We start from the raw sequence: 57,064 nt of genomic DNA on the forward strand, positions 1-57,064 counted from the left end.
ACTCTTCCACATATTAATGAATAAGCTGGCACATGCATGCGGTGGGATGGTCCTCAACAAAGAGAGAAACCAACTACTAACACATGGAGCGAGTGTGGAGAAATCTACAGGACCACACGCCGAGTAGAAAAGTCCAAGTCCCATGAGTTATACATGGTGCATTACACTTATATTACATTCTTGGAATGACGAAGAAGCGGTGAGCAGTTTGGTAGCGGCCAGGAAATGGATGAGAGAGGATAGGCTTGAAGGGGGAAATGTGGGGAGGCTGTGAAAGACCAGCATGAGAGATCTTTGTGGTGAAAATGTTTTATGTCTACCTTGATTCCTGTCACCAGCTTGGTTATGACTTTGCTTTATGGTTTTGCTGGTGGAGAAAGTAGGAATGTGCTACACAAATGGAGTCTCACTACATCACTTCTTCCAGCTGCATGTGAACCAACAACGACCTCAGAGCAACGGTTTCATTTTGAAAACAGAAACACTATCTCCAGCTGAGTTTCATACAGAAAGGAAAATGGAGTGAAGTATGTACAATTTGGGGGAAAATTAGAGTAACCATTGGTGGATTCTAAATAGCTTCTTGACGCAACATGTCTTTTTCTGTCTACACTCCCTAGAACACGTGGTCCTAATCACAACCTGGTGCCCAGAAACACCCAGAACCTTATGTAATGTTATTAGTATGAAACAGAAACTGCCTTGCCGGGCAATTTAATTTATGAATGTAAATGAAAGTCACTTACGTACAACTCGAAGAAATTCATCTGCGGTTCTGTGAAATAGTCTTGGGAAAGGAGATGATAATTATCCTTGATACTACAGCCAAAACATAACTGGAGTCTGCTTGCATGATTTGAACAGTTTCCTCCAGCAGAGGTTCTGTCCAGCATCCTTTTTTCGGACATCCTTCAAGGATGGTACCCGGTTCTCACACCAGTTTCTAGAGCACAGAGGAGTTTGGGAGTGCCTGGAGGAGGGGTCACATGCTGTCCCCTGTCTCCTACAATGCCTATGTCAGGCCACTCTCTTCTCTTTCAGGCCACTCTCTTCTCTTTTTGGTACCAGGAATTGAACACAGTGCTCTGCCTCTGTTATCCTCTTCATTCCAAGCCGGGCAGCTCCTTTTCTAGTTTGCCTATTTTTGTGTGTCTCTGTGTTTCCTATGCTTTTTTTTTTTTCATTCTAGGGTTTTTGTTTTGTTTTGTTTTGTTTTGTTTTGTTTTTTGCGGTTTGTTGTTTTGTTTGTTTTATATTGCCTGTTACTTTTCTAAAGGGAAAGAAAGCATGGAGTTGGGTGTGTGGGGAGGTGGAAGAATCTGGAAGGAGTTGGGGCAGGGGAAACCATGATCGGAATAGAGTGTATGAGAAAATTATTTTTCAATAAAAAATAAAGAATTAATTCAAGAAAAGATTCTATTGTTTCATGGAGTTGGAGGCGTACCAGCTACTCTGGGTCGCGTTCTCCGAGGCTCAGCCATGGTTACAACTGGGGAGAGCATCTCTGTGTTCTCTGTTTGGGGAAAGGGGTTGAGATGGGGGAGGGCTCTGTCAGGGCCCAGCTGCAGGAGTGACTTTGTCACTTTCTCCTGCCCCAGCCCCAGGCAGCAGAGCATCCCTGCCCTGTTGTCCTGGTGAGGACAGAGCTCTTTCCCACTAGAGGACCTCTGAAGAAATCACACCAGTCCAGGGCAGAAAAGTCAACTGGGGCAGAAGGAGTCTGCAAGAAGAGATGATTCCTTTGATTTTCATGTCAAAGTCTCTCCCCCTCCCCCCCCCCCCGCCCTCCCCTCCCTTCCACTCTAAGACCAGGCTGAGCAAGCTCCTCCCTCCCCTCCCCCTCCCCTCCCCCTCCCCTCTCTTCCCCTCTCTTCCCCTCTCTTCCCCTCTCTTCCCCTCCCCTCCCCTCCCCTCCCCTCCCCTCCCCTCCCTCTCTCTTATAATGCTTGAGGCCTTTAAGGTATGGTAGTTCAATGCAGTAAAATGATTGATCAATTGATAAGGAAAGCACCTGCAGAATTCACATTAATATGGGTTTGCTGCATGTGCAAACGCGCAGAGCTGGTTTCTAAAGTTGGTGCAAAGACATTTGGGCGGGAGTGTCAGCACTGGGCTCAATGAATAAGTGACCGATGACGAGTGTTGACTTATTAAAAAGAGGGAAGGATGAGATTTTTAGGGCGGTGGGGATAGAGTATCGGAACGCACAGGCTCCGTATCAGAAGAGGGTGGGGCTAGGTAGAGGAGGAAAGGTATGCGGGTTAGTGTGTGCCACTTTGACACACGCAAAAACCACCTGGGGCCGGGCGGTGGTGGCGCACGCCTTTAATCCCAGCACTCGGGAGGCAGAGGCAGGCGGATATCTGTGAGTTCGAGGCCAGCCTGGTCTCCAAAGCGAGTTCCAGGAAAGGTGCAAAGCTACACAGAGAAACCCTGTCTCGAAAAACCAAAAACAAAACAAAACAAAAAAAAAAACCAACCACCTGGGAAGCGGGAACCTCAGCCATTTTCTTGTTTAGTTAGTGATGGGAGTGGGCTCAGCCCGCTGTGGCCTCTGCCACCCATGGCAGCTGTCCCTGGGTTACAGAAGAAAGCAAGCTACGCAGGCCCTAGGCAGCAGGGTTCCTCCTGGCTCCTTCTTGCTCGAGTTCCTGCCCTGATTTCCCTCAACTGTGGACAGTGACAGGGGCAGGGACACCAAAGAACCCCTGTCCTCGGCTGTTGTTTTTGACCCTGGCGTTCGTCTCAACAGCAGAAGGGAAAGCAGGACCCAAGGGGGTCAGCTGACAGTGGGAAGGGCAGTGGGGGAAGGAATGAGGGAGAACAAGGGCTAAAGGGCACATGTGCGTGAAGATGCCATGACAAACCTGTTCATTTTTACGCTGACTTAGAAGTAATAAAGTAATTCCTTTTGGAGGGATGGAGTTGGAGACAGAGTTTCTCTGTATATCCTTAGCTGTCCCAGGACTCACTCTGTAGACCAGGATGGCCTTGAACTCAGAGGTCCACCTGCCTCTGCCTCCCAAGTGCTGGGATTAAAGGCGTGCGCCGCCGCCGCCGCCGCCGCCGCCGCCGCCGCCGCCGCCGCCGCCGCCGCCGCCGCCGCCGCCGCCGCCGCCGCCGCCGCCACCAGCAGCAGCAGCAGCAATAAAATGAGCCCGGTGGACGGAGTGATTTCTCACCCACTGCAGTAGTGCACCTAATTCCTTTTCTTCCAAAGAAGTCTCAAACAGGATGCTACAAATGCAAGCCTGCTTTGCTGGCGTGCTTACTTTTTGATCTAGAAGGGTCTCCTCAAGGCCTTGCAAGTCCCCTCAGCACTAATAAAGACCTCCCCGGCATGACAGATCCCCTTCATGACTTGGGTAGTGGTCAACCGTTTCAGGAGAAGGCATCAGGGTGAAGAAGACAGAACACCTGTGCCCTCACCTCATGGTTGCCACCAGGAAGGAAGAGGAGTTTGGGGGGCAGGGTCTAGAGGCTTTGGAGATGGAATCACACCTTCTTATGTACTCTTGGGTACATAAGGTCCCTTGACCTTATCCAGGCATAAGCTGAGCGTCCATAGCTGACAATATTTTTTTTTGGGGGGGGGTGGGGGTTTGAGACAGGGTTTCTCTGTGTAGCTTTGCGCCTTTCCTGGATCTCACTTTGTAGACCAGGTTGGCCTCGAACTCACAGAGATCCGCCTGGCTCTGCCTCCCGAGTGCTGGGATTAAAGGCGTGCACCACCACCGCCCGGCAGCTGACAATATTCTTGACAGCACGTTGGAGTTACTACCTGAGTCTTGGATCTGGAATACTGCTAGGCTCCAGTGTCCGTCCACAGCACTCCCCTGGGAGCTTTGGAATTTCCTCGATGTTGGGCACAGGGCTGTGGTAGGATGGGGGAGGGCCATAGTAGGGAATGGACCCAAACCATTAATAACCCCTTTCTGGCTAAACACGCTACTGTTAAGAGTAAATTGACTATAATTTCCAGAGGGCTTTTGGCTATCAGTACTACAATTAGGAAACAGAAAACCCAGGCAACAGAAACATACTAAAACCACAGGCTAAACCACCACCCTGTTATAATAATTCATTCCCCCCCCGCTACCAACCCCCAAAGATCAGTATCCAGCCAGAACAGATTCCTGTATGCTACGACTGCAGGCAGTCCGCATTCTCCAAAGGCCCAGGAAGAAAATAACCTCCTGACCTCTCTCTTCAACAAGTCACCTCTCATGTCTCCCTAGGACTCTTCACCAGAAGAGAAACTCTGAATACAGGACAAATTCGGCTTTGTCTTGTTTATATATGGCCCATGAGGAAAGGACTTTTTTTTTTTTAATGAAAATAAAGAATAGGCGAGTAGAAACCACACCTAAAAGATATACAGCACTGTACCTTGTAGAAAAAGCTTGCCAATTAACTATTTACCTGGCTGCTAGTCCTTAGAACAGTGGTTCTCAGTCTTCCTAATGCTGCAACCCTTTAATCCTCATGTTTCAGTGACACCCCCAACCATAAAATTATTTCATTGCTATTTCATAACTATAATTTTGCTGCTGTTATGAATAGTAATATAAATATCTGATACGTAGGATATTTGGTATATATGACAGCCAAGGGGTCGTGACCCACAGGTTGAGAGCCACTGTCTTAGAGCTCTAGGTAGACAACCAACATTTGAGGTCATTACTGATATCTTGGGCTCCAAGGAAAAAGTCTGCATCCCTGCCCAATCTCTGTCAAATCTAAGGTCCAGTCTGAGGGAGGCATATCAGTGTTTGTAGGATGACTTCAACTCAAGCATGGACCTTCCAGATGATTCCCTTGGGACAGCATATGTTATACATTGAGCGTCCCTTGCTCTCCTGCTCCAAGGATGATGACAGAGAAAAGAAGAATGGAGTTTGGCCAAAGCTTTTCTGTCTTACACTGCTGTGGCGGTTTGAATGAAAATGGCCCACAAAGGACCACAGGGAGAGGCACTATTAGGAGGTGTGGCCTTGTTGGGTAGGTGTGGCCTTGTTGGAGTGGGTGTGGTCTTGTTGGAGGAAGAGTGTTACTGGGGGTTGGCTTTGAACAATTCAGAAGCTCAAGCCAGGCCCAGTATCACCCTCTCTTCCTGCTGCCTGCAGACCTAGATGTAGCACTCTCAGCAACCTCTCCAGCACCATGCCTGCCTGCATGCCACCATGCTTCCCACCAAGATGACAATGGACTAAACCTCTGAACTGTAAGCCAGCCCCAATTAAATGCTTTCCTTTATAAGAGTTGCTGTGGTCATGGTGTCTCTTCCCAGCAACAGAAACCCTAACTAAGACGACTGCAATAAGGGCAGGAAATATGAAAGCCAAGAATCCCACTTCTCTCTTGGGACCTTGGTAGCCACAGGCTTCATTGGTTGTTTCTGTCCATCAGTCACATCCTGGTGTCCCATAAAGGCCATTAAAGACATACGAATTTTCTTCTACTTTTTATGCGTACTTGTCTGTGGTCCTAGTACAAGCAAAGGAAGTCCTTGGGAGGGTTGACCCTGTCTATTCCCACTTTAAAAACAGAGTGGCTCCACCATGAAGCCCAGTTATTTATATCTCCAGATTCCTCTCAATTCTGTGCAACTGACTTGTTCAGGGATTGGAGGCGACAAAAGCAAACAAGCATGTCTCCTTCCTAATGGTCCCTGAGAGGTGAGGGAATGTTACCATCGCCTTCATCTCTTTCCCTACAGACCAGTGGTTCTCAACATGTGGGTCACGATCCCTTTGGGGGGTGGTCGCATATCAGATATCCCACATATCAGATTATTTATATTACAATTCACAACAGTAGTAAAATTACAGTTCTGAAGTTGCAATAAAATGATTTCCTGGTTGAGGGTCACCATAACGTGAGGGACTGTATTGAAGGGTCGCAGCATTAGGAAGGTTGGGAACCTCTGCTCTAGACTGTGTTCTCTGCAGCTGGAACAGTAATAATGACTTCACAAAGTCCAGGAACATTCGACAGTACTGTTGACCCCATGATTCATGGTCCCTCTTATAGGACTTTGTATTAGAAGTTGTTGAAAAAAAAAATGACCATGTTGGCTAATCTAAAATACTAAAGCCACCACTCTGGCTCCTAGTTCCCTTATTCTCAGTCAGTTATCTGAGTTCACTTCAGCAGGGCTGTGACCAGGTAAGGGAGGCTTGGGAGGTCAATCGCTGCGATTAGAACTCAGAGCTGAGTGAGGTGGCACACACCTTTAATCACAGCGCTTGGGAGGCCAAGGCAGGCAGATCTCTAAATTCCAGACCAGCCTGGTTTACACAGTAAGTTCCAGGACACCCAGGACCACATAGAGGAACTGTCTAAAAATAAAACAGAAAACTATAGGACTCAGACTCTGACTTGCAAGGTCTTTTGGATCCACCATCCACCGACGTACTCTCAGAGCACGTGTGTACAGAGCACAACACACACTGAGGAGTGCTGGAAAAACCGTGGTGTCCTGCTTTGCATAAAGCAGCTGGACAGCCAATGTCCAGCTGAATGGTTCAGCGTTGGGCACTTGCAATCCTGGGGACATTGTTTCTTTTACTTCCTGTTTCTACCCCAGTCATCTTAGAGATAAGATGACAGATTCACGTTAATAATTATAAAACTCTACTGAATTTCATATTAGTAAAAAGCAATGTTGCTTTGCCTTCCAATTTCTGTGATGGCAACTGTGGGCAGAGTTTAAATTGCGTCGGTTTCACACCACTGTGACAAATGTCTGAGAGAGCAACCGGAAAAGCAGGAGAGACTTCTTTGGGTTCATGGTCAGTCTACCATCCTGGTCCTCCAGTGAATCAGAACACCATAGTGGGAAAAGGTGTGGGGGTCCCAAGTAGCTCACTTCAGGGCAGCCAGGAAAGAGGGGGAGAGACAGGAACACCTTCCTCCATAATGATATACCTCCTCCGATCAAGCTTCACCTTTTAAACTTCCTACCACCTCCCAAAATAGCACGGCCTGTTTCGGACCGGTCTGGAAGACATTTCACATTCAAGCCGTGGCATCTATAGAAAGGATAGCTGGAACTTATGGCTGCCTCTGCACACTAGAGGCACCATTTTTGTCCACCCTACCGTCCCACGGCTGGGCTGCTGTGGGCTTTCCCATGGAGGGAAATTCTTTTGAACTTCCTGAAAAATCTCTTTTAGGGTGCATGTCTGCTGTCCGATGGGAGAGGGGAGGCCCCGCCAGCAGATGGCTTCTTTCCCTGGATCCTGAGTCTGTGTGGTCAAGCAGTTCAAAGTTGTGACAGCCACAGGTAGTTTACCCATGATTGTCCGAATCCACCCATATGTCCACTCTACCCTGCGAGGGCTGTGAGAGGGAAGGAAGAACCTTGGGAGATTAAGCTGGGTCTCGGACAGCAGCCACCCTGCTCTCCTCCCTGGCTCTCGACCATGGGTGGTGTGGGCTAGCTTCTGCTTTCCTGCTAGACAGGCTGACGCAATGGGGCCCATCCCCTCCTGCTTTCCCCCATCCGCTGAATACAACCTATATCTTAAAAAACAAAACAAAAAACTAACAAGACCTATACAGAAAACAAAACAAACCCCCCCCCCCCCACACACACCAACTTTAAACTATGGCTCTCCTTCCTCAGACGCTAAAAATGGAAGCATAGTTTCATATTTTTTTTCCCGGTTATTTATTACATTGTTGCTTTTGAGACAGATACAAACCAACCATCCTGTTCCACCACACACACAAAAACATCCATTCTTGTGATTTTTTAAAGTGCATTTCCCCTCTACCATTGTGTACAAAAATATTTCTTAAAAACATGCAGACGGTTTTGGACAAGGCACTTTGAGGCGTAAAATGATGACAAGTCGTCAGTTGAATATTCACATTAAAGCAAAAGTGTGACATCATCACACGTACAGTCTAGCAGTCCTCATGCCCCAGGGGTCTCTGGGAACTAGCAGCAAAGCCGTGGAAACACTCACAGCTTTGTGGGCTGAGCTGGGGGTCCCTGACAGTCTTCAGCAGGTGAAACTATTACTCCTCTACTTCCCATCCCCCACTTCAGGAACGCTGCCACATCGTCTCTGGAAGATCCCGTTAGAGGTGATATCCCATGATTTTCGGAACACCTTATCTCGTTTCTGTGGTCATGCCAGGAGATACAGGTAAGCGAAGACCTTTCCAGAACAATGAGCCACCCAGCTTACATCTCAGGGATGAAACAACTCCAACCATGGGCTCAAGTTGCTTCAGTTTCTGGAGAACTACAGACTTCCATGATTTCTTACTAGCTTTCCTATAATGAATTCTTACACTCAAATGCTTCTTGCAAGAAACATGGAAAACTTGTTTAGCATATAACCTTTTATAGCCCAGCTTATTTATCGTAGCCATTTTGCAAAGGCACCCCAGGGAATATGGGGAAATAAATACGAAACAAAAACGGAGTTGCTTTCTCTTCCTGGATTATAGTGTCGGGAATGGACACTGGGATTAGGGTCCATTCATCACCGTAACCAAGAGTTGCGTGAAGGCAGATGTCCAGGTCAAGCTTGCAGTGGGATCTTCAAGCAAGAGGCCTGTCACCCTCTGAGATGTGTAGGTTTGTCTGTAATCGTGAACTATGAACAAAGCATAGAGTCTCTCAATGTAGCTCCTGAGGCTATCATCTCAGAGTCATGGGACAGTCTGGGTCAAAAGGAGGACTGTGTTGGAGGCAGGGGGAAAAAAGATTCTTCAGAGTCTCAGTGAGGGAAGTCAGGCACACAGGCTGCTTCAGTGGGAAGGGTCTTGGCAAGCAGGTGAAGACATGTCCTCTGGGCTGAGCAGTGGGGTGCACATCCCAGGTGTGCTGGCTGGGGACTTTCAACCAGTGCCCCTAGCAAGAAAGCTGGGGCAAATCCGGGTAAAAGGGGCAGGGAGGGGGGTTATGTCTGCTTCAGGAGGGGTACATAATGTGGAACTGCCATATTTCATATTTTGACACGGAATGTCTGAAGACCATCATTCCACACCACTGAGCAGACTTCATTCCACAGTTACTGGGGGCCCTTTTCTTCAGTCTCCCCCTCTGTAAGTAACAGTGCATCTGGCTGCCTTACCACATCGGAGAAAGAAGAATACGTCTTAGCATGAGATAAACCCTATGACCCATAAGAGATCAGTTTTGCTTGTGTCCAATTTAAATCTAGCAGCTCCAATCACCATAACTGGAGCATTTAAAGTACGTCCATCTAGCAGATACATGGTATGCTTAGATAACACACAACCCCCCCCCCCCTGCTCAATTTCAGCCTGACTTACGAACGTGATTTGCCCAGATATCAGCACACTACCCCAGAGCGCTGCCCATCTGGGAGGGCCGCAAAACACAAAGCACAGATTACAGACTAGTACCGGTTTCAGGGATAAGAAAATCAGGCAAAACAGGACTTAAAAAGTCAAAACACTTTAAACTTCAAAAGTGAAAAAAAAAAAAGAAAAAGAAAAAAGAAACCACACGTGCTAGGATCAAAAACATTTGATACCTGCCTGCTGCTAACATATGAAGCCAGAGGACACAGGGGCCTTGTCCAGCACCCCACCCTTGCCCCACCCCAAATCCTATGAAGCTCTACACCTCTTTCCCTCATCCCTCAGGGAAACCTCGCTTCAGTAAGAAAATTAAACAGACATTTTTACCAATCTTCCAAAACAAAAAAAAAACAACGCCCCCAGAGTTCTACAAATATGCATGCAAAAATAGTTTTCAAACTGCCCTACAATTTTAATTTGCCCAAGAGAAAAATCACAGGTTCTGGGGGACCATCCAACAGTAACAGTTCCAGGAGTCTCAAAATACCACTTGATAATGCGCTGCAGTCCAATATGGTTGAGAAAAAAATTCATCTCTGAAACCCCAGAGTTGACAAACATTTGAAATAACATAGGAAAACTAGATGAAGTTTTTTTTTCCCCTCCCTGTTACAATACACACCATAAATAAAAGCTCCCAACCAACGTCCTCGGATGCTTATGAAGCATCCCAAATATGACTGCATACCGCAGACAAATCTAACCATTTTCTGGAGGCTTCCAGCGTGTGCCGGACACGCCATTTGAACGTCTCATATGCGGCGCTGACGTGATAGGTCCAGAAGAAGAGAGCTACGATTCTCCCATAACTAAAGCAGCTCACACGCCAGCCAGGCAAGTGGAGATAGATCTAGTCCTTGAGACTTCTGGTCATTCAGAGTGAAACCAAGTGCTTAGAAAGCACCCCCAAAACGCAAAAGCTAAAACTTGTGGCTATCCCACCATGTCACCAGGCTGTACCCCATGTCGCCACATGGAGACCAATGACTTTCCAGTAACTGGTGTGTCGCTCTCTGTTGGAATATAAAGAAGAGGTCAGGAAGAGGGGAGAGGAAATGCCTATCCCAGCCACGAACTACTACTTGTTTGCCTTTGATTATCTGGTCCGGATCACTGGCTGGACTGTGCAGGAGAAGAAGGGAAATGCAGAGCATGAGCTTTCACAGAAAGGGGCTGCCTCCACCGCTCTTTGGAAGCTACAGGGTATCAGGCCAGTGTGTCATGGAGCTGAGATAGAGGTGACTCCGAGGACGTGTGGAATGAAGGCAACCCATGGGAAAGCGTGGGTGGGGTGGGACCCCGAGGTCAATGGTAAGGCTGGAGACTGGTGGCTTCTGGGTGACTGACTTTCCACATGCAAGGGTGGAGGAGAAGCCAGCTTCCTCCATTCTTGCCAGCTTGGCTCCTCTCCAGACCACCCTGGCACCATCCTGTGCATTCTTTTGTGGCCAGCCCGGATGCCACAGAGGACCAGCAGTTATCCTCCGAGCAAGAAACCAGCTGTGATGGAAACACGTTGGACTTGCTGGGTTACCAAAAAAGGCGAACAGGATCCCATCTTTTCAAAAAACCATGCCTAATGGCAGTTCAGCTTCACTCTTGTCTTGCACTCTCTACTGCATCTGGATCAGTCAGGCTGTCAATTTCAGTCACTAGTAGTAGGGACCCAGCTTTTCATATCCCAGGTAACTTGGCCACTCTGGGAACAGGCCGTAGGAACACCGGGGGCTTCCAAACTGGTCAAAGGATATTCCCAAGTCCGGTCCATTGTACGGCTCAATCATTCCCTGAGTGGACTGGAGTTCAGCCCGGATGATCCTGTAATTTTTGCCTTTGTTGCTGTCCCAGTATGTCTGGCCGCTACACTCGTAGCACACGGCAAACTCTATTCTTTCGTAAGACTGAATTTTCTCAGGTAAGCTGATGTCAAAGGAGAACGTGTCCCTGTCTGAACCGGCATAAGTGTCCTTCACATACCGACAAGGGAAGTCTGTGAAGCTTTTCCAGGTGTCAAACGTCATTCTGATCTTCACGACCTTCTCGAATGCCAGGTTCTGGACCTTCACGGTGCCGGCGATGGCTTTGTCCTTCAGCACACAGTTTTCGAGGCAGACCTGGTTGGTCTGAAGTCGGTTTCTGAAGTCTAAGTAATCTGCCGAAGGCTGCGGAAAATCCAAAACAAAGCTCTCGCTCTCTGCTGTCGTCAGGCTCACGATGTTGTCTAGGAGCTCGGTGATGTTAAACGGGATATCTAGTGGGTCATCGAATTCCGAGAACACTTTGACCATTGTCAGGGCCAGCCCCTGATTGTCGGCGAAGGACACCCGCTTCTTCACCTTCTTCTCCTGCACCGTGGGGGCCACCATTCCGCTGGCTTCATCCCTGCTGCCCAGCTGAATACAAGGTCTCAGCGGCTTGCTCAGCTTTGGGGAGATCTTGAAGGTGAAGCGCTCCCGGCGCAGAGAAGGGGCCATGCTGCTGTAGCTGTACTGGATGTCCACAGCCATCACGGGGCTAGACGAGCAGGCTGGAGGTCTGGCCAAAGGGAGATGAGAGAGAAAACAGCAAAGAGGTCAGAGAGACGTTTAAACCCTCGTCCTGGCCGAGACTGACAAACAATGTTGTCTTTCATCTGGATTCACACTCCCATGTGGTCTCACAGGACACAGGTTTCAGGGCAGATTGGGGTGGGGTTTGGGGGGGCAGGCGGATGGAAAGAGAAGCTACGATTAAAACCAACAAAGAAAAGAGAGTGGAACTCAATAGTTTCAAGGCTAACTATTCATGGTTTTTTCTCTGCCAGGATGTCTTGGGTCCTCCTGTATGCTAATACACCACAGAGAGGAATGAGAAGGGCATTAAGAATTGTGGTTTCCTATTGTTTGCAGAATTACTCATTTATTTGACTGAAAGAACTCCCCCCCTTTTTTGTGGAGTATATACGCCACAGATAGCTGATCTTACAATTGTATTTGGTAAACACCCACACCATCATTTGACAAATAAAACTTGTTTCTATTTTAAGGCTGATGAACGGACTCAGTGAGTAACGGTGTTGCCACCAAGCCTCACGACTTCACTTCAATCCCTGCGACCCTCACAGGAGAGAGGGAAGCAGTTTCCACCCTTGTCCTTTGACCTTTACACGTGCACCAGGCACACATGGACCCACACTCAATAAATAGATGCAATAAAAATTGTATGTACTCATTGTGGAACGGCTGACACACTTAACGTGCATTTCTTTGCATACTTGGGAAGTGAGGATATTTAAAATCTACTCTAAGCAATTTCCAAATGTACACTGTTCTTAACCATTGCAGCCACCATTCTATTTCATAGTCAATGTCTTACCTCTTTAAATTCTACCTAAGCATGTGCATTTGTCTTTCTGTGATGGGCTTATTTCACTCAGCGCAGTGCCCTCTAGGCTCATCTCCATGTTTCCACAATGACACCATCTCATACTTGTCTCTATGAACAGCACTCCGCTGTGCATACATCCCACATGTTCTTTGTCCATTCATCCACCGAGAGACGCTCAGCTAGATTTCCTATCTTGGCTATGAGTGGTGAATATGGGACTATGGACGTCACCTCAATGTACTGGTTTCCTATCCTTTCAGTATGCACCCTGAAGCAGGATCACTGGATCACATAGTCATTTTATTTTTGATATTTTTTGAGAAAACACCACAGCATTTTCTGCAGTAGCTGCATTAATTTGTATTTCTACTACTTACATCTTTTTGAAAGATAACCATTTTAACAATATTAAGTGTGAGCTATTCATGTCTTTAATAATAAATACTGACATGATCTAATAAAGAAGCATCATATTTAGAGCACAAACATTGACTGGGTATTTACCATGCATCAGGCATTATGCTATTATACACTGGCGCTCAGCGATGAGAATGGACACAGACTTATTTTCACTGAACTTACTTATGGAAGTTCTATGTTCCAGTATACCTTTCTTTAGAAAAAGGACGAGCAGCTTATTTCTTTATACTTTGATATACTAGTAGATATTTGCTTTGTATATAGGTGATAAGAGTTGTCATAAGAATTAGAAGCAGCTGTGTGGTGGTGGTGGAGCATGCCTCTAAGTTCCAGGGCATGGGAGGCAGAAGCAGGTGGATCTCTGAGTTCAAGGGCAACCTGGTCTGCAGAGTTTTAGGATAGCCAGGGATACACAGAGAAATTCAGTCTCACAAAAAAAAAAAAAAAAAAAAAAAAAAAAGAATAAAGAACAAATGTAATAACATTAAATATTAGCTTAAAACCATGAAAGAAATGTAAAAGAGGCTCAGAAACGTGCAAGCTATCCAGCCTTAAAAGTTATTTAAGAAATTCAAACAGAAGTTGGCTGTGATGATGCATGCTTGTAACCTCAGCTACTCAGAAGGGGGGTGGAGGGAGACTCCAGGTTCAATGACTGCCTGGGCTGTGTAGTGAAAGTCCTTTTATAATTAATTAGCTAAATTCAAAACTAAAGAAATTTTATATTGGAAATATCTGTTTTTACCTATTGGATGAGAAAAGAATTATAAGACTTTGGGTGGGGGGCATTTAAGACAGGGTTTCTCTGCATATCCTTGGCTGTCCTGGAACTCACTCTGTAGACCAGGCTGGCCTTGAACTCAGAGATCTGCCTGCCTCTGCCTCCTGAGTGCTAGGATTAAAGGCATGTGCCAGCACTGTATGGCTATAAAAGGCATTTTTTATTATCAAAATTGGTATAGTCTTTCTAAGTGTTCTTATCATTTCTATTCTAATGTTACATACAATGTCATTTACCCTAAATAAGTAATTAAAATTAATAGAAATTAATAAGAGAAATAATGAGAATGTCTAATAAGGATGCCTCATAAAATCAATTGTACCATATCCATATTATTTGATTATATACAACTAACTTCATTATTTGAAAAAGTACTTAAATGGCATGGAAAATATTTATTTTCATTTTGGACTTCATATTTTCATTTTTTGGGGGACAGCATCTCACTATATACCCTGGTTGACCTGGAACTAGATATGTAGACCAGGCTAGCCAGATCTTCCTGCCTCTGCTTCCCAAGTGCTGGGATTAAAGGCATGAGCCACTGCGCCTAGATAAAATGTTATCATGTATTGTTAATGTGAAAAGGAGGAGACAAAATTGTACACAAATACAAACACAAGAGAAAATACTGTGTTTACAGAAAAGTGAGCAGAGATAAAGTATACTCTCATTGGCTTTGTTTCCCGTGGTTTCAGCTCTTTACCGTCAATAGTGCTTCAAAAAATATTAAAATAAAAATTGCAGCCCCGTGCGGTGGTGGCACACGCCTTTAATCCCAGTACTCAGGAGGCAGAACTGGGTGGATCTCTGTGAGTTCGAGGCCAGGCTGGTCTACAGAACAGATCCAGGACAGGCACCAAAACTACATATAGAAACCCTGTCTCTAAACAAACAAACAAACAAAACAAAACAAACAAACCCCCGAAAATTCCATAAGTAAACAATCATTTAAATTATGCGGCACTCATTCTGAGCTACATGAGGCCATCCCACCAGGTGGAGACCTGCTTCTTCCTCGGAAACCAATCGTTCCTCAGTCGATAAATCCATGATACATATGCCACCCTCCCATCAGAGACTTAGAGTCATCTCGGGTATCAGATACCAGCAGGATTACAATGTTGTTGTTTAAGAAACCTTTATTTGACTTAAGAATGACCCCAGAGTATAAGAGCAGTGACGTAAATGAGGTATTTGGGCATATAACATGGAAAGACAGTGTGGAACCGTGGAGCAGGGCTGTGAGGAGAATAGAAAGTGCAGAGATCACAGGGCGATGGCGGCGCCCGCCTTTAATCCCAGCACTTGAGAGGCAGAGGCAGGTGAATCTCTGTGAGTTTGAAGCCAGCCTGGTCTACAAAGTGAGTCCCAGGACAGGCTCCAAAAGCTATATAGAGAAGCCCTGTCTCAAAAAGCCAAGAGAGAGAGAGAGAGAGAGAGAGAGAGAGAGAGAGAGAGAGAGAGAGAGAGAGAGACAGAGACAGAGACAGAGACAGAGAGAGACAGAGAGATTGCAGGGACTATTTTATGGTTAAAAATGTCGGGGACTATGCATGTGACATATTTCCTTAAAGTTGTTTCCTGCCTTGTGTTTCCTTATATCTTCTACAACAATACTGCTTCTATCATCAGAAAAAGAAACGGGAACCTTAAGAAAACATTCAAAACCACCCTGACACTTAACCTCACTAAAGCCGCACGCACACCTTTTTATCGGTCTCCTTATGACACTTAACCATGGTCTGAGCTGAAGAAGCCAGTAATAACACCTGGATCGAAGTCTCAAATCTGAGACTGTAGGTTCCAAACATCTGCCTTCTTCCGGCTAAACTGAGAGGACGAGGCAGGTAAAGGTGTCGTGGCAGGGAGGGGGGCGGCCTTGCTCACAGGCCTCCGTGGCTGCCTGAGAAGTGATAACTTTTGACAAAGTTGCTCATCTTTTGCCAAGTGCTGGAGAACTTTGCGTTTGACTCAGTAAGTACTCTTTCTTTCAACTTCTGAATCTGACTAAACAAATACACAATGGAAAAAAAAAATGCCAGGCAGTGGTGGTCTAGATCTTTGGTCTTAAGACTTGGGAAGCAGAGGCATGGAGATCTGAGTTTGGAGCCAGCCTGTTTTACAGAGCTGCTTCCAGGATAGCCAGGGCTAGAGAGAGAGAGAGAGAGAGAGAGAACACAAAGACATATCAGGTTCCCGATGTACTTTTTTTTTTTTTTAAGTTACATTGGTTTTTGTGGGTGCACAAAAGAAGCCTGGTTACCCTGTCTTGCCTCTAAATCTGGGCACTCTCCCAAGTGGCCATGGCCACAGACTTCTTGTACCCGCAAAACCAATGTCTCACTACTTCCCGTCTAGTGAAGGAAGTCATCCAGTGAAAAGTTTCCAAGCAAAAATTGCTGGGTCTGCTCTTGTGTCCATGCACAAGACTGTTCCTAGAAAGTGAAATTCTGACTGAACTGGCTTTACAAATGACCAGTGAGCTGACTAACATTTTTTTTTTTTTTACAGGACTTATTACCTAACAAATTCCTGTTAGAAATATTCCTTCTGTTTCAACCTTAACGTGGGTATTTTTTTTTTGCACCCTTTATGCATCAAAACTGAACACCAGGCACATCACAACGCATGCTCCACATTCCAGAGCTTCCCCACTCACTGCCCACCCTCGAAAAGCCGGGAGTGAATGGGGGAGCAGAAGTCTCTCCTCTGCTCGACACTTCCTCCTGGTCTGAGTCAACACCAGGTGCCCCTCTGCAGTTCCCCCAAGCTCCAGGACCAGCCTCAGCCACGCTTTCCTGAAAGTTTTTGAAGCAGCTTGTTGGAAAACGGTGCAAAATTGTCAAGCTACTGTGGAAGCAGAATACCAAAAGCAGAGAGATAACTAGACTCCTGCAGCCCTGGAAAGCACTCTCCAGGGTTCTAGTCCTGCGGGTTCAAGATTGGAGCTGAAGTCGCTGGTGAAGTGGCTGGACCCCAGGATGTAAATGTGCCCAACTCTAAGAAGAGTTGAGGTTGGAGAGATGTTTCTAATCAGAGCCAAGGCTAAGAAGAATATCCAAGAGACATTTTCAAGAATACAATGTGCTTTCTTTGCAAAGACTCTTCCATGAAAGGCAAACGTGGTTATGATGGCCCAGGAGTTACCACTGGGACTCCTGCCCTGCAAAATTGCATCAGCACGTCTGGCTTCGAAACCCTTCATTTTTTCTGTGTGTCGCCATCACTGCAGCTTAAGGACATTTACCCTTGTGGCCTCTATCAAGGGTATGATGTGAGGTCGTCCTCACAGAACATTCCAGCTTTTATTAACCTGACTCTCATCCAAGAATCGGTGTGCTAAAGGGCTTTGTTTGATTTGAGCTTCTCTGGCGTTCCCAACAGACTGTGACAGTGCTAATAGACACTTAGAAGTACCCCCCAGCACCCGAGACAGTCCGGCAATAGTTAAGTCCCCTAAGGGAAGCACCTGGACACATCCGCACCCACATATGCTTGGCTGTACCTCAGGCCTCTGGTCCCTCCAGACCCTGGCTGCTCCAGCCTTACCCTCTACTGAGGGAACAAACAGAAACAGAGAAAAGTATGCACATTTGAACCGGTAGAGTGTGATACAGGATTCAGGACACCAGTTGCAGGACAGGATCCTGGGAGTACGAGCTGTTTCCCATGGACACACTTTGCTTTCACGTGGGTGTCTCAGAGGTTAATTACTTCTGACGAAGGACTGGACCATGTTTGGGACCCTTGCAGAAATACCTTCCCCGTTCTCGTGAAATAATGTGGTCTCTCAAGATACGGGGCAGTCTTAGAAGTCCAGTGATATTTCTTTTAAGATTGACAAGCCTGAACAGAGAATGACCCCATGAGCTTCCTCGTTTCAGGCAGTTGAGCAGTGACTGACTTGCTGGCTGTGCCTTTCTTTTTGAACCTCTTCCTCGCTGACCCGAAAACCCGATTAACAATAACCCACCAGCAACACTACATTAGATAAATATCCACAGCCAGGTTATCCCTGGACACCACCATCCACTCCATCCCCCTCCAGAAATTCTCTGTTCTCTTCCCAAATACTTAGCTGGTACTTTACATGTAAAAAGTTGACATTGTCTCCCTTTTGTACACAGACCCTAATTATTCCAGCCTCAATGGGTACCCCTCAATCCTTGGAGATAAATGTTTGTGAATAGAGCTGTGTAACGAGGAGTCAGACAACTTTGAGACAGCCCTCACCACCTAATAATGTCCAAAGGCACCACTGAACGCTGGCCTAAGAAAGCCCCTAACCGGCTAAAGTTTAATAAACGATCTCTCTGGCATGGGGGTTCTCTTCTGAGGTCCAGCTCTGACCTCCTGGGTTGCTAACAGGGCTCTGATGGTTCTTTCCACTGACTTTCCCCTAAATGGCCCTAGTCTACTTCTGTGGTCCCACAGCTGTCTCCACTTTCTCCCTGGATGTATTTGCCAAGTGAACCATTTCCTTTCCTTTCCTGCCTAGGCTGAAGAAGCCCTTCTTTCTCTGGGACCCTCCTGGCACTGCTGGGACACACGGCCCCCTTCCAGCAACTCTAAAAGTTCCCCGACTCGAGTCTTTTTTTTTTTTTTTTTTTTAAGCTTTCTCTTGACTGTTTCGCTCCGTGCCTGCCATTCGCTGTTCTGAAACTACTGTGCGGTTCACAGCCTTTCCTCTGGGTTCAGAAAAGTGTCTGCGAACAGGTCCCTGGGGGACAGGTCAGCGAGTCCCGATGATCCCACCAGCCACTCTCCGACGGTGATGTGCCTGCATCCCTCCCCCAGTCTCCCCGCGAGGCGGCTTCGCCTGGGTCTGCACCTACCTGTCCCGCGCCGCCGCAGCCCGGGCCCCTGCTGGCTGGCCTCATGGGAGAGCCTGTGAGTGGTGGCAGGAGTGACTGCTGCTCCTGATCTACGTGAGCGTCGGAGTGTCCCGGAGGCAGGGCCTGGGCTTAGTTCCCGGAGACGACCAAGGAGGAGGAGCCCGAGTTATCACCCCAGGGCGGGACCTGGCGACGGGACAGCCCAGGCCTGAGTAGCGCCTCGCGAGCACCCCCGCGCGGTTCCCGGGTGGATCTTACCCCCCCCCCCCCCCCCCCCCGCCAAGCTTGTCGCCCTCGGAGACACGGGACTACCCAAGGTGTGCGTGCCCTTGCTGTGTGCAGCCAAGGGCGATCTGAACCGAAGTAGGGACAAGTCCCCACAACTTGATGGAGTCAGGGCTTGGAGATGGTTCTCTTACACCCATCTCGTAAAGGGAAACTGAGTCCCTGGCGACTTGTATCTGGACTCCAGATTCCGCCGCAAAAACCTGGAATTATCCTCCAGAAGTGTTAAATCTCATGCTGGGGCTATGCCATGTCAGAACTTGCCACATCTTTTTTTGTTCAGGACAACTTTCCTGGTCACGTTTCGCGGGCTAATCCCGCTCGGAGGTCCCCTCTAGGCTCCATCCCAGCTCGGGGGCCCTGAGCTGTTTTCACCACGTGGAAGCGACAAGCTATCCGAGCCCAGCTAGGGTGTTCTGCCACCTGCGTGTCACTCACTGTAAGTGGGACGACAAATGGCCGGGAACAGAGAGGGGATCCCCCGCACGCGCCCCTCACCGCAGATTTCCTGGCCCTGCACCTTGAGCTCGAGGCTTGGGGAGGTACGTACCGGGTACAGCTCTTGAGTACCGAGGGCACACCCTCCAGCCCACCCCACCATCTGCGCGGGGTGACAGTGTCAGCGACCACGACGGCAAAAGTGGGGCTCGGTGCATGCGACGGCGGCCCTCTCAGCTGCTCCCGGGATGGCAGCACTCTCGACTCCAGCTCCCGCAGCCCGTGGCACACTTTAACTTTCCTCTCCCTGCTAAGGGTGCCATCCCAGACCTTCCCCTGGCTCAACACATGAATACCGGACGGACGCAGCCAGTGATCACTCCCGGGACGCGGACCAATAGCCACATTGGGGCAAGCAGCACTCCGCCACGTGATCTGCAGCGTGCGGTGAGTGACATAGCTGGAGTCCAGGATCTGGGAAGGGGACGGCGGGTCACAGTTTCATCGGGAGCCAGGGGACCCAAGCCAAGGGGCGGAGGCGATTCCCTACGGTGGAACGTCCGGCTGTAGAAACTGACTGAGGAGCGTGTAAGGTTTCTTTCCCCTAGCTAGCAAAGATCTCAGTGGCCCAGGTGTAGAGGGCATTGTCTTTCCTTTGGCCCCGCCTTCGCCTTGGTAGGACCAGAGCCCCAGGGTTCATAGATGGCTGTGACCTTCCCAGAGGCAAATGTTCACTCCCTCGATATCCCATATCTGATTTTACCCGCATCTTCTGCAGTAATGTTCCAAGCACTCACTGAATCTTGCTTTTGTGGCCGTCGCTCCAGCCAAATCTTTCCCTTAGCTGTAGTATTGGGCGGAACACCATCTGCGTGCTCACAGCACAGCAGAGGTGGCTGAGGATTAGTAAGGTGGGCGTACTTTGGAAGATGCCTGACTTGGATCTGTTATAGTAGCTGTCTGCATATTCATAGACCGCATGTTGTTTCTGATGCCCTTGGGGCTCCGTGACTTTAGGGACACTTAGGGGCGGTGACTTTAGGAGTCAGTGACTCCTCCTCTTCTGGGAAATGAAGCCTATTGGCCTGAGCTGGCCACTTGAAGGAGGCTCATCCTTTTCTAACTTTAGTGACTAGTAAAATTTAGGAAGTAGCAGCTAATTGATACAGGTTTGCCAACTTTAAAAAGTGCTAAGTCAGCCGGGCGGTGGTGGCGCACGCCTTTAATCCCAGCACTGGGAGGCAGAGCCAGGCACATCTTTGTGAGTTCAAGGCAAGCCTGGGCTACCAAGTGAGTTCCAGGAAAGGCACAAAGCTACACAGAGAAACCCTGACTCGAAAAAAAAAAAAAAAAAGTGCTAAGTCGACACATTAAAAACAAATCCTGACATTTTTTTTTAAAGCACCCCCCGCCACACACACACACACACTTTATTATGTAGCTCAGACTGGTCTTCAACTTAATTCTGTAGTCCAGGCTAGCCACAAACTCATAGTCCTCCTGGGATTATAGACATGTACCACCACCACTGACTTTTTTGTTTGTTTAGTTTGGTTTTCTGAGACAAGGTTTTCCAGTGTAGCTCTGGCTGTTCTAGAACTCACCCTGTAGACCAGGCTGGCCTTGAACTCAGAGAATGACAAAAAGAAATACAAAAGAAGAAGGTGACTGCTGCTACGTTTGGTAGAGGAGATTTATTGTAGATATGAGAGAGAACACAGGCAGAGGCAGGGACATCTGGGAAAGTTCAGAGTGAACTTAACCCTGAGCCAGCAAGCCCCGTGAGGAGAGGAGGGGAGGGAGAGAGGGGAGAGGAGCCACTGACCAAGAGACCAGGAGGGTAAATGGTAGACCAAAAGGGATTGGTAACCAAAATATCTGGACTATATAGGGAAGCTGGGCTGCATAAGTTTAGGGTATCGGGCAGGCCATACCCTTAACAGGTAGGGCCTGAGGAATGCTGGGAGAACCTGGTGGTCAGATCTGCTTTGAAATGTTAAATAGACACTTGTCCAGGTTGCCATTTGTCCAGGGTTTGAGACCTAACACTCAGAGGTCTGCCTGCCTCTGCCTCTTGAATTCTGGAATTAAAGGCATGTGCCGCCACACCCAGCTTCCAATGACTTTTTAAAAGTACTCTGTGAGTGGTTGGCGGTGGTGGCGTGCACCCTTAATCCCAGCACTCGGGAGGCAGAGCCAGGCGGATCTCTGGGAGTTCAAGGCCAGCTCTGGTCTACAGAGCGAGCTCCAGGACAGGCACCAAAACTACATGAAGAAACAAATAACAACAAAAGTACTCTGAGAAAAACAGGAAACAAGGTCATTACATCCATATAACTCATTTAGACACATGGAAATTCATTGTTTAATATGATTTTGGGGGTTACTCCTCTAAGGGATATAGGAGCAACTTTCATCATAAGCAGGTATGCAGGACTAAAACACTCCTGGGTTACAATAATCTGATACAAGTCTAAGGCTATAATGGGGAGCCTTCCCAGCTCAAGTCTCAGGGTCCACTTCCTTCTTTTCTGATGGGCAAATGTGATAAGGGACCACCTGTGAATCTGCTGTTGCCAACTCTCAATCCCCCTTCATTAGCTGGAAGTGGAAGGTGAACTAAGCCAAGTGCTGGCTACAATTCCAAATGCAGTGAGCATAGCCAATAAGTATTGCACAATGCAGGCAGGCAAAGAGCGATCGGACCCTAGTTGGGAAGGAGTTGGGACAAGCAAACATAATTTTATAGCACGAGGGTTTGGAAGCATCTTTCTTACACAGATCTAGGAAACCCGTAGGTAATAATTTCCCCTGTGGTTCAGATGACTATTTAAAAATCAGGAGAGAGGGCTAAACTTAGTTGTGGGACGCCACAGTCTTGGTAGGTAAGAGTGTGGCGTCTATGGGTTTGAAAAAGGCAGTCTTTTTCTATAACTAGACTAGAGCTAAATGGAACGCAGTACCTAGATAACAGCCCAGAAGCTGAGAGCTGGCCTGGTCCTCAGACAGAACCATGCCCTTTCTTTCTTTGTATAGCAATGAAGAGGGGAAATGAACATGGAAAATTTCAACCCCTTAGTCAAGGCACACCAAATTTCTTCTTATAAAACCTGGCATTGAAGTGGCCTTAATTTCAGCTATTAAAAACCACCCCCTCCCAGAAAAATAAACCAAAAGACTTAGCAGTGGCTAAACATAGACAGGACACTTCTTCCATGGTCTTTTCCCCAAGGATGTCAGTAGTGACAATGTCTTCTTCTTCTTCAGTGCCCTGTAGACCTGGCTGCTTCGGTCCTTATTCACCCAGTCAACAAGACATTGAGTAGCTGCCATGCAAATGTCCCCAATAAAATACTTGCAAACAGAATTCAAGCACATGTCAAAAAGATCATTCACCGTGATCAAATTCACTTCCTTCAAAGATTCAGGAATGATCAAACATTTGCAAATCAATAAATGCAATACATTCCAGAGCGGACTCAAGGACAAAAATCACATGACCATCTCAATAGACAAGGAAAAGGCTGCAAGACTTTTAGCATCAGGTAAGTTTGGACTTTGTTAAAAGTCTTGCAGAAATGAGAAATAGAAGGAATATGACGAAGACTATACATGACAGACCTATAGCCAACCAAAGGGAGAAAAACTGGAGTCATTTTCACAGAAGTCAGAATAAGACAGGTGTGTCCACTTTCTCTATTTCTATCAGTCTAGTGCCTACAGTCCCAGCTGGAGCAGTAAGACAGGAGAAGGAAATAGAATTGTAGACAGAAAGGAAACAGTCTAACTTATCTCCATTATATGAGGCCGTAAAGACTCCACCGGGAAACCCCTACAAAGATATTTAGCACATTTAGCAAAGCAGCACGATACAAAATTTAAACATAAGAAAACTAGTAGCCCTCCTCTATACCAATAACCAACACGGTGAAAAATAAAGCAGGCAAATAACCCCACTCACAGTTACCTCAAAAGAAAATGAATAAATAAATGTCTTGCAATAAACCAAACTGAGGAAGTGAAAGACTTTATAATAAAAACCTTAAAAAATTGCTGAAGAAAAAAAATTGAAGAAAATACAAGAAAATAAAAACCCCTCCCATTCTGTGGGGATATTTGTAATCGAAGAAATAAAGCTTGCCTGAAGATCAGAGGACAGAGGCAGCCACAGAGTTAGCCACAGAGGTCAGGCAGTGGTGGCACACACCTTTAATCCCAGCACTAGGAAGGTTGAGACAGGAAGTGATATGGCTGGGCAGAGAAAGGACTATAAGGCAGAAGACGACAGGAATTCGCTGTCTGGCAGAGTCTCTTTCAGGCTGAGGAGTTGGTGATGAGGTAGTGGCTGTGGCTTGCTCTGCTTCTCTGATCTTTCAGCTTTCACCCTGGTATCTGGTTATGGATTTTTGTTATAAGACCATTTCGGATTTATGCAACACTCATACTCATGGATTGGAAGAGTAAATATGGAAATTGCTATACAACCAAAAGCCATCTATATATTCAGTGCAATTCCCATCAACATTTCCATGTCATTCTTTATAGAAACAGAAACAAAATCCTAAAATTCATTCAGAAACACAGAATCCCAGATATCGAAAGCGACCTGAGGGGGAAAGACAGATGTTTTTCTTTCTCTCATTTGCAGATCTTAGATTTTTTTATATAGGGCCATAAATCAAGTATCTGTACTTCACGTGGAAGTAAAATTGGAATTGTCTATGGAAACAAATAGGACCACTAGAGATGGGAATGGGAGGAAGGAGAGTTAGGGGTAAGAGGAGGATGTGTGCCCAAAGTACAGCAGATGTTAACAGCAGCACGGCCTTGTGAAACAGTACTCTGCACAGTGAACATAGGCAATCACAAACAGCTTTTTAATGGGAGAGAAACACAATTCTATTCCCGAGAAGCGCATAAGCTAATAAATAATACCTAGTAAATGCAGGTAAGTCTCTGTGTTTGGGATGCTGTTTTACTTTTCCTGGGGAGATGCGAACAAATGTAGATTCACTCCAAATAGGGCCCCAGTGACAGATAAAAGAAAGGAGTCTGTCTTAGTTCAGCTCCATGAGCCCATGAGTTTGAGGTTTACTCACGGGAACATGGATGATAAAAAGAGTTGCATCCCACCCAGCGTGGGTCACGACCTCCTGACAGGTGTGCAGATGAAATCCCACCTTTGGTTAGCTTTCTCCTTCTTATATGCTATAATATCCCCTCAGGACCGTATGCAGCTGGGAGGAGGAAGGAACGTCAGCAGAGAGGAACGGCTGGACTTTCCTTGACTCCCAGCATCCCTCCACTAGAAGTATTAACAGCCCCATTATCATCAGTGAAGATCTGGCTATCAGTGTGTGTTCTGCTCGTTCTGTGATTTAGGGCCAAGGTGATTCTGTGGATCAGCAGAGCCATCTCTCCTGCAGGATGGAGATGGTTGTGTTATGCCCAGAGTGAATAGCCACTCTCCAACATGAGAGACAAGAGGTCACCTTGGGATGTGCATGTCAGCAAGGGTGATGAAGGAGGAGGAAGGGGGATGATGGCTGCCTGAGAACTGGCCACTTAGCAGATTAAGTTATGATTGAAGAACATGAGGCAGGACTTGGCAAAGGTAAGGAATTCCAGAGTCTGCTGCAGAATTTCCTTTCTGCCAGTTAAAATTGGGTCCTGTAGCTCTTACCTCTCACTGGAGATGCTTCTTATTCCAGTGGGTGGTGGTTTGGTACAGAGACTCACAACTAGTCAAAATAAACAGAAAAGGTGCCTAGGGTTCTCAGCCCAAACACAACATCTACATCACCATCACCCATGGGGATCAGGACCTGTCTCAGAAGAGGGGACAGAAAGATTGTAAGAGTCAAAAGTTGGCTATAAAATACTTTCCTCTTCTTTTCCTCCCCTCTCCCCATCTCCCACTTCCTTCTCCTTTTTCTCATTTTTTTGAGACAGCATTTCTCTGCGTAGCTCTGGCCATCCTGGAACTTACTCTGGAGACCAGGCTGGCCTCGAACTGATATCTGCCTGCCTCTGCCTCCTGAGTGCTGGGATTAAAGGTGTACATCACCACACCTGGGTGAAACTGTGTCTTCTTGATGTGACAGAGTCCTTGCATTCATGAACTCAACAGTAGCTGTAGTTTACTTCAAAGGTGCGGCCCATGCTCCAGGGGATGGCCCTATTCTGTACATATGGCTGTACTTACTGGACTCTGGGTTATTAGAAAAAAAAGAGGATAAATTGGAAGGGAGACTAGGATATCTGGAAAACATTTTGGGGAATGGAGATGGATATGATCAAAATATGTTTTGTATATATGCATGACATTTTCTAAGAACAGGTAAGTAAAATCAAATATGTTGAAGACAGGTCATTTTCTGGTTTCCATATAAGACTATTCTTTTTTTTTTTTTCTGGTTTTCCGAGACAGGGTTTCTCTGTGTAGCTTTGCACAAGACTATTCTTTTATTTGTGTGTTAAGATCAGCTTTCTGCTCATTCAGAAATTTTGTTAATGTTTTATCACTTTGATGCATTTCAAAACTTTCAAAAATAAAAACCCTCATCTAAGAGTGGGAAGAGAAACCTTTAAAAATATTTTTAGTTCTAATATTATTCCTCTCCAAGTGAAAATCATTGAAGATATTAATCTAAATCAGAATAAAGAGAACTTCGTTCTGCTTGGTCAGAATGGAAAGTGAGGAAGACTGTTTCGAAGCCACCCAAGTTAATTTATATTTAGTCAGTGGAGTTGTTTGCACCTGTCAGAGCTGCAGGTGTGTTCTGGGTGCATTGTGTCACCTGGGGCCCCTGGCCCTCGCTCACAATTCCACTGACATTGACTTGCAAGGACGTGCTTTACAGGGACAGAAAGGATGAGGGCAGACAGAGGGACCTATAAGCCTATGTCTTGTCCAGACCTTGAGTAACAGACAGGTCAAAGTTCCAGAGGCAGCTAGACCATTTCCCTCACTGTCGAGGGCTTTTGAGTTCCTGGGTAAAGTTGGTGGAGGGCCCACTCTTTAGAAGGCTACGTGGATGGGCTAAAACCAGCGTAAGGTAGCACAGCTGCCTGGTGTTCGGGAAGCCCTGGGTTTGAGACCTAATAAAAGAAACCAGTAAACACACAGATGAAATCAGCTTGACTGATGAATTTGCTTTTGGCCCATGGCCTCATGCCCTGGGCCATTGCTTTGTAAAGATAGATATGATTTCTTTAGTTTGTACTGTTTACTATCTTTGTGATTATAAACCCAGCACAAGGTCATTGGAGGCATTGTGGAAAATATCAACAAAAAGTACTTTCATTGTATTCAAGACTATCATTTTGACTGTACTACTATTGTAATTTTTTCTGACAAATGTCCCGCCAACACCCCCCCCCCATCTCTCTCTGAGTGTCAGGGTCTCACAATGTATCTCTAGCTGACCTGGAACTCACTATGTAGATCAGGCTGGCCTTGAACTCACAGAGATCCACTTTCCTCTATCTCCCGAGTGCTGGGATTAAGGGCGTGCACCACCACACTGGCCCTGACAAATGTTTCTTAATGCTTATATGGTGTTCTTTCTTACACAGAGACCATACATGAACTCCTTTCTTCTTATGCCAGATTATTCTATTTAATTTTTTTGTGGTGTTGAGGCTTGTGTATGCCAGCAAGTGTTCCATCACTGAGCTGTATTCCTAAATCCTTAATTATTCTCCTCTTGTGAGAAAATAAGTTTATTTTTCTTCTTTAAGTATTCTCTGTTGTAAATATTACATCTGACAAAGCGTTTTCCTATTTGACAAGTATCTTCGTATTTAAATCTTTGTCCACATTCCTGTCGATTTTCTACAGCCTGATTTCCAGAGAGGAGATATTCTTCTGACCTGCATCATATTGCCAGATTTTTATTTAGAAATGTTAGTATTGATTTTTTTTTCATTCTGTCCCTGGGGGAAAGTAAGTTAAATGATTCTAATAAGGTCTTGGTTTGTGGATTTTGGGTAAATTGCACTCATTTTGCAAAAAGATTGTATGAGTTTTTTTTTTTTTTTTTTTTACGAATGAATTCTGTGCTCTGTGCCTGACTGAAAATAGCCACACACCTCATCTCTTGCCTCAACCTGGATGCTCGGATTCCACAGCCAACCCGTGCTATGAATGGACACTTTACAACCCATATTATTGACTTAAATGGGAGTAAGTGGTGGCTGGCTAGGGAGAAGGTGGAGAGGATGGGAACTAAACTAGGGACTTCCACTTTGCCAAGTTTACAAAGCACTGGGCAAAGCCCAGTGTGTATCCATACTCTCAGCTCATTCATCAAACTCATGACCGCTGTGATCATAAATTATATCAAAACATGGAACTCAATACACGCACAACACAATGTACAAAGAAACTCCAATCAGAATTTTCTGGCAAGTGGCACAAATTCTTGTGAAAATAGCCTATTAAGCTGCGTTTAGCACTGTGGCAGGCCCCTTGGCTATTGTGTCAGGGGTGTGTGTGTGTGTGTGTGTGTGTGTGTGTGTGTGTGTGTGTCTTGCATGCATCTAGACTCAAATGACTTGGATGTCGGCAAGCACGTCCTACTGTATTTAAGCGACTGTACTTCAGCTGGTAGACATCTTCCAGGATCTCACTTTTAGCAACATGCAGTTAGATGTACTTGATTAAGGGAAGTAAAGACTCACTTGAGGGATGAGGGGAAAGAAACAAGTATTTATGAACAGTGATTCCCAAACGTGTCTCCTCCATTTCCCAGAAGGCTTAGTGTCCTATTACCCCTTTGCTCCGCAGGGTAGAGTCAGAGGTGCGTTGACTTCCTGGGTGTCATCATGACCAGGTGACAGCCTCTAGAGAATAACTTAAAGGCTATATTTTCCCTCTTGGACCCCATGTTGAAGATGTCTCCACATAGTACACAGGCTATTCTGGAGCGAGAGATGAAATAGTTGAAACTAGGATTCCACAGTGTTGAGACCCCTGCCTACCCATTGCCCACCACACACACACACACACACACACACACACACACACACACAAAGCTGCTGCTGATACAGAGGAAGGGCCATCACCTTATGAATTTATTTTCCCTACTATATAATAAAACCGAGGACAATAGCACATTTGTTATAGAAGCTACTCAAGTTTCTTATAAAATGACGCTTCACCAGAGAACAACCTGATAAGGATTAGCATGAGTCTTCCTTGGTGAGCAGCCAGGACTATAAACTACGGAAAACCAAACTTCGCCAACTTCGTTTCCATCTAAACCTTGGAGATTGCCACAACAATATATTAAGCTTTAACAAAGATATTTGGCCTCGTGCCCAATTTCCTTCTGTTAATGCCTTGGTCATTTTCAAATGCACGGCCTTTTGTGTCCTGTTATTTTTTTTTTTTTCAGGCTCCTCTGCTCTTAAAAGGGCAGTCACTTATCTTTTCAAACTTGCCTTTGACTTTTGTCCTTTCTCTCTCTCTCTCTCTCTCTCCTCTTCCTCCTCTTCTTCTTTGCATTGATCTTTGGTTCACAAAACAGAACTTCCTTTCTCCTAAGATAAGTAAATAAATAATTTTCTGTCACATTCTCCCTTATTAAGTCATTCAGGAACACTTAGGCTCAATCTCTAAACACGTTGATGAGGAGAAACCTATCATAAAATATGAGAGAGTTTTTGGTGTAACTTTTCTGCTAAAATTCCCAGGAAGACATAAAAAAGGGTCAAGACTCACAAAGCCCCCATAGCCTAAAACCATGAGGTGTAGTGGTGTGGGCTTAGCCATAGCACCTTGACTGGTGACTCTGCCACGACCATCTGTTGACTTTGGGAAAGTGACCTTATCAGATTTGGGGTCCATTTCTTGTGCTGGCCTTAGAAGGGTTTTTCTGAGGATTTTCAGGATTGGTTTACTTGTCAAGGATCACACTTGACAAAACCCAAATGCAACTGTATTCACATTTCTTGATTATTCTAAATACAATGAATTCTAGAAGTGAACCCTCCACATGACAAGGCGAACAAGAGCTGACAGCAATTGGCTGGGGCTCATGAGAGCTAAGAAGGGGCCTTTGGGGGGGCTCTGCTGTCCTCATCCTCTGTGAAGCCCTTGTCATCCAAGGGGCTACTGCTCAAAGTAGTCTCTAGTGATGTCTACTTAGCAGACATAAAATTCCCATGGCCTCAGGTCTAAGACCCTTCTAGAATGTTGAACTTGGGCAATGTCACTATCCATCCCTTTCCTAAGGAAAGCTTAATCCCACCGTTCAGAGGCTTTCAGGCTATATTCCTTTCTAGGATGGTCCTCGCTGAAAACCCACAGAAGCACCAGTCTTGATCTTACATTCATGGGAAGTTCTGGATCCTTGCCTGAGAAGGTTCAGGATCTCCAGACAAAGGCTTAAAGGGGATCAAAATCTTTAGGGGATCCTCAAACATGAAGGAGCTGTTAGTACCTCAAAGAGCCAGGACTTTAGGAAACAAAGACCAACCTAGCCCTTCAGAGGAAGGTGCGGAAATGCATGAGAACCATGCACCAATTTCCATGGCAACACATCTGCAGCTGTCATGCTTACAGTGACGATCCCAGGGTATCACTAGTTAACCAAATACTCCTTCAGTTGAGGATGAGGGAATGGAAGTACCTAAGATGTAGCTTAGGTAAAAAGGAAAATGGAAAAAAAAAGTAAATAAAAAGGAAAAAAGAGATTTCTCAAGGCTGGAAAAGAGCAGCATTCTGAAGGAGGCTTACTACAAGAAACAAAAGAGAAAATTCAAAATGTCTTGATTACAAGTGGACTCTGTGTATACAGAGAAGAGACTCAGATGAAAAGTTAGGAGGGTGTGATGGAGATGAGATGAGGTGGGTGACAGGGGGCTGGAGAGACGTCTCGGCAGTCAAGGGCCCTGGCTGCTCTTTCCAATGCCCCAAGTTTGATTCCCAGCACCCATGTGGCTTCTAACAATTCTGGAACTCCAGTTCCAGGGGATCTGACGCCCTCTTCTGATTTCCATGGATAAAGTACACAAGCAGTGCACAGGCATATGTGCAGGGGAAACACGCAGACGCATAAAATAAAAATAAATACATCTTTAAATAAAAAAGAATAAATGACAAAAGTCCTGGTGCCTTGGCACGTGCCTATAATTCCAGCACTCAAGAAGCTGAGGTAGGAAGATTGGGGGTGCAAGACCAGCTTGGGCTACATATACGAGGAGACCTTATCTCAAAATCAGCTAATAAATAAAACCTCAACAATGGGGAAAAATACATGCGTGGCCAGAAATGCAATCAAAGAATCAAAACCCACTATGGAGGTGGAAACACGGAAAAACTGACCATATAGAATGCGGCATCACTGATCTGGAGGTACTTCTCGGGAAGTTACAGTGTGAGAACTGAAGGGTGAGAACTGAAAAGGGAAACCAGTCATTGAGAAAACAGAGAGATGCCTACAGGCAAAGAGAGGGGGAGCCACACAGGAGAGTTGCAGCATTGCTAAGGAACAGAGAAACAAGTGATGCTAACTTTAGAGAATTAGGTATCTAAACTGCAAAAAGGAGACCATGGAGATCGATGGGCTCCCATCTCTCGGGTATAGTCACTTAAAACAGTGGTTCTCAAGCAGTGGGTCATGCATGACCCTTTAGGGTCCAACAACCCTTTCATGGGGGTCACATCAGATATCCCGCATATCAGATGTTTATATTATGATTCATAACAGCAACAAAATTACAATCACGAAGTAGCAACGAAATAATGTTATGGTTACGAGAGAGGTCAACACAACATGAGGAACTGTACTAAAGGGTCGCAGCATTAGGAAGGTTGAGGACCACCGGCTTAAAAAGACCCAAATCTGGACACATACTGACAACATCTTTGTGTTACAAACACACACACAGACACAAAGGGCTCTGAAGCAACCCCCACCCCACATAAGACATTGGTAGAAGAACAAATGCCAGACAGACTTCCGACCTGTGTAGGAGAGTACCAAGCATCAGAATTTTATATATACTTAGCCAAGTGAGTTTCTTGTTTACATGACCTTGTTTCCTGACACTCCCCAGTTTTCTTAGCACATCTCCCCTGTGTTATGAAATACAACTGTGAGACTGGCTGGGGGGAGGGGGGAGGGTGGGGGTGTGTGGTTATGCCTTATTTACTTCCCCCATGAGGTTCTAAACTTGCATGTCCAAGCCTATCTTGTACCTCCTCGTTTCTCTATGTCCAAGCACTTTGCTTTTTAACAATCCTCTAATCTGGCATTGGGAAGGCTATTTGCTGCTGAGGAGAGAAGCCTTCCCCCCTCCCCATGGCTTCTTTAACCTCATCTCTCCCACTCCGAGGGTGGTCCTCCTGTTTACCTTACCAAGGGGGAATGTCTACTTTGTGGGCGTAGTGTTTGCTCAGGTGGAGAAACTCAACACGCCAAGTCTTTGCACCCTGATTTCAAACCACGCACCAAGCCTGTAGTTTACGAAGTACATTGGAAAACCAGACATGGTTAGAGTTTAAAAGGATCCTGTCTTTTTGTACGCCATCCTCTACTTACTAGGAAACTGAGGCCAAGATGATATCACTTGTTTGTAGACACAGATTTAGAGGGTACACCCTCCTCAATCCATGGTTTCATTTGCCAGGATTTCTGTTACTCATGGTCAACCAGAAGGGCAAATTCAGTATATACACACATGCACTCACATACACACATGTGTATGTATATATGTGTGTGTGTGCATTTATGTGTATATACGTATACATATATATGCTAATATGTTTACAATATATTAATATATATTTATATATAATGGATATGTGTATAAGCATATATACATAGAGCACATTTACATGGACTTTATTATAGCATATCCCTATTTTTTTATTATTGTTGTTAATTTGTTACTATACCTAATTTATAAATTTAACTTTATTATGGGCATGGATGTACAGGAAAACACAGTAAGGCTTGTTCTAGCTAGAGCTCTTTAGAGTTTGGAGTCCCTAGTAACAAAATATTCTCTTCTAAGCAAGCCAACTTGGCTGTGGATACTTGAAATTCCCCACGGACACGGGTTCGAATTCAAGGGAAGGAGCCCCTTCCCTCAGTCTGGAGCCTCATAGTGTTTCTGTGTAAAGCTGAGTGAGTCCAGAACTCTTCAGGTCGGAAAAGAGAGAAGCCCCATTCCAACTACCTCCCTCAAGCAGAAATAACCACGACCTAAGAAAGCAACAGTGGCATTGTCCTTAGGGTCAACGTCTCCACATGTAGGGAACATGCCTGCTCACTTCTGGAGGCCAACACCAACTTCACTCCGAGTAGAAAGAAACACAGGCATTTCCCATCTGCTGTCAGAAAACAGTACTCCCGGTGGACCCAGGACCCATGAAGGACTAATAGCTGTGGCCACAGGAGTGATGCAGTCTGACCCCATGCTTACCTGTGTGGGGCATTCATCAAAAGTGGCGAAGGCTGATTATATACATATCTGCAAACACAGTTCAATTCTCCATATGGGGTTTCACTTAGACTGCACTTTGCTTTTTTCCTATTTCTGCAACCTTGTGTTTCCAGGAAGGAGGGAATGAACAACTTACCTACTTGGCCTTCATCTTGGCCATCACCAAAGCCACCATGTGTTCGAATTTGCCAGAACGTTTCTCAGCAGCCTGAAGACTAACCTTGTGCCCACCGTGCTTGGTTGGTGGAAGGTGTCTTCTCCTGTATTGTGGCCTCCTCCTCCTCCTGCAGAAAGGCAGGGAAAGATGGGGCACATTTACTTGATGCCAAGCTCAAGTTCCCCAAGACGGTGGCCTCCTGCTCGAATTGGCCTCGTGTGGTGTGACACTCCACACTTGGTCAGAACTTGGCGCCATCTTTATACGGCTGGTGCAGCCGAAGCACAAACCCAGAGCTACAGTATCGCTGCCCGGTTCCTGCCTTGCCTTTGTTCTGCTCAGTTGGCTGAGAAGGACGCTCTCCTCTGAACTGAACACATCAAGTATCCTTATGTAAATTTTAAAAGACGGGCATTTTCACTAAATCTTCCGAGACACGGTCTCTGTTGTAGCTAAGGCTGGCCCAGATAATTCTCCATTCTTCTTTCCTTAGCTGCAATGTCGGGATCACAGATGTGCGCCACAAACCACTTACACCACCCGCGCCCTGACAGGTAAGAGAACTCAGTCTCAGAGAAATGAAGCACTTTATCAAAAAAAAAAAAAAAAAAAAAAATCACACAGCAATCAGCAAATGGCTAGGTTCCGAGTCAAAATCAAATCTAACTGACCCCAAAGCCCGGTAGTCTCTGTCCACCGTACCAGCTGTAGCTCAAAGCGACCAGATGAAAAGGGCTGATAGCCTCATCTTGAGGACTCTTGATCTTGCCTCCGTGGGCTGCTGAATCGAACCTGAGGGCCTTTCGGGGCCACCCGCAGAATAAATGCCGGGTTTTGCAAACACAGGTCTTAATTGGATTTGACTGCCAGGACAACAACCTCATTCCCAGGTGGGCGGACGGCAGGGGGATTAAGTTATAGGGCTGCTGGCTTGGGCACGAAGAGGGGTCAAGCAGCCTCTGGGGGTGACGAGAGCTGAGGGCCGGGAAGGAAGCTTGGGCAGGCGGAGGAGAAACCCTAGGGCTAAACACAGAAGAAAGGCGCAGCTGGAAGGGGGCGGGGCTCTGAGGCCTGGGCTAGGCCAAAAGGAAAGGGCCCACAATAGATGGACAGATGCCAAATAGCACCGATTTTAGGAGGAAGCCAGGCTTGGCAACAAGTTTTCCTACCCGAGTCAATTCGCAAATATCTCCAGCATCCTGACGGTGTAAAAACAAAACAAAAACAGCTTGCTCTAAATACAGCCCCTAGGGAATTCTGTAGTAAACCCCCGAGGGGTTCATTTGATGCCAAACTACTTTGGGACAGTTGTCAGGGTGCAGGATAGACTCAAGGTCCGTGTGTTGCTAATGTCTGACTTTGTGGCAGGTCAAGGCTGAGAATATAGATCACACTGTCTGTGTAGGTTGTGGTCGGGGAGGCGAGACCCTTGGATAGCTGAGTCCCAGCTGGTCATCTCAGAGCCCGTTTCTATAGCACTCAGTAAAAGCTGGCATTTGTCACGGGGGTGTGATGCCTATGTGACCGCTGCATGGTGACAAAGACTGGTATGACAGCCAGTCAGAAGACAATTTATGGGAGCCCCTCCCACCTTGCGGGTACCAGACTGTCAGGTTTGGCAGCAAGCACCTTCGCTCACTGAGTCACCTCCGGTGAATGTGTGTCCCGCTGACCTTCACACCTTGAGGACGTGAGAGAATTCCAGCGCACACAGTGTTTCTTCCGGTATCCATGCCACGCTCAAGGCATCCCACCAAATCGAACATTCGCTCTCAAGAGAAATTCATTCTAGCTTGAATCTGAACTGAACAAACCATCTGGCTTTTTTTTTTTTTTTTTTTTTGAATATGAGGTTGTTCCAGAAACAAGTAATACAATTTTCAAGGCTCCCAAATCTTCCAGAAAGTGACAGGTGTAGGCATATAGGAATCGGGGGGGGGGGGGGGGGGGAGAGGGGTAATGACTCTATCTATCTGTCTATCTATCTATCTATCTATCGTGTGTGTGTGTGTGTGTGTGTGTATGTGTGTGTGTGTGTGTGTAGAGAGGATTTCTCCGTGTAGACCAGGCTGGTCTCGAACTCATTTGCCTCTGTCTCCAAGTGCTGGGATTAAAGGCGTGCACCACCATGCCTGGCTGTTTTATTTTTTAGGGGCTTGGGGAAGGAAGTTGAGACAGAACCTCAGAGTCTTGAAATGTAGTGAAGGCTGGCCTCGAACCTTCAGTCTTCCTGCCTGCCTCAGTCTCCTGGGTAATGGGATTCCAGGTGTGTATCACCATGCCTGGCCTTGGTGAAAAACTCTTGTAAAATATTACACTTATTTATTTATGGAGAGAGAGAGAGAGAGAGAGAGAGAGAGAGAGAGAGAGAGAGAGAGAGAGAGAGAGAGAGAGAGAGAGAGCTCACCAGAAGACAACTTACGGGAGCTCCTTTCCCACCATGTGGTACCAGACCAAGCTTGGCATCAAGCTCCTTACTCATGGAGTCCTCTGGGAATGGGGACTCTTAATGAAATGCATTCCTCCTGCCTTTCAGGTCCCAGCTAGCTGGAGAACCATGAGACCTTTCACCTTATAGAAAAAGCCATCCCATCTTGTTCCTGATACCCGTATACAGGCTGTGACTAACCTTACAATACAGTTATAGGTCACTGTGTACACCAGGCTGGCCTTGAACTATTTGATCAAAGCAATCTTTTGGATTAAGGGTGGCCAAAACTTGGATAGGAGAACAGCAAAATCTTTGTGATAATAGAAGCACTGGAGAGAGAGGTGACCATACAAACAGAAAGAGCCACTCAACAGGCTGTGTGCCTTTTGTGACTCGGAGGGAAGAGCAGTCCCAAGAAAGACTTGTCCTTAAAAGATTTCCAGAGAGCTGGGTGGTGGTGGTACACGCCATTTTTTTTTTTTTTTTTTTTTTTTTTTTTGAGACAGGGTTTCTCCGTGTAGTTTCTCTTGGTGCCTGTCCTGGAACTCGCTTTGTAGACCAGGCTGGCCTTGAACTCACAGAGATCCACCCGGCTCTGCCTCTGGAGTGCTGGGATTAAAGGTGGGTGGTACACGCCTTTAACCTCAGCACTCAGGAGGCAGAAGTGGGTGGATCTCTGAGTTGGAGATCCTGGTCTACAAAGCAAGTTCTAGGACACCCAGGGCTACACAGAGAAATCCTGTCTTGAAAAAAACCAAGGTTTCTGGAATCAGATAGTCAGGAGACTCAACACATTGTAATCTCACAGAAGGCTGTAGTTCTTGAGACCATGCCTGCAGGGAGAAATGGACACTTAATTTACCAGGTACTGGGCATGATGACCTGAAAACTTGTATTTCCTGTTTGGGTACATTCTACCCTACAGAAGCCTAGGACGATGGTGCGTAGGTAGGTAGCTGAGCATCCTGGTCTCCACACATGCCTACAGTAAACTGGCCAGGAAGCATTGTGTATCTTTTTTCTTTTTTTTAAAGGTTTATTTATTTATTGTGTATACAGTGTTCTGCTTGCATCTATGCCTGCATGATAGAAGGGGGCACCAGATCTCATTACAGATGGTTGTGAGCCACCATGTGGTTGCTTGGAACCGAACTCAGGACCTCTGGAAGAGCAGCCAGTGCTCTTAACCTCTGAGCCATTTCTCCAGCCCCAGCATTGTGTATCTTAATCTCAGCATAACACCTAGAGACAGCGTGCTTTGAACAGCACATATGTGGTTTTTTTTAACAGCTGAGAAAGCTGGGAAATCCAAGAATCAGACAGATTGCCAGCTGAGGGCTTCCCGACCACAAGGAGTGGTCTGAGATTCACTAAAGAAAAGCCACCAACCCTGGGACTCTCCAGAGTCCAGGTCAAAGGTCACTGTGTCTGTCCCCACCCCCACCCTCAGCCCCTCCTCTTGTGAATGCTGCTATCCGCACGCGGAGGGAACTGGACCCTCAGCTGTTTCTAAGCACCCAGCGGTTTCTATGCACCCAGTGTGAAGATGCTGCTCGACCTCACTGCGGTTTGTCTTCCCTTGGCAGCCTCTTCCTGTCTCCCTGGACTCAGCTTCCATGTCACAGGCCTGTGGAGGCCCCTGGACCACTTTTGCCAACTGTATTAGTCAGGGTTCTCCAGAGTCACAGGACTTATGGGATGAACACTCCACACACACAAACACACACCCTATCTCCCTCTATAAACTGTCCCCCTCCCCCCCACACACATATGGGAATCTACTGGAATGACTTACAGACCATAGTCCACCAATGGCTGGGTGTGAATGGAAAGTCCAAGAATCCAGCAGTTGCTCAGTCCCACGAGGCTGGGTGTCTCCGCTGGTCTTCTGTAGATGCCGGAATCCCGAAGAAGCAGGCTCCAATGCCACTGAAGGAATGGAAGTGCTGATGAGGTGAGGGCAAGCAGGAAAAGAACAGACCCCTTCCTTCTTCCACTGTCCTAATGCAGGCTTCCAGTACAAGGTGTGGCCTGAATTCAAGGTGTGTCTTCCCACCTCAAGGTCTGGATTAAAGGTGTCTCAAGGTCTGGATTAAAGGCGTGTGTGTCCAACTTTAGGATCTAATCAAAATGCTGTGTCTTCCAGCTTCAAGATCCAGATCAAAGACTTGTGTCACCCGCCTCAAGACCCGGATCACAGGTATGCCGCCTATTTCTGGATTATCGTTCATTGCAGATGTAGCAAGAATAGCCTTCACACCAACCATGACTTCCCATGGTCGAAGCTTCATAGCCTGTCGTCACGTGTTCTGTTTTCCTTTGGCTATCTGTGTTTACAGTGTGACTTGAGGGAAAAAAACAGTGCCTGATTACCTCACGGCTGTGTAACCAGACATCTACATCTACTGGCTCAGCAGCTCTGGGTTTAACTAACTTCTTACTAAAAATATCTAAAAATATGTGTGTGTGTGTGTGTGTGTGTGTGTGTGTGTGTGTGTGTGTGTGTGCTTGTCACTGGTTTTTCCCCCAAGAAATATAATGCAGCAACTATTTGCAGAGCACATTTGCATTTTATTAGTTTTTAGACCTAGTTTAGATGTATCAGAGAGGTTTAAAGCATACAGGATGGGGCTGGCAGATGGCTTAGTGGATCAAGTGCTGGCCACACATGCGTGAGGACCTGCATTCAGATCTGCAGCACCATGGAACAAGCTGTGTACAGTGGCAAGCTCCTGTAATCTGTTGCTGGCCAGCCAGTCTAGCAGAAATGCTATTTTAAGGTTTGATGAAAGCTGATGTCTCAAAATAAAAGGTTTGAGCAATGGAGGATGGTACCCAATGTTGACCCCTATCCACCTGTTTTACTTGGGGTGCTGGATTGCAGGGGATTGGTTCTTGTACCTTCTGAGAACACCAGCATCTGCAGATATTGAAGGGTTTTTTTTTATATAAAATGATATAAGACATGCAGATAACCTGTGCACCTCCAATAAACATGGAAATGCACATGCATGTGTGTTTACTGCTCTACTTGGCAGTGTGAACACAGGTGAGTGGGAACTAAAAATGAGGCAGGCTAAAGTCCCTGGCAGTAGCCAACTTTATTCAGAGCATCCGGCAATTTATACTCTGGAAGCTAGGAAGTGTCACCCACGTATATAACACGTGAATAACAGCAGCTGAAGTAAACTCTCTCCTGTCCGCTACACCTGCGAGGAGCATGGAAACACACTCCAAGAACAATTCCGTGTTTGAAGAGACTGGGGTCACAAGACTCTTGTCTTTTTTTCCTGGTGTTTTCTCACAAGCACCCAGAATTCACACTGAACTCCATTCTTGGACTGAGTTCTAACACATGTGCATAACATACACAAAAGTTCATTGGAGGTGCACAGGTTATATGCACGTCTTATGTCATTTTATGTAAAAAACAAAAAACAAAACAAAACTTCAATATCTGCAGATGCTGGTGCTCTCAGAAGGTACAAGAACCAATCCCCCACAATCCAACACCCCAAGTAAAACAGGACATTATAAGAACATCAGACACCATTTTAGAAGGGGGAAAAGATTATCCACTACTTTTGTTCCTAGAATCTTACCAATTTGTGGTCTCTCCTATCAGTCAAATGATAGGTAATTAACTTCTGGCTCTAATCCAATCAAAATATTGGGGCAATCACCTGCAAAGACAACTGCCAAGGTTCTGAGTATTAACCACAGCCAGGCGGGTACACTTATTCTAAATGGCATCTTTCTCCTTGTCACTACAAACTAGGTGTCAGTAGAGATCAGAGGTAAGGATGGAGTATATTTTAAAAATCCTAGCTGCATGCCGGGCGGTGGCGGCGCAGTCCTTTAATCCCAGCACTTAGGAGGCAGAGGCAAAGGGATCTCTGTGAGTTCGAGGCCAGCCTGGGCTACAGAGTGAGTTCCAGGAAAGGCACAAACTTACACAGAGAAACTCTGTCTTGGGGGAAAAAAAAAATCCTAGCTGCAAGGCAAGCAGGCAAGCGCTGGGGATTCTGTGAGAACTGAAGTTCAGACAACAGGAAACAGAATGCCATACAATATTAAAAACTCCTGCTCCCCCAAATCAGTACCCTGTCTTTATGGAGTCCAAGTGATGGGAACCAACTTCAACAGAGATAATTATGGTAACCAGCTTTCTGTTACTATCCCAAAACGCCTGAGACAGTCAGCCTATAAAGAGAAAAGGGGTGTCTTCTCTCACAGTTTTGGAGGTTTCTGGTCTATGGTCACCGGCCCTCGTTGCCTTGGGACAATAGAGAGAGGGTTTTGAATTAAGAGACTAATTGTATAGATCAGAAAACAAAATGGTGCCCCTTGCCCAAGTGAAAGGGATTAAGAGAGTGGGTAACGGAACTTAAGGAATGAAGACAGGTGGTGAAACTGTCCTTGTATAAGTGATATATCTGAGAGACAGGGAGGGAGCTCGCAGGGGAGAGGTTAATTTGATAGTTTTCTGTGGTGGTATTGTGTTCCCCAAAATAATGTGCACCCTAATAAACTTATCTGGGGTCAGAGACAGAACAGCCACTAGATACAGAGGCTAGAAAACGGTGACACTCACACCTATAATTCTAGCATTCCAGAGGTAGAAATCCCTCTGGATCTCTGTGAGTTCAAGACCACATTAGAAACAGCCAGGCATGGTGACACACGTCTTTAATCCCAGAAAGCGAGCTTTTAATCCCAGAGAGTGGTGGTAGAAAGCAGAAAGGTATATAAGGCGTGAGGACCAGAAACTAGAAGCATTTGGCTGGTTAAGCATTTGGCTGGTTAAGCTTTCAGGCTTCTAGCAGCACAGTTCCGCTAAGAGCCATTGGGATGAGGACACAGAAGCTTCCAATCTGAGGAAACAAGATCAGCTGAGAAGCTGGCCAGGTGAGGTTAGCTGTGGCTTGTTCTGTCTCTCTGACCATCCAGCATTTCACCCCAATAACTGGCCCGGGGTTTGATTTTATTAATAAGACTCTCTAAGATTCCTGCTACAGTTTTCCATCAGGCAGATGGGCATTCAGGCCAAGGGATACAAACTTGAGAGCTAAGCAAACTGATACAGTAAAAGATACAAGTCTAAAAGATTGCTAAATGGATGAAAGAGTAAGGATACATAAATCAATTAACAACCCAGGAGCATCTATAGGTCCTTTGGGAAAAGGCTGGCAACTATAGTGTTTAAAAAAAATAAAAAAGAGGGAGACATGAGAGATTCCAGACCCAGAGAGCTTCTACCCTTCCTTGGTCTACCCACTGCAGACATTACTAATCAATCAAGACAATTTTCTCCACAGTTTTTGGATTTCCCAGTACCATGCTTCAGCTTCATCAGATTAAACTCATGCCAAGAAAAAAAACATCTCTTTTTGTTGTTGCTGTTTGTTTGTTTCTTTGTGTTGAGATAGTATCTCTCTGCATAGCTCTGGCTGTGGTGGAACTCACTATAAAGACCAGGTTGGCCTCCACCACAAAGATCCTCCTGCCTCTGCTTCCCAAGTAGGCTTAAAGGCTCTGCTAGGCTTAAAGGTAGGCACAACCAGCCTGGAAGAAAAAAAAAGTCTTAGCTATTTTTGTCTGATGGAAAAGTTAAGAGAGGAAGGTTCTTCCAAAGAGATTGGGCAGAGGTCATTTTCAACACTATGAAGGCATAACAGAACATTGAGAGCAAGCCTGAAGAAAACAGAAGTACTATATAGTGTTTTGAATAAGAATGACCACCACAGGCCCGTAGTATTTTTGAATGCTTAGTCATCAGAGAATGGAGCTGTTTGAAAGGATTAGAAGGACTGGCCTTGCTGGAGGAAGTGTGTCACTGGGAATGGGCTTTGAGATTTCAAAACCCCACGTCAGGCCCAGGCTCTCTTGGCCTTCGTATCAAGACGTAGCTCTCAGCTACTGCTCCAGCACCATCCTTACCATGATGATAATGGACGAAACCTCTGAAACCGTAAGCAGGCCTGTCTTACTTAGGATTAGTATTGCTGTGATGAAACACCACCACGGCCAAGAGCAGAACGGTGAGGAAAGGGGGTTATTTGGCTCACACACATGATGCTACAACTAGCATCTTGAGAATTCATTTTTTTTTTTTAATTTCAAGAAAGCAAGTCATATTACATACTCTCTGTGGATAAAATTTTACTTCGTTTTCCACACCTCACTCAGGGTTATAACAGGAACCTGGCTGCCAACGTACATCAGAATTACCCATTTACAGTGTGATTTTATTTTCCTTTTCCTTTTTTTTGTGTGTATGATATATTTATGTGTGTGCATATTTGTGTGGGGGTGTGCTAGCCCATGCACGCGCACGAAGAGGCCAGAGGCAAACATCGGATATCTTTCCTGGGTCACTTCTCTATTTTCTGAGACAGGGTTTCTCATTGAGCCAGGAGCTCAACACCTCAGATGGACTGACAAGCCAGCAAGCTCATGGGACCAGCCTGTGTCCTATTTCCTCAGCACTGGGTTATAGTCATGCTGGACCATGCCTGGCTTTTATGTGGATTCTGGAAATGGAACACAGACTCTTACTTTATCCACGGAGCCATCTCTCTAGGCCCTGCAGCTTGAGTTATGTTTACATATTCAAATATGCTTGGTAAACAGTAGAAAAATAATCCCTACATTTAAGTGGCTGCACAGGATGGAAAACCATTTGTCAATATGTAACAAAGTGCTCTGCTTTTAGTATTTATGACAGTTAACTCGAGACACATAAAGTTAGAGACGGCCTGGAGGCAATTGGACAGACTTCAGCAATGTCACTAATGTCACTAACGTTCAAGAGTTCCCAGGAGTCATCCCAATTCTGACTTTGACCTTGGACCAGTTGCTCAACCCTTATAGTCCTTTGTTTTCTTATCTGGAAGATGACGATTCTGGCCACAGGAACTCTCGCTGAGAGGAAGTCTATGAGTCATCTATAGCCAATCCACCTTTACCCCCATATTTATTTGGCTGAATCAATAATTTATATGCGCCCGCAGGCCAGTTCTTCATAGTCGAGATTTCCTTACTCATCTGGCTCCTGGTGAAATAATCCCTCTCGTCGTTGTCTTCTAATGACACCATCTGAAGTCTCAAGTTTTGGAGGTCAGAGTTGATGACATCTGTGTTTTCAAAGTCCAAAGTTCCTGGGAAGTGACCATCAATATTCATACATTCTGCAGCTGCCTAGACCCCTTAGTGTTCTAAAAACTTTGAGCTCTCCCCTGTGCTGGGAGCCCCAAAGGAATTTGGATATACCTGCAGGTCTGGTTACTGTGTCAATTGGAGCACATCCAAAGGCCACAGCATTCGCCTCCTGCATCTTAAGTGTGTTCTGGCTGAAAATTCTGATAAATGTCTAAAGAACTGACTGAACTCCTGCCCCCAGCTGTGAAAGTCAATGGGCAAATTTGAGAAATATAACAGCTATTAATGCTCCTAAGTGCTCAAGCAGAGACTGGTGTTGGGACTCGGGCTGTGAATTTCTGAAAATGTCAAGCACTGGACAGCTGCGGGAGGGCAGCAATTGAGTCAAGAGGACCTGTCTGAATGCCACCCATACATAAGCATCCTTTGGCACCAATCCCTTAGCTCTGAATGGCAGAGAGATGCGCTCTTGACTTCCTGGCTTGCCTTTTGCACCTCAGCTCTCTCTGCTATTGTTTCCCAGTTCAGCTCTTTGCCACCTTCTTTCACTCTTTCAAGGCTCATCCATCTTTTGGACACCCCTCCTCCCCCCAGGCCAAAAAAAAAAAAATCCTTTGTTGCTGATAACACCTCTGCATCCTCCTAAAGCCCTGACATCCCCATGGAAGTAGCCACATAGGCTGAGAAAACATGAGCTCACTTTCTCCCACCCAGTACACCCTGCCCAGTCCCCCAGGGGTTCACATCCCCATCACCTGCCCTACGCGGCTGCCTTACACTTCTCTCTCACCTTAACAGGGTTGTCATTTTCAAGCCATTTCCTTCCATGGGAGGCCACCTTCCTTCAGTCTCAGCTCCTGTTGCCTTGATTTGAATTGTTTTCCATTCCATTATTTCACCTTGTTACGATCTTGCCGCCTCTACTCCCGCTCTTTCCATTACAGTGACAATGATCTTCTCCAAGGACAGCCAGCTCATGTCTCCCTTTTCTGTGTCCTTCTTTGACTAGGCAAATAGAGCCTTTCATTTCCTGCCCCAGCCACTCCTGGCCTTTGTAGAGAAGTTAGTCACCTCCTATGTTGACACTTCTGCCCAGATATGCAGGTGGTCTGGTGTTTACCTTTCAGGACCTGTTATTTACCTTCCAGGACCTCACCGCCATTGTGCTTCTTCTGGGAAAACATCTAACCCTGAAGCACATCCTTCTCCCAGAGCCAGAGTGGGTCTAGATCTTACTCCCAACACTTACAAGGTTTCAGTTATAGGATCTGGGGCTGGAATCATCTGAAGCCTGACACCTGGACTAGGGACATCTGTCCGGTGGGGCAGGAGAGGTATCTTAGTGACTGTTTTCTCTGTCTCTACACCATCAGCGTACTCTAAACATCTGGCTTCTTATATGGCAGCTCAGAGATCCAGAGCCTCATGGAGAGAAAGAAAATACGAAGCAGAAGGAGGAAGACAGAAAGAGAGAGGGAGAAAGGGAAAGAGAGGGAAAGAGAAGAAACCTATTTCCTCTTCTGTCCACACAGCACAACCCTGCAGTTAGTTCTGTAGTACTCCATCAGATCTGGTTGGCACAGAGAACAGCCCAGGTAAAGAGAGAGGACATAGACGTTGTCTTTTGATGGAGAGTGTCACAATCGCACCAGACTCTGGAAACGCCAAGAGCATTTTGGAAAATATCATCTGCCACATCCTTGGTTGGGAAGATATATATATATATATAACATATTAGCATGCTTAATAAACACACAAACCAAGAGACTTCTGCAGATCTCTGATGAATTCCCCAGAGGCCAGAAAAGGCCATCTAGAGTCACTGTGAGATACAGGAGCATATGCCAAACAACCATAGAAAGTATGAGGTTTTTCCAGAGTCCCCCAGAAATAATATTGGGTCACTGGCTACTGAGAATAGAAGGGATACTTTTGAGCTCCATGTCAAAGCTGCCATAAATAGCTCTGTGGCCTTGGCAACCTGCGGACTGCAGGTTCTACATATGAACCAAGATCCTCTCTATGTCTGGGGTTATTTGTGTGTTGTGCTCCAAACAAATTCCACCGCGTCCAAGGAGTTACCATAGAGCTGTTGTGAACTGTGTGGCTATTAATTGGTATTGTTGTTACTGTTTTATTGTCATAGTTTTTTTTTCCACTATGTAGACTAGACTGGCCTCAAACTCACAGATCCCCACCTGCCTGTGCCTCCCAAGTGCTGGAATTCAAGGCATGCGTCACCACACACAGTTCTTAGTGGGTATTATTTGCAGCTGTTGCTGAAGAGACTCATTGCTTCCCTCTTCAGTGTCGGACCAAAGCAGAGGAAGAAAAGGTGTGGAGAGGGAGAGTAATGGGCAGGGAGAAGGAGACGGACCCATCAACAGCTCACTGAGGCTGTGCTTTCTGTCCCTCCAGTGTGGGGCCCCAGCTGGCCTTCTGAGCAAGATAAGGCAGATTTAATAAGCCTGCCAGCATGTCTCCCCCATGCACCCCAGAACAGATGTTTGCTCCTTTCCAGGCTATACTATTTAACATAACTCCTCAGCTTTACCAGGCCATAGCTGCCCACCCCAGGCAAAGAATTCCGGGGAGGTCACAATTAAATCACAATTTTTATGTTATTGATCTGGCCTAAGTTGATATTGCCCCATCTGGTTGAAATCAAAGACGCATTTCTCCTGCTGTATAGGGGCCTAATAATAACAAAAAAGCTGAAAGAATTAAAAAATCCACTTTGCATACAAATGTCTGTGGTTCAGTTCCCTGGGGGGTTTTAGGGGCAAAATGAATTCCCTTTTGAATATTAAAACTAAACTAAATTAAGTTTAAGATTAATTTTAGGCAAATTAATATTCATTTTTAGAAGTAAATTTCCATTTTAAATTGCATTGTGGTTTGTCTCCAGATTTTAATCTTGGTACAGAACTCATGCTGACAGGCAGGGGAAGTCAGGACACAAAGGAACAGCACAGAACCACGATCTAAGGACAACTGTCTGCTGTGTGTGGACCTCCAGCTTCTCCTGGTTCCACTCCATGATGGTGGGAAACTCTGTAATCTCACTCCAATTTATGGATTATTCAGTTCAGACTGCTTCCCAGTGAGCCAAATGTTGGAGATGACATCACTAATAGAATGTCCCTGCAGTCTTTTTTGTTAGTCTTTTTTTTTTTTTTTTCCAGAGCTGAGGACTGAACCCAGGGCCTTGCGCTTGCTAGGCAAGCGCTCTTCCACTGAGCTAAATCCCCAACCCCGAGAGCCCTTTTGTATTACAGCGCAATGCATGGGGTTGAGGGCAGCTCAGGCAGAGCATGACCTTGCAGTGTGTGAGACCCTGCCTGGCTTTGATCTCAGCACTGAAAATAAACACATCTAACCAAAACAAACAAACCAGTATCTCCACATTGAAGACTACTTGGAGGTTAAAAAAAAAAAAGGCCACACAATTCTAATACAACTTCTGCGAGCATCTGTTCGATTGTAACCTCTTAGTATCTGTACTAGTTTTCTTCTTGGAGTACACACACACACAAAGAAAGCAGTTATAATATCATACTGAAAATACAAATTTTGGCCTTGCTTTTTCTGAATAAGCCTCTGTGTTGGTGCAAATAGCTAAGAGGCTAAAAGACACGCTAGAGGTTCCTCAGGGCGCTGCAAGGGCAGGAGCATGTGGAGAAGTGACCACATGGAGGAATTGTGGGTTGAGAGATCCTCTTGGGCTGTGTTTGTTAGAGTAAGATGTCTACCAGCCCATCGTATCCACTAAGGCACACAGGCATAACTGTTGCACGAATCCTAAACGGTCTTATAATAAAAACCTGGAGCCAGATATTGGGGTAAATGCTGAAAGATCAGAGAGACAAAGGAACAAGCCACTGGAGAAACTTCTCACCACTACCGAATCCTCAGGCCGAAAGGGAGGCAAGATCCTGTCTTGACAAATCCTCAGACCGAATACCTCTGAGTCCTCAGCTGAAAGGGCCCTGAACTCCTGTTTCCTCCCGCCTTATATTCCCTTCTTTGCCCAGCCATATCACTTCCTTCCTAGTGATGGAATTAAAGGCGTTTGACTCCTAAGTACTGGGATTAAAGGTGGGTGCCACCACTGCCTGGCTCTGTTTCTCTTTTAGACTGGATCAATCTTGTAGCCCAGGGTGGCTTTGAACTCACAGAGATCCATCTGCCTCTGTCTCCCAAGTGTTGGGATTAAAGGTGTGTGCCACCACTGCCTGGCCTCTATGGCTAACTAGTGACTTAGCTCCACACTCTGATCTTCAGGTAAGCTTTAGTTGTTAGACCACAACCAAAGTATCACCACAAGAACACCAAACTTTTTCATAGAGATAAACAACTTCCGGGGGTAGTCAAAACTTCTGGGGGTAGTCTCTGCTCCATTTGTCCTTTGGATCTCTCACTGGATTTGCTTGGTTGTCAGGGGTGGATCATGGTTTGTGGGATCCTGTGTTTAAGCAGTTTGGGGGTCCCTCAGCACAAGGAAGCAGGTTATCTATAATACAGAATTCCGTACACCTCTTGGGAGCACCCCAGGCAGGTGGGAGAGCTCTTCTCTCATCTAGGTTCCTTCTCAGAAAACCCACCCTGGCCAACACGGCCACAGTCCTGCCTGGGGAGGGCATCTGACCCATTGATAATTTGTTGAATGAGTTGAGAAACAGCCTTCAGTGCTAAACACTTTTCCAGATGAGCTGATGTTCTCAAAATGACCAGAAAAAAAAAAAAAAAAAGTAGAGAAAAACAAAAGAATATGAGAAACATACCAGGTCTGGGCTTCCCTGGGAAGGAGAGAAGGAATTGAAACACTGACCTGAAACCTGCTAAACTACAGCAGAGTCCTGAAGAGTATGTCTAACTTTTGGGGTCTTGTCCTGTAAGGTTTCCTGACCCCATACAATCTATGCTATATTAGTTGTCTTCCTTATTGGTCTGACAAAATATCTCAAAGGAGCAGTTTGGGGGGTTTATGTGGGGTCACAGTTTCAGAGGATCTCAGGCCAACACATCAGGGAAGTCTGTGTCGAAGTCTGTGGAAGTGGCAGTGTGTCCTTTAGGCCAATTCACGTCGTAGCAGACTAGAGGGCAGGAGATCCTGGAACAAGTGTCTGGACCTGCAGCCTTCAAAGGACTGCTTCGAATGACCTGCTTCCATCATGTAGGTCCTTCCCCCTAGGGCTCCACAGCTTCTAAAATATTTCAACTTCCTGGAAGTAAACGTTGAGGCCACGTGCCTATGAGAGACAATGCAAACTGTAGCAGGTACCCTCTAGGTCCTGAGACTTGACAGAGAAGTAGGACAGATCATTTAGAAACCTCAAAGGTCCTTTCCCTCTTGAACACCACAGAGCTTGTTTCTATTTCAGGTCCCCGTGTGTTAAACGGGTTGGTCTTAGTATAGTACACAGAACTGGGCCTGAGACCTAGTTGAATGCGGTGTGTTTGCCATCGTTATGATTCTTGACGGTCCATGCCCTTGGTGACCGATTGTCTAGCATCTCTGAGTTCTCATTCTTGTTTAGAGAGGACCATGCTTTGAATGTCTAGCCACGACTAGTGAAGAACCCTAAAAACTGAACCCGAATACACCAGGACACACATCAAGCCATTCACACACATGGTAGTGAGTTTCTGTGCCCCTAACACAACTTAGGGTCTGTGCTAGTGAAGCAATTCCTATGAGGCTTTTTGAGCTGTAGATCATTTTAGATTTCCAAAGATGAGATAGGCTGGTGCCCTAGTTTGCTATCTGTTGCTGTGATAAAGCACTGACCAAAAGCTGCCAGAGGAGGAGGGAGTCTACATTATCCCGTATCTCACAGGTCACAATCTATTGCTGAGAGAAACCGAAGGCAGGAACTGGAACTCCAGCCGAAACCTGGAGTTGGTAACTGAAACAGAGACCGTGGAATGTTTACAGCATTCTGGCATGCTCATCTTGATTTGCTGAAACTCACTTGGTAGCCCAGGCTGGCCTCGAACTCACAGAGATCCGCCTGGCTCTGCCTCCCGAGTGCTGGGATTAAAGGCGTGCGCCGCCACCACCGCCCGGCAAGCCTGCTTTCTTTTACTACCCAGGACTATTTGCCCAGGGGTGGCACTGCCCAACAGTGAGCCGGGCCCTCTCACATCAATCATTAATGAAGAAAATGGTCCACAGACTTGCCCACGGGCCAGTCTGATGAAAGCAATTCCTCAACTGAGGTTCCTCTTCTTAGATGACTCCAGCTTATGGCGAGTTGATAAATAACAAAAACAAAACCAACCAACCAAACAATCAAAAAACCAGATGTCCGCTAAGTCTAACACAGTGCACTACTTATAACACTTATTCAGTCCCCAATATGTGTGAGTTAGTGGGCTAAGGGATCTGTAAGGTACTTGGAGCCCCCAACAAAGCTGAAATTATTATGCACCAAGAGAACGCTAGCAGTTATATTACGCGCTTTGGGTTCTGGAGTTCATCTGTGTATGTAGTAGCTTTTAAGATATGAATGGCTACCAAAACTATGCAGAGAAACCCTGTCTCGAAAAGCAAAGCAGAGAGAGAGAGAGAGAATCTCAGGGGTTAAAAATTTTTTGCAAGGTCAAATGCTAATGACTACTGGAGGTGAACTTTGAACCCTCATCCCTGTTTTAATTTGTATTGTCCTACACAAAGCCCCCATAGATTCTTGGTCTGTCTTTCAGGAGACCACAACCTTCCAGAATCAGTCTGATGCTGTCTTGTTTTAACTTCCTGTTGAGTCTCAACTGGGAAGATTTTGTACCAAAATGCCAGCACTCAGAAGGCAGAGGCAGAGGCAGGTGGATCTCTGAATTCGAGGCCAGCCTGGTCTACAGAGTGAGTTCCAGGACAGCCAGAGCTACACAGAGAAACCCTGTCCTGGGTGGGGGGAGCAGAGAAATAGTGACACTGTGGCATTATTTCTGTGTTGGTTTCAGTAAGATGCCCCCCCATAGTCTCAGATGTTTGAATACTTGGTCCCTAGTTGGTGGAACTGTTTGGGAAGGCTTAGAAGGTGTGGCCTTATTGGAGGAGGTGTGTCACTGGACTGTGAGAGTTTAAAGACTGGTGCCATTTTGAGTTTGCTTTCTCCTCTGTGCTTTTAGTTGCAGATATGAGCCCTCAGCATCCTGCTTCAGCCTGCTGCTCTGTGCCACGCTTCCCCACCATGATGGACCCTTACCCTCGGAAATCTTAAGCCCCAAGAAATCCCTCCTTCTAGAAGTTACGTTGGTATGGTGTTTTATCCCAGCAACAAAAAAGTAACTAATATAATTTCCTGTGGCAACCCAGGTGGGATTATACATATTTCTTTGTTGTTTCTAATTCTTTGTTATTGTACTAGTAATTCATATTCATTGATGAATAAATTTAAATGTGGATGCCTGTTAGGGTAAACATAGCTCTAGTTGCCTAGACATAATAAGAGCTAACAACATCTTGTCTACTTCATTTTATTAATACTTGCTAATTTGTGCATAAAGTTGGGTCATAGCATATTTTTTGCTTTAGAATTTAGTTTTCTTTTTGACGTTTTATTTATTCACATTTTGTGTGTATGTGTGTGGGCACATGACTGCCGTGAAGTGCAGGCAGAGGTCAGAGGTCAACTTGTCAGAGTCAATCCTTTCCTTCCACCATACGGGTCTCAGGACTCAAACTCCATTTGTGAGTCTTGGCAGCAGGTGCCCTGACCATCTGTGCCCTCTTGCTGTCTCTAGAACCTATTTTTCCTACTTAACATTATATCCTGAACATCTTCTATCTAAAGGAGAATTTAAATATTGGAGTATCTTCCAAGATGCAATTTTGAAGACCATTCTCTCTTCATATACATGTAGTATAGTCTATGAGTCCACTCCTTATGCTCTTCACTTCTGTGGAAAAGCAAGAGAGAGGATGCACATGGGCACCTCAGAGGATCTGGCCCGAGGAGGCCTTAGGGGCTGAGACTCAGCTGGCCCTCTGCTCCCCAGGGACCATCCACAGGTGAGAGGCCAGAGGAACAGCCTCGTCTGGCTGACCCAGGGGTTCTGGGAAAAGCAAACAGCAGGTCGACTGATGGAGATGTGCCTGTGTACCCACCTGAGTACAGAAGGGTCTCAGGCATCCCCTGTGGGCACTCTCCACCAGCAGATGCCACCAGCCACATTAACTGCAACAAGTTTTTCTTTTTCTGGGTCAAGTTGATTGTTTGCATGACTGTAATTGATATTGTCACTATTAATTCAATTGCACCTTTTAAAAGGAGTATTACTTAGAATCATGCTCCTGTATTTTGTTTCTTTTTTTTTTAAATCTGCATAAAGTGGTCCACAGATATTTAAAAGGTGTCTGAGCGTACTCACTACTGAAGACCATCTGCAACAATGATTACTATCAATTCTATGTATACCAAAGGAGCATACACAATAATTCTGGGTCTTAGGCTTATGCGATTCCAGAGGACTATGTGATTTTTGAACGTCTGAGAGCTGTGACTGTAACACTGAGCAGATGCCAAGCTCATCGCAAAGCTGGTGTGGGCTGGGACAGAAGATCATCATAGTGCTGTGGTGTCCTGCTCCTGAAGGTGGGAATGCAGTATTGGAAAGGGGAAACTGGGGGCAGCAGCAATGATTCCTTTTAGATTGAGAATTAAAGCGACATCCATTTTAGAAATGTTTCTCTAGCTGCCTTCGCCACGGGAAACTCATAGGACTATAAATTACCTACTACATTTTGCATGCCCCTGAGTTTCAGCTAATGTACCGACCTCCTTATTAGAATAACCATTTACATGATATAAATCTGCTCCATGCACAGCTCGGAGGCCTGGTGCCCCGGTTTGGGGTTCCTGCCGTTGAACTGGCTGGCTTCCCTGGCATCCAGAGAGGCCTCCGAGGGGCTGCCACCTTGGAGCAGGGAGACTGCAGATATACACATCAGTGCTCCTTGCTCACCTAGGACCACACTTTTACTTTTCAACCAGGGGCTACCAAGGGAAGTGAGATGACTGTTACTTTAAAGAAAGGCTAAAAATACCAACGCTTCTGGGTGGACTGGGGTGCTGATCATAACTGCATCCTCCACTGAGAGGCAGGAAAAGTTAAAATAAATCACACATCCAAGCTAGTTGTCTGTGAAACAGGTGGAATTCGGGGAGTCCTTCAAAGAAACTCACTCCGCTGGGGGACTGCTGGCCACTGGCTTAGTCTAGGTTTGATGAGAGACCCTGATTCAAGAGTGATTCTTGGCAGGGAGTGATTGAGCAGGACACTCAATGTCCTCCTCTGGCCTCTCTGCAAGTGTAGACACAGGTGGGCACATCTGTACACACACATATAACACACATGTATGCATATAACGTACACATATACACAATACACATATGCATATAATACACACATATGCATACAGTACACACATTCATATAACATATACACACATATGCATATAACACACACATACACATGCATAAACACACACACACACACACACACACACACCAAAACAAAAACCAGAACAAAGCTATTTCAGTTTAGTACTTACCCTAGGAATCAGTGTTGGTTTCACATCTGTAGAATGGGACGTTCATTTTATCAAGTTGTTCTTCTAGGGAAGTAGAGATTAGCATGCGGTGGGGGCCGGGCAATGCCAGCTTTGCAGGGGTATACCCATCCTTGCTAAGAAGGAACCTACACCCTTTTTAGATTTACGGGACGTTCTGTTTGTCTCCATCTTGTCTTTTTTTAATCCCCATGAGGTTGGTGTGTCTCTGAGGTCCGTGGGCCCGTGCGCAGCAGAAGAGGGAGCAGCAGAGTCTAAGCCACGTCTGAGTGAGGTGACTTTGGCCTGTCGTTTTGCTCTTAGAGCCTCCGTTTCCACAGCTGTGAAATACAGATGCAGGCTTAGCAGGACTGAAAGGTAGAGAGAGGCATTATGACCTTGCTGGTAGCTTTTAACACAAGAGCGGGTTGGTCACTAATCGTAATGTAAGAACAGGGCATTTGTCCCGCAGCCACCACAGGGCAAGCCTGGAAATCACTTCTTGCCTCTCCACCCTCCGTTTTCACTGTGGTTTTCCTTGTCCACACTGAACGAGAATGCCTGAGGATGGTTTGGTTACCACTTGCTCCATGGAAACCCAGGCCTATGGTTCTCGAGACTGGGATGATGGAGAGGACCTGTGCAGGACATTGGGGATAAGTACAAGCAGCTGACCAATGGGATTCGACTTGCTCACCTTGGGGAGTCCAAAGAGCATGTGCCCTACTGGAGACCAGGTTCAACTGGGCCCTCCCCACCTGCTTCCTTCCCTCTGTGCCTCTGACCTCTGGATTGGGAGCTGCCAGGAAGCTGATCAATGGTGCACTCAGAAGGGCTCATTTCATCAATATTAGGTGCTAAGGGAAACCACTTTTTCCTTTCCTGTAAATATACACTTGCTTATGAGCCCACCGGGAATTGAACAATCATTTATTTCAGTCTACATGAGCTTGTGTGCAAGATACACACACACACACACACACACACACACACACACACACACACACACCAGGGGTGACACCTTTTGAGGTGCAAGAAGGAAGGTTGAATTTTACTTCTTTGCAGCCTGTACTCAGGCCTTCTTTGGGCAGGGCTGCTGGCCTGTGCCAGTTCCTAAGCGGACTACCTGGGGCCCTGCATCTCCTTCCTCTTTCCTGATTAACAGTCACATTCAGTTTTAACTTCCTGGCTTTAATGATATCCAAGGATCCTAGGAAGGACTTAGCAAGCACGATTTCCTTTCTCTATCTTGGAACCCACTGGCCGAGGTGCCCTTGCCTGGCGGCTGTAGTTAGAATTTTCTTTGTGCCTAAATAAAGACATGGAGACTTATTATTAATCGCGAATGCTCGGCCTTAGCTTATGCTCACCCCACTAGCTCTTGTAACTAAATTTAACCTGTTTCTATTCATCTACATTTTGCCTTGGGGCTTTTTACCTTTCTTTCCTTCTGTCTGTCCTACTTTCCTGCTTCCTCCATGGCTGGCTGGGTGGCCCCTAGTATCTCCTTTTCTTTTCTCCCCCGAGTCTAAATTCCTCCTCCTACTTACTCTCCTTGCCCAGAAGTTCCACCTATACCTCTTCCCTTGCTATTGGCCATTCAGCTTTTTATGAGACCAATCAGGTGCCTTAGGCAGGCAAGGTAAAAACAGCAGCACATCTCTACATAATTAAACAAATGCAACACATCTTTACATGATAAACAATTATTCTGCAACATAAACATATGCAACACAACTTTGCAGAGTTAAACAAATATTCCAAAAACATCTAGCCTTTCTGGAGATGGCAGGCACGTTATTTTAGGAGTTAAGGGGATGTGAGTGTACACATGTGCTATGTAAACTCATATGTTGGTAATTTAACCACCAAGGTCAAGGACTGACTATATTTGGTGATGGGGCCTTTGTGAGGGAATCATATTAGATAAGGTCATGAGGGTGGAGCCCCATGATGGGGTTAGTAGCTTTGAGAGAAGAAGAACCAGGTATGGTGGTGATGTCTGTGATCCCACCACATTGAAGGTAGAGTTGAGTTCCAGGTCAGTCTGGGTTACAAAATAAGAATCTGTGTCAAGAAGCCAAAACCAGAGCAACACAGGAAGAAGAGAAGGGGGATGAAGGAGGAACAAGAAGAGGAGGAGGAGGCACAAGATGGAGAAGAGAAAGATTGAACTAATATTTTTGTTCTTTCTCGCTGAATGACACCTCTGCTGTGTTGTGGGATACTATAAAATCTTCATGATTCAGGCATCATATGCTTGGCCTTCCCATCTTCTAGGACTATGGACCTTATAAACTTTATTCCTTATAAAGTACCCGGACTCCGGTACTATGTTCTAGCAACAGAAAACAGATTATGACAGTGTGTATTTCCAGTCACAGAAAAAAGAAGACGAAATACTCATCTAGATTCAGTTTAAATTGAAGGTCATTTACTCAGATTTCAGGAGCAGCAAGCAATCTTTTGTTTTTTTTGCTCATCTGTGCCCAAGGCTGTCCTCAGTGGATATTGCAGTGATGTTGGTATGTAAATAGCTTTCCCTCTAGCTCTGTCCCATCCGTGTGTGTGTGTGTGTGTGTGTGTGTGTGTGTGTGTATGTGTGTGTGTGTGATCAGAAGGTCACAGTCTTTCCTTGTCACTTGCTCAGGAAAACTTGTGCTTTTGAAGTAAGTGTTTGGAAGACAACATGGGTTTTTTTTTTCTTTCACTATATCAAAAAGTGTGCCTGAGGCTCTTCTAGAGTGTGCAAAGTAACATAAGCAAATGTGAATGTAAATGTGTTTTTAAAGAACTCAGAACGGTAAAGGGTAGTTGAGTCTTCCTATGTCATCACCATGGTCAAAATTAATTAATTTGTGTGTATGAGTGCTCTATCTGCATGTATGCCTGCATGCCAGAAAAGGGCATCAGAGCCACCATGTGGGTGCTGGGAATTGAATTCAGAACCTCTGGAAGAGCAGCCAGTGCTCTTAACCACTGAGCCATCTCTCCAGCCCCTGTTATCATCATTTTTAAGGACTGAAAGCTGTTAGAAAAATCATGTAGAGAAGGCGAGTCAACAGCCCAACATCCAGCTAAGACTGGACCTGGAAAATTAATGGTCAATGTTCCCAGCAACTGTGTGCTTTTTCCTTGTAATAAAAACCCTTAAACCCCAGACCCCCCCTGTTCCCGGTGGCGGCATTACAATAAGGCTTTTTATTATGATTATGAACATAGGATACTGGAAAGTACCTTATATTTGGCAGGGCCACATTGTAGTTCTTAGCTCAGGAATTCTCTTATTAAAATGCGCACTTGCTCTCGCTGGAGATTTATTGCTGTTTTGTTTTGTTGTGTTAAAGTTCTTAAGCTGATTTTTGATATCACTCCTGTGGCATTTGGAAGCTTTTTTGTGCTTAAACTGCACATTCTTCTGCAAGCATAGATTTTTCAAGATGAAGTAGGCAGCGTTTTATAGAATTTCAAAGAGATAGGGAGCTAAGTGATGAATGAAGGTATTTACTGTGTCGCTGAGAAGTAAAAATGGACCCAGGCTTTTTTCCTGAAACGAGATTTTTTTTAAAGACCTCAATAATATGCATTTGTGTTTTGCCCTTGTGGGATGATGATGATGATGAGTGTGTGTGTGTGTGTGTAGTAAACTATGCCTTCCTCCTATTTCTCTTGACTTAGGATCAGAGTAACACTGGCGTACTGAGTCACATAACCTGGATACTTCTGCTATTCTTTCTTGTATGAGGGCGTCATCTCTAGTGTCCCCCCAAAAATCTAGGTGGTAAGGGCTTCATTCCCAAAGTGGCACAGGTAGGAGGTACTAGAACCTTCCGGAAGTGGGCGTCAGGTTTTTAGATCATTGGTGGAAGCGCCCTTGAAGGAAATGTCGGGACTCAAGTTCTTCCTCTTCTTAGGCCTCCCAGCCACACAGAAGTAGTTTTATCTTACTACTGTGGAACTTGTCAGAGGAACAGGAAGTTGGCTCACAGTACCTGCTATCACATTATTTCTCAGGGCATCTCAATCACTTTCTGGTGTCCCCCCTCCGCTTCATCTTTTCTGTTCAGTTTCCTACCTTCAAACCAGTCAGTTACGGTTGGAAATCTTCACACCATTTATCCTCCTCCCTTGGCCAGTCTTGACTGTTTCTAGAGGTGATCTAATGCCTTGGTTAAAGAGCTCAACTTGGAGACTAGATAATTGGCAGCAAAAGCAATTGGCATGGATAGTAGAGATGGCTGGATATCTTAGTTAGGTCAATATACACCAGGGGTTATGTACTAGGAACCATGAGTCTCCAGGATTAAACTTTTTGATGTTATGTACTGGTGTTCTTACAACCATGGCAAGAAGGAAGAAAGGGAATCCATTTTGCCTTTACTTGCAGCCTTGAGGGTAGGGAACTGGTGCTTTACCATCTGAGTACGATGCTCCCTAGAATGTTGTCTGTACTGCACAGTGCTCCAAAATCAAGTTAACATTGACTGGAGTCCCCGCTGTTGACTACAGTGTAAAGCGCACCCGTCGAGATGGATGTCTGAGAACATTGCATGTGAGTAGAGGTGGTTGGAAAAGCAGCTGGAAGCAACAGTAGAATTTCTATTGCAGCCCCGTGATCAACTAGTGACCTGATGAACACTTTCTAAAGATCGTGATTATGCCCATAGAGGTCAGTGTCAGGATAGGGGCCAGAGAAGGAGAAGATGTGGATGGTGAATGGAGCGGAGGATTGGGACATTTTGAGAGTCACGGAAGCAATGTTGGGAGAGCCCCAAGTTCAGATACAGAACTTTTGTCCGGGGCTCGGGGCCACACATTCAGCTTCCTG

At 45.8% G+C, this 57,064-nt stretch overlaps 1 protein-coding gene and 1 long non-coding RNA gene across 4 annotated transcripts; one reads left to right on the top strand and one right to left on the bottom strand.

Moving 5' to 3' along the window:
- Positions 1-7,651: 7,651 nt before the first annotated feature.
- Positions 7,652-19,726, bottom strand: Ppp1r3b (protein phosphatase 1 regulatory subunit 3B). Of its 2 annotated transcripts, XM_015992803.3 has the most exons (3): positions 19,589-19,726; positions 18,754-18,939; positions 7,652-11,883 (listed from the first exon to the last, which is right to left on the bottom strand). In XM_015992803.3, the coding sequence occupies exon 3, from the start codon at positions 11,853-11,855 to the stop codon at positions 11,001-11,003; it is 855 nt and encodes a 284-aa protein (XP_015848289.1). In that variant the 5' UTR covers positions 11,856-11,883; positions 18,754-18,939; positions 19,589-19,726; the 3' UTR covers positions 7,652-11,000. The 2 variants fall into 2 exon arrangements, with proteins under 2 accessions (XP_015848289.1, XP_006974020.1); XM_006973958.4 differs by lacking the exon at positions 18,754-18,939 and having other exon boundaries at positions 19,589-19,722.
- On the top strand, positions 19,042-50,308 carry LOC143269043 (uncharacterized). 2 transcript variants are annotated; one of them, XR_013045351.1, is made up of 4 exons: positions 19,042-19,580; positions 19,792-19,923; positions 37,669-37,722; positions 49,815-50,308. It is a non-coding gene; the product is annotated as an uncharacterized LOC143269043 (long non-coding RNA). The 2 variants fall into 2 exon arrangements; XR_013045350.1 differs by lacking the exon at positions 19,042-19,580 and having other exon boundaries at positions 19,693-19,923.
- The last annotated feature ends 6,756 nt before the right edge of the window (positions 50,309-57,064 follow it).

This window comes from Peromyscus maniculatus, chromosome 17 (assembly GCF_049852395.1).
Source record: "Peromyscus maniculatus bairdii isolate BWxNUB_F1_BW_parent chromosome 17, HU_Pman_BW_mat_3.1, whole genome shotgun sequence".
NCBI lineage: Eukaryota > Metazoa > Chordata > Mammalia > Rodentia > Cricetidae > Peromyscus > Peromyscus maniculatus.

Excerpts from the sequence above, each read along its gene's own strand:
- Ppp1r3b (XM_015992803.3), bottom strand. The coding sequence starts at position 11,855 with ATGGCTGTGGACATCCAGTACAGCTACAGCAGCATGGCCCCTTCTCTG.